The sequence below is a fragment of the Littorina saxatilis genome, linkage group LG1 (assembly GCF_037325665.1).
Source record: "Littorina saxatilis isolate snail1 linkage group LG1, US_GU_Lsax_2.0, whole genome shotgun sequence".
Classification (NCBI taxonomy): Eukaryota; Metazoa; Mollusca; class Gastropoda; order Littorinimorpha; family Littorinidae; genus Littorina; species Littorina saxatilis.
Genome location: NC_090245.1, coordinates 23,753,055 through 23,825,143, shown reverse-complemented (window position 1 = coordinate 23,825,143; position 72,089 = coordinate 23,753,055). Strand labels below are relative to the sequence as shown.

At 40.7% G+C, this 72,089-nt stretch overlaps 3 protein-coding genes and 1 long non-coding RNA gene across 4 annotated transcripts; 2 read left to right on the top strand and 2 right to left on the bottom strand.

Moving 5' to 3' along the window:
* Positions 1–8,881: 8,881 nt before the first annotated feature.
* Positions 8,882–13,190, bottom strand: LOC138965185 (uncharacterized). Its single transcript, XM_070337308.1, has 3 exons — positions 12,093–13,190; positions 11,215–11,305; positions 8,882–10,228 (listed from the first exon to the last, which is right to left on the bottom strand). The coding sequence occupies exons 1-3, from the start codon at positions 12,216–12,218 to the stop codon at positions 9,885–9,887; spliced, it is 561 nt and encodes a 186-aa protein (XP_070193409.1). The 5' UTR covers positions 12,219–13,190; the 3' UTR covers positions 8,882–9,884.
* Positions 13,191–20,941: 7,751 nt separating this feature from the next.
* On the bottom strand, positions 20,942–29,288 carry LOC138969421 (5-hydroxytryptamine receptor 2B-like). Its single transcript, XM_070342244.1, has 3 exons — positions 29,190–29,288; positions 21,367–22,317; positions 20,942–21,073 (listed from the first exon to the last, which is right to left on the bottom strand). The coding sequence occupies exons 1-3, from the start codon at positions 29,286–29,288 to the stop codon at positions 20,942–20,944; spliced, it is 1,182 nt and encodes a 393-aa protein (XP_070198345.1).
* A 7,306-nt stretch (positions 29,289–36,594) lies between these two features.
* LOC138969249 (muscarinic acetylcholine receptor M2-like) lies at positions 36,595–43,823 on the top strand. The gene is made up of 4 exons (XM_070342031.1): positions 36,595–36,732; positions 38,010–38,123; positions 40,205–41,640; positions 42,245–43,823. The coding sequence occupies exons 1-4, from the start codon at positions 36,595–36,597 to the stop codon at positions 42,474–42,476; spliced, it is 1,920 nt and encodes a 639-aa protein (XP_070198132.1). The 3' UTR covers positions 42,477–43,823.
* Positions 43,824–43,869: 46 nt separating this feature from the next.
* Positions 43,870–49,585, top strand: LOC138965179 (uncharacterized). The gene is made up of 4 exons (XR_011455348.1): positions 43,870–44,403; positions 44,565–44,634; positions 45,275–45,353; positions 47,517–49,585. It is a non-coding gene; the product is annotated as an uncharacterized lncRNA (long non-coding RNA).
* The last annotated feature ends 22,504 nt before the right edge of the window (positions 49,586–72,089 follow it).

Below are 72,089 nucleotides of genomic sequence, written 5' to 3'. Positions count from 1 at the left end.
TTTGCTGAAATATTGTCAATACACTTTCTCTCTCAACAATTGTGCAGTTTATTGGAAACAAAATACAAGGTAGTTCGAAAGAAGACTTTCTTGCCGTTCTTTTGAGCTATCCCACATTACCATAGGAGTATTCTGACGTGCACTATTGCGGGTTTATCTCCCCAACCGTCTTTTGGGCTTTGATGCACAATAATAGCTTTGAAATTTCATTTTGGTTTTCTTATTGCCATAAGAGTGTATTTGAACCTTTCAAATGTGGGTGGGTGGTCAGTGTGTGTGTGTGTGTGTGTGTGTGTGTGTGTGTGTGTGTGTGTGTGTGTGTGTGTGTGTGTGTGTGTGTGTGTGTGTGTGTGTGTGTGTGTGTGATTGTTGGTACGTGCTGAATCACGTTGAATTTATTAAATGCATACATTGTAATACTGTTATTAAGACGATCATTAATACAATATCGACATGATAGCATGATCAACCGTGCGAGAGAGAGAGAGAGAAAGTGTGAGATTAGAGAGAGAACAAGAACAAGAACAAATCTTTAATTGTCTAAGGCCACAGCCCCTTACAATAGTGGTTAAAATAACAGCAATAGTATCTGCACAGTTATAAATTATAGTCACGCATAAAATTCAACAATTACATTGAGACCCTGATGACATGTCAATGAACCTGATTCATAAGGGTTCGTCTCTTCTGTAACATGAAGAATACAAATCTGCTGAAGCTGTTCATCACATTATCCTCATTACTGCCACAGAAATACACAAGTTATTGTTGCAGCGTCTTAGAGTTCGAGATTTTCAAATACTTTGCTCGAAGGTCTTGATAAAAAGGACATAAAAATACAACATGGTGTTCATCTTCTTTATCAGCTGTACAGAGAGGACAGTTTCTTGTCGTTTGGTTTGGTGCGTACCGAAACTTGTGAGCGTTGATTTCGGATACTCCTGCGCGGAAACGAGTAAGAGCAACTCTGTACTTAATATCTTCGATTAATTCAATGTATTTCTCTTTTCCCAAGCATGTTTTGTAACAATTATAAATATCGAAACGTTCACTCTAAAAAGGAGAGAGAGAGAGAGAGAGAGAGAGAGAGAGAGAGAGAGAGAGAGAGAGAGAGAGAGAGAGAGAGAGAGAGAGAGAGAGGGTGCACCGAGAGAGAGAGAGAGAGAGAGAGAGAGAGAGAGAGAGAGAGAGAGAGAGAGAGAGAGAGAGAGAGAGAGAGAGAGAGAGAGAGAGAGTGAGGCAACGCGTAAATAGATAGTAAAGAAACACAAAGTGCCGTTCATAAATTCTTCTTAGTCATCAATATATCAAATCTAAGGCATAACATTTTTAGTTTTATAGACGTGTTAAAAAGAATAGTAATTGGTTGGACATTTCCTGTGAGAATGCGAATGCGAAAAAAAATATAGCATAATAATTAAAACATTTATCATCTTCTATACCTAAAAGCGTCATTCTGTTCAGGTTGAAATGGCGTTTAGTGGCACATGGCCGTTTGAGACGGGTGCAGTCATCTAGCTTATCTGAATCGTTCATGCTCACTTCTAGTTCGACATATATTGTTGACTTTCAGACAATAAATTTGAAATGCAAATTAGCAAGGGATTCAACATGAAACAAGACGATGATATCAGGTAATGTTTGCAGATGCTACTTCAATAAAGAATATATATGGAGGAAAGTAGTAAAACTAATACATAACCAAGCAGTAACATTGTGAAAAGGAACAGGCAATCAAAACAAAAACAAACATCCACGGTGGACTCGAACATTTCCACGCTGTCTGTGATTATTTCCTTTTGATATAAATAAATATAATTTAGTGAAGGAATGGTTGGCAAGAGTGGTGAACTGTTGAGGAATTCTCGTTTCGTACCCAATCCAAAAATTGTATACCACCGTTTGAACACCCATAAGGCAATGCTTCCTTCTACCTACAACTTGTCACAAGAAAGAACGCGTCCACTCAGTCCGCAAAGGGTACCCTTCAAAATTAAGGAAGAAAACATAGCAGTCCGCAAAATATTTCTTGGTAACGTCAATTTTCGTGTTCTATACACCCTAAGGGTCCACAAAATCACTATGACATTTTTAACAGGGGGGGGGGGGGGGGGGGGGGGGTGAAACACTTTTGGACTCAGCTCATGGACTAACACGGAAAACGACGCACACAGCTACATGTTAACGACACTGTGCTCTGGCAGTGGTAGCAGGCTAATTATCCTCCGGAAATTGCCCCCCGGACATTTGCCCCCCCTAGAACAATTGCCTCCCCCCCCCCCCCCTTACCATGGGAGGCCAATTGCCCCCGACTATTGTCTTAGCACTCTTCGTGCAAGTTTTTTTTCATTACTTTTTATATTTTTTATTCTCTTTTTGTGGATTATTGAAAACATTTTTACATGTATATGCTGTACATTTCAGGATATCACATAAATAAGGGGATAAATTCATAAAACAGAACACATTTGGACAATTACAACACACAGGGGGTGGGGGTGGGGGTTTGATCATGGCTTGGTGGTCGCAGTATCAAAAATATGTAAAAACCCCAAAAACAAAACAAACCTAAGGGTTACATCAAAACATGCATATATATACAAGCGCAAACCCTTGTTAAATTGATCTAATGTATTATTCATAACTGCGTTATACTTTTCACAAATAAATCTTTGCTTACAATTTCTACTAAATGTCTGAAAATGAGGGATCTTTTTGTTCATTTTGGAAATATATACGTGGTGTTTGGCACAAATTACTAATACATCAAAAACTGTATCGGTGACTAGATTGTTCGCCACTCCAAATAGAACCAGTTCTTTCAAAAGTTTTATATTGTCACAATGGGTGTAGTTCGCCTTTGACCAATTAACAAATTCTATCCAATAAGTCTGCACTTTATCACACTCCCAAAACATATGTATAAGGGTTTCTTCATTTCTACAGCAAAATGTACATAATGACGTATCCACAATTTTTCGCAAAACTAGAAACCGTTCTGTCAGCAAATTTCTGTATAATAATCGGTACTGGAACCATCTCAGACAAGTATCCTTTGTTGTTTTAAAAACATGCTGAAAAATAACCTTCTTATCTAACAAACAGTTTACAGATTCAGACCATTTTTTCAATACATTTTGGGACCGTAGCATTTTCAGTCAATTGTTGGTAAATAAATTGTGTCTTACCTTTACAAATACATTTCCACACAATGGGCTCTGTCATAATAAAATGTTTATCAAATTCTAAACCGATTTTTCTCTGATATTTTTAAACAGCCTGGATCACACCTTCATACAATACAAAATCTCCTCGCACATTTGGATATTTCATTTTAAACGCATAATAGGATAAATATCCATTTTGTCCAAAAATATGACTAATCTGAACAATTTCATTTTGCAAGTTTTTACAAATGTCTGTGTCTGTGTGCGTTTGCGTGCATAAGTGCGTGCGTGCATGTGTGTCTTTGTCGGTTTGCCTGTGGGTATGTCTGTCCGTTTGTCTATGTCTGCGTGTTTATTTGTGTGTATGTGTCTATGTGTGTGTCTGCGTGCGTGCATGTGTCTATGTGTGTGTCTGCGTGCATGCATGTGTGTGTGTATGCACGTGTGCGTGCGTGCGTGTGTGTGTGTGTGTGTGTGCGCGCGCATTGAAACCACGAAGAGATATTCAATTATAGACTTTAATTACCTATTAAATCAAAAGTGGACACATCAGTAACCAGGTTAGATTTGTCTTTTTCAATAATTCGGCAAACTGCCTCCTTCGGGATGTTATTATGAAAGTATGGAATGACGGCACGTGATGTACAGTGTATTACATTGTCATAGTTCGTAAGGCTGTATTCATGATTGTCTCTTGTTCTTAAATATCCAATTTCAAAGCACACCTCTCTGGTGAGAATATACATAAATGTTAGCTGCCATTTAATGTGAAATAATGTTTTTTTGTGTGGTCCAAACACTTCCGAAGAATGTTTGTTCGTATGTCTTTTGTCGCCCTGGCATCATCACAAGTCCATCCCCGCCTGCAATGATAATACAAAATGCAGGGCGACACACAAAAATACAACCCCACAAAATGCTAATTATTTCTACATTTGTTGACCGAACCCGAATTGATTTGTGTTTATTAACTTCAGCTTATCCATGACAGTTGCGAGTTCGCAGGTTAAATAGAGGTGTAATTTGGAATACCTTTAACCTTCACCGGATCTCGCTTTGGACTACGCAGTCCGGATGATGAGGCACGTGCACGACCCATACTTTCTAAAGAACGATTCAACATAAAAATTATGGGTCGTACACGACCCACGGCATCCGAATAGGGATAAACTCTTTACTGCCTCTTTGCAGAGTATGGGTCGTACACGACCCACGCCATCCGAATAGGGATAAACACCGTAAAATGTCTTCTTTCATTCCGTATGGGTCGTCCACGACCCACAACATCCGGACTGGGTAGTTCAAATGAAGTCTTTGTTTATTTCTTTGTTTAATAAGATAATCCTTTCAAAATTGGTCGATAGGAAGGTTCTATTGTGTTTGAGGATTGTACACAGTCAGAGTCTCAATCAAAAACTCCCAATACTTTTAGAGAACAGACACTTTTGTGAGGCTGTGGGTCGTCCACGACCCAGGACGCACTGTGAAAGTTAAGAGAAGATAAAAAAAAATCAGACCATAAAACCTTCAAACAATAAACTTTGTGAACAAAGTGAAGCTCATGCACAACAACTATGAAGATATTCGCCGAACTCAAATGACTGGAGAAATGACCCCTTTATTGTAGAGCCGGTACACTAGCGCAAAATTCATCGATGACAGGAACGTAATAATCTATGGGGATGCTCTGCTCCAGCCTACAATTGCTGTATTCAAGTCACTGGTTGTCTAATGGTTATTTTTGGTACACTTTGTCCTTCAAATAACCCCAAGGATAACAATCTTGAAGGCTTAAATCAGATTCGTTAGTCTACCACTCCATTTTAAACCTCGAACTGTTGAGTCCATCCCCGAATTCGGATTCTTTTTTGAAATACCACAAAAGTCAGACCATTAGACCTACAAACTATCAACTTTCGGGACAAGTCATTTCGGAGCTGAAATAAATGTACACCAAGTATGAAGTATATGAAATGCCCTTAACGTTCTTGCAGACAACACAGTTAGCTATCCTGCATACATCTGACTCAAGAAGTCTCGCACACAGATAAACGAACTGGGGAGAGGGAAACTGTGTTGTCTTCAACCAATAAATAAATTACAATATATCAGTAAACACACACACACACACACACACACACACACACAAGCACCCCCCCACACACACAGAATGAACTACAGTCAGCATTGCACACAATGAAGATGAATATCGTAAGTATAATTCAGAAGAAGGCAAATTAGTCTGATTTTTGCATTCTAAACGAATGATACAAACAGCGCTACATACGTTGTTCATATTATGTTCTGCACTGAGGGCTGGCGTATAATTATGTTTAATTTGCCTATTGTAGATATCCTTGCGGAAAAAAACCTCTTCGAGATCAATATCAGATAACACATGAGGAAATGTCACACGCTTTCCTTCTTTGCCACTACTAAAGCAAACGTGTGCAAGATTGTATGTTACACGCTTTGGAGCATGGCAAGAACGGAGTCAAACTCGCAATCGTCCCCCCAAAAGCCCAAAAGTGGCTTTCATTTCTCCAGCTTTTATCGTTTCTTCTCTTCAAAAATTCGACAACATTTAGAATACTGCAAACGACATCCCACCCGGCAGGGCTGTTTTCATACGCGAGTTTAGCTGCCATTGGAAATCGGCTTGCTCATGGGGCCTGTCAGTCTGAATTATGAAGGACAGAGTTATGAACACAGAAGACTTTCTTTCTTTCTTTATTTGGTGTTTAACGTCGAACATAGAAGACAAACATACCGAAAAGAACAAACATTTCGCGCATGCAGACACAAAAACACGTCATAAAGAATGCGATGCTTCAAAAGATACACACTGTGACGGTGGCTGTGACGTCATTCACACATACCGAGACGTCATTCATAGTTGTTCGGTCACTTCCGTTAAAGTAGATCGCTCTACAATCATGGCTGGTGGGTTAGCTAGCTTGTCAAAGCGTGAGTACTCAAAACGTGTTTGTTCTCTCCTCTGTTGAATCTGTGAGACATAAATGCTATTCAGACTTGGTCTAATCGAGTGTGGAAGAAAACTCTATCACACGACCAAGTCTGAATAGCATTTCAGGGGTAAAGCCCAAGTGTCAAATTGGACAGTGGAATGACATCAATGTAGCGTTTCCAAAGTTCATCGCAGACAGGTACTGGACTGTTTTGTAGAAGCTGTTTCTCCAGTTGGCCCATAGACAAACAAGCCCCTGATAGGGCAAGGGATGTTCCCATTGCCGTGCCAGATACTTGTTTGTAAGTCTGGTTCTCAAACGTAAACACGTTGTTAGAACTTCAAAACATGATCTGCCACCTTTACCAAGACATCGGCTGGGGTTCGAACCCCGGCCGGGTCATACCTAAGACTTTAAAATTGGCAATCTAGTGGCTGCTCCGCCTGGCGTCTAGCATTGTGGGGTCAGTGCTAGGACTGGTTGGTCCGGTGTCAGAATAATGTGATTGGGTGAGACATGAAGCCTGTGCTGCGACTTCTGTCTTGTGTGTGGCGCACGTTATATGTCAAAGCAGCACCGCCCTGATATGGCCCTTCGTGGTCGGCTGGGCGTTAAGCAAACAAACAAAGGACATCGGCTGGAGGAACATCTTGAGTTGGGCAAGTTGTGACGTAGTGGTGGATGGCAGATGTCATCTCGTCTTGGGGGATGTTTGTGTACGATGCTTTCACGGTAATGGTAACACGTACGTCTTGTCGTTGGTGGAAATGGGCCGAACTTTGTGTTCCAGTCACCAATGGTCCGTAGAAGATGTGTTGAATCTTTCACATAGCTCATCAAGCCGCTGACGTGCTCTTGTAGCCAGCTGTCCACCAATTTGGAAAGGTTCTCAGTCGGGCCGAAACGATGGGTCGTCCCGGTTGCTTTTGTAGTAACTTGTGGATCTTGGGTTGTGTCTAAAAGCGATGGCACTTTACAATACCAGTGATGGTGCTTGTATTTTGTTTTAACCGCTACGCTAACGTTTATGATGCCTACAGTCCAGAAAAAAACGGTAGGCTGGTCATTGGAACCAGTAAGAGTCCAACCCGAGCGAAAATAAATGCCAACGATCATCCGCCTGACTTGTTACAACGCCTATTCAGGCTTTTGACACAGAGGTCCAACCCCAAATCCCCTATTCAGTACTCTTTGTCCGTATTCTTTAATAGACTATAACATTTGTCCGTATTTTCTTCTGCGACGTTCCGTATTCCAACTATAGAAAATATGCAGTATGACTCGGTGTCATTCGTATTCCGTTCTCGCTTAGGTGGATCGGACATCTTGAATACCTCCAGTGTATCTAAGCTTCTATTCGACATCGAGGGGGAAAAAATGTACCCTTACTTCATCAAAGACTAGAGGTTAGATTCAAAACAAAGTGTTGCAGCGTTTTCTGACTGGATGGAATATGTCAAGTGTTCCAATCCTAACGCAATGACTGGTTGTCTCGATCGGCGACAGTCGGAGACTCACGGAAATTGCCTAAGATCTGGGGTCACAGCAGTACGGTACATACTCGGAGCTGAATCGAATGGCTATGGCGCCGTACACTTTGCGATGTTTGCCACCGTATGATATTGTAACTGACCGTATTTTCGTATTCCCGACACTTCGCCGAAACAAAATACGGGGGGCAATTAGCCTAGAACCCTGGTAGCTAAATAAAAATTTAAAAGAAGTAAAAGGAAACATACATCTTCCTCCGTAAAATGTGTTGCGTTCGGGACTCTGATATTCTCGTCGATGGAATTCTGAATTCTCCGTAGGCATTCCATGTTTTATGTCCACTTGTGTGAAATTGTAGAAAGGTAGACGAGGTGCAGACTGTCAAGTGGGCAGCGGTCAAGGTCAGCGCTGACGAAAAACCCGAGAACACCTGGGATCAACGCCTTTTATTTATGACAGGAAGGAACCATGAAATCAAGTAAAGATTTCATAGAATATGTGACACATGAGCGAAACGTAGACAAGGAAATGACGTAACTTTTGATAATAAGCACAACGTCACAAACACGTCTTGTTAGGAACATCGACCCATTTTTGTCTCGGACAACAGAACTCCAATGATCGAGACTGTCAACTACTGACAAGGTTTGCCGTAAAAAGGCTTGTTTTCGCATCATTGGCTCACGAAGTGTAGCCTATGCGATCGTAACTTTGTCTGTCTGTGCGTTTGTGTGTGTGTGTGTGTGTGTGTGTGTGTGTGTGTGTGTGTGCGTGTGTATGTCTGTGGTAGAAACTTTAACATTTCCGAGTCTATGTGTGAGTGGTTATCCAAGACTATGGATAAAGCTCGCATAAGATTACGTCACGGTCAAAAGTGTTTGACGTCAATTAATGCATCATGACGGCATGCCTCCCTGTAGTCTTTCTCTCTCGCGTGGTGTGTGTGGTCTCGGTCATTGTTATTTTGAGCGGGCCGAGACTATTTGGCAGTCGTGTCCCTGTAAGTAGGCTACATCAAAGAAACTACAATGGGAAGAAGGATAACTTCCTCATTGGGCATGCTTAGAAATGAGAATGGCTAAATACGAGTTATTCCCCTTTGCTGCATGCTGATCAGGCTGTCTCCTGCTTTGTTATGACTAGTACAGTCGATCTTTCTCATGTTGTGACTTGCTTTATTTTCACATTTTCGGTATTTAAAACAGCAAACACACACACACACACACACACACACATACACTGAAGAAGTTTCCATTCTGATTCGGTTATTTTATTTGGTGCTATATGTTTGCTTCACATTGTTTCTTCTTTTACATTGCTTGAGGTATCCCAATTCGCTAAACACATCCATAATGCATGCATGGCTCATTCGAAAGAGGGCAACTGAACAACTGATGCCCAATAGCAATAAATACTGAACAACTGAACAATAAATAGCAATAAATGATGACAGCGCCAAGTTTTTAAGTACAAAGTGAAATCCTGTGACTGGACAAAGGCACAATTACAAAATACAAATAAAAAAATCGAGGCTCATTTTAAATTAAGTTCTCAGCTCATGGGGAAGCATAAGGTGACCCTAGAAACCGAAATTAGGAGACCTCCCGCCCCCAGGGCAGACTACACAAAAAAAAGGGGGGGGGGCTAATTTGTGAAAAAAGTATAAAAGGAATCGAAAACTGTATACATGTATTTAGTTAATACCCCAAAAATTGTATAGTATATACAATGTCAGACCCTAAAGAAAGTTTGTTAGTCATTGCTTAGGCAAAACAAAGCAAAATAGCCTGTTTACGGTATCCCGACCAACCCTATTTTTCTAGACCAACCCTAGACTTTTTTTTTGGGGCATTTGGAGAAAAAGAAAAAGAAAAAAAAATCAATTTTGTTCCTGTTTTTTTGCAAAATAATTTAAAAAGATGGTTATAAAAAAAAATTAAGAAAAGCCGATTTACCGACCCTCTTTTTGTGTGCCTATGTTACTGTAAACAGACTAAAAGGTACATCAGAAACAACACACCAGGGAGGGTCCAAAATTGTATCAAAATATAGATGGTAGGGAATTCAAAATAAAAAAGACAATAGACAAAACATGTACTTCGGCTCATAGAGCCTTCTTTAATTTTTGACTCATTAAGTCCATGCTCCGAGAGTCCTTTTTTTAATTTTGAATTGCCTACCATCAATTTTTTTTTATACAATTTTGGACCCTCTTTGTACGGAGAGAGTTGGCAATTGTTAATCACATTCTCTCATCTCATTGACTCTCCTTCAGCTCCTTGGTAACATGCGTTCCCGTCTCTGCCAGGATTGGACACAGCAGCAGATAACCGGTAAATATGTAACAGGCATAAATGGCAAAATAGCTCGCCTCGCCTGATAATATATGAGACAACTGTTCTACTACAAAGTCTTTCTTGGGAGGCTTGGCTAATTTACTCGCTCGTTTTACACGGGGTTCCATCGTTTTCTTTTCTAATCGGAAAACCTTGCTCCTCAGTTTGTTGACCTTCTGCCGAAGTTCCGCTTCATGAGGGGATGGGGAGGATGACGACTTTGATGCTTTACATCCTATGTCCTCCAGGATCGCCTGAATGTCATCTAAAAAAGAAAACACACATAAAATAACATAACCATAACAAGTTACAACCTGGAAGAAATTAAAACATGTGTAATTAAATCACAAAATGAAAATAAACAATAGCGTAGGAAGGCAGGCCAGAAATGAAGTGTGTTAGCAACTATGGATACGATGTGGAACAATGATGGAATTGACCTTGTTTGGTACTGAATGGGTGAGGCCATTAGAACTGTACCCACGGAATACGCCCTATATAAGCTTCATATTGATTGATTGATTGATTGATTGATTAGGACAACAGTACCAGGTAAACTCCTCACACACCATGCCTCTTTCTTTCTTTCTTTATTTGGTGTTTAACGTCGTTTTCAACCACGAAGCTTATATCGCTACGGGGAAAGGGGGGGGGGGGGGGGGGGGGGGGAGATGGGAATAGAGCCACTTAATTGTTTCTTGTTACACCATGCCTCTAACAGGATATGTTTCCCATCTTTACGTGTTGGAACTACAGGTACAATTTCATCCATCCATGCATCCGCCCTATACAGCTTCTTCTTCTTCTTCTGCGCTCGTGGGCTGAAACTCCCACGTGCACTCATTTTTTTTGCACAAGTGGAATTTTACGTGTATGATCGTATTTAGGCAGCCATACGCCGCTTTCGGAGGAAGCGTGCGGGGTATTTTTGTGTTTCTAAAACCCACCGAACTCTGACATGGATTACAGGATCTTTTTCGTGCGTACTTGGTCTTGTGCTTGCGTGTACACATGAAGGGGGATAAGTCACTAGCAGGTCTGCACATAAGTTGACCTGGGAGATCGGAAACATCTCCACACTTAACCCACCAGGCGGCCGCGACCGGGATTCGAACCCTCGACCTTCCGAGTTAATAGACCGACGTCTTACCACCCCGCCCGTCACCCTATACAGCAATTATCAACTATGTAATGGATGGGTTTAAACATTTTTTGATGTCAGGGTGTTCTTCATGGTTAAAAATCTCTTACCTGGTTGAACAATTTGTGCATCAGGCGACAGGTCGGTGCTGGCTTCATTTGTAGCTACCCTTTGCGATGGTGGCTTCCTCCCACTAGCAACCTGCAAATGCACAGCTCTTTAACTGACAAACTCACAACCAACACCCAGTCACAATGAAACAATTCTCCCAATTTCATGGCATTGGTCTTAGGCCACACAAAAAAGTGTATGTTTCTCGTAAGGCAAAACAAAAAATAATCTGTTTACAGTATCCGGACCAACCCTATTTTTTTCCCACCGGCCCTAGACTTTTTTGGGGCATTAAAAAATGAAATTAAAATATTCAGATGGCTAAAATACAAAAATAAAAAGCCGACCTACCGACGCTATTTTTGGGGGGCCTATGTTACCTTAAACAGACTTTTTTTGTGGCCTAACATGACTAAAGGTGGAGATTTTTTTTCTAAACTTTTTTTTTTAAACCATCTTTTTAACTTATTTTGTTGAAAAGCAGGAAAACAATTGATTTTCGAATACCCCTTTTATTTTTGAAAATGCAAAATAAAAGTCTAGGGTCGTCAGGAAAACATAGGTAGGGTCAGGTGACCAGAAACATACAACTTTTTTGTTGTTGACGCCGACCCTATACTTTTTTTGCCATTTGGGGCTGTTTTTTGGCAAAATAAGTTCATCATATCATCATAATCAAGACGTCGATCCAAAATAAGTAACTTTTTTTTGTTGGCCTTATCATTTTTTTGCGCTAAATGCAAACAGGCATTATTTGATGGGAACAATGCTGTTTTTTTTCAATTCTTACATCAGCCTCAAACTTGTCATTACTCAGCCTGCATTTAATAGTGTGCTTCATTGGTTTGCAAAAACCTAAAACCAATAAATAAATAACCTTCGGTGGTGGATTGGGCACTGCAAACAATGTCGGGACAGCATTCCACACAAGTGATCCTCTCTGCAGGATTGTTTTACTGGTTGGCCTCAAAGTGATCAGTACAAAGCTTGAGACCTTGAACATCAGCTGGCTGCAGCTTTTCAAAGTCCTCTCGCCTTGTGAATTGCATCCATATTCTGCACCTAGTTTGACAATAAAAACAACAATGTTATTGTTAAACTAAGCAAAAAGGAAAGACAAAAAAAGCTAAATCAGATCTTCAGTCTAAATCTAACGCTCTGCCTGAACGCAAAACGGATGAGTGATGTACCTTTGTACTGTAGTTTTCCCGTAAGCAAGGTTTGATAAAGGTTTCGGCAAATATGCCCACGGGTAGTTTGTCATCAAGTGTAAACTGTTGTTTTGTACTGACTGCTGACTCACACTCACAGTCGTAAGTACAGTGTACACATGCACACACAGGTACACACGCAGACACACGCGTACATAGTACAGCTAGTACAGAAATCTCAGGATGAACCGATCCATGCTATGTTTGTAATATTTCATTTGCATATTAGTTCTATAAATACTGTAGTATCATGATTCATAGCAGACAAAAATGCCCAGAGACAGTTGGCTTATCTGAGTGAGTTGACTCGAGCCATTGCATTCTCATTCTGAAGAAGGTAAACCTGATGAAATAATCACTGCACAACCCACCTTTTTTCTTCTTTAGGGAACTTGTGGAAAGTTTTCCCGAAGCAGCTCTGTTTGTAACGGGCGTTCTTGCAACAAAAAGCCGAGCACAATTTACCACCACCTCGCACGCGATCGGTACCTACGCGATCCGCCATTTTGTTTTCGCCGTCAGCATGTAACTAGGGACGATAACCCACAAACACTTTTTCGCATTTTCTTCGCAAGTTCCACGTCTTCCTTATGTACAGTGTTTGGCTACATGCAGACAGACAGATCTAGATCTAGTGTCTCTCTTTCTTGCACAGTGTCACCTAAGCTTACTGTGTGTGTGGGTGTGTATGTGTGACGGAGTGATTGAGTTTGTGTTACTGTTTGTCTATTTCTTACGTGAGCCTTGAAGGCTTCGCCTCTTGTTTTGTGTGGGCTATGTGGGTAAAATAAAACGTAGTTTTGTAATGGCTCGTTGTATTGCTTTTAAATTTGTCATGAATATTGTTAATACATTTGCAAAAGAGTGTGTAAACTATCATGGCGTTTTGATGAGTTTTTTTTTTGACTTACTGGAACTTTTCAGAAAGTTTGATTAAACTGTAACAACTCTTTTCAGTATAGTTGCAACAATTCAGCATTTTGCAATCTTCAACATAAATAAATATTACAATTGGGGATCAATTTTGGTACAAAAGCAACAACGCGCTTGGGTGGTATGGAAATGTGAACGCAAAAGAACAATTACGAACAACAGGTCTTCCAAAAGTCAAGGGATCTATCAGATTTTTTTTCTTCATTTCTTTATTGTCCCATCGCTGGGACGGGTCGCTTCCTCCCAGTGGAAAGCTAGCAGCAACACAGTCGCGCTACCCCAAAGTCAAGGGATCTAAGCCTATTAGATTTTTTTGATTTTTTTTTCATTACTTTATTGTCCCATCGCTGGGAAATTCGGGTCGCTTCCTCCCAGTGGACAGCTAGAAGAAACATAGTCGCGCTACCCCAAATTCAAGGTATCTATTATATTTTTTTTCATTTTTACATTTAGTCAAGTTTTGACTACCGGTAAATGTTTTAACATAGAGGGGGGAATCGAGACGAGGGTCGTGGTGTGTGTGTGTGTGTGTGTGTGTGTGTGTGTGTGTGTGTGTGTGTGTGTGTGTGTGTGTGTGTGTGTGTGTGTAGAGCGATTCAGAGTAAACTACTGAACCGATCTTTATGAAATTGTTATGAGAGTTCCTGGGTATTATATCCCCAGATGTTGGATAAATGTCTTTGATGACGTTATATCCGGCATTTTGTAAAAGTTGAGGCGGCACTGTCACACCTTCATTTTTCAATCAAATTGATTGAAATTTTAGCCAAGCAATCTTCGACGAAGGCCGGACTTTGGTATTGCATTTGAGCTTGGAGGCTTAAAAATTAATTATTGACTTTGGTCATTAAAAATCTGAAAATTGTAATTAAAATTATTTGTTTTAATAAAACGATCCAAAATTACGTTTATCGTATTCTTCATCATTTTCTGATTCCAAACACATATAAATATGTTATATTCGGATTAAAAACAAGCTCTGAAAATTAAAAATAGAAAAATTATGATTAAAATTAAATTTCCGAAATCGATTTAAAAACAATTTCATCTTATTCCTTGTGCGTTCCTGATTCCAAAACATATAGATATGATATGTTTGGATTAAAAACACGTTCAGAGAGTTAAAAAGAATAAAGATATAGAAAAGCGTGCTATCCTCCTCAGCGCAACCGCTACCGCGCTTTTCTGTATTGTTAATTTCGCTGCCTTTGCCACGAGCGGTGGACAGACGATGCTACGAGTGTACGGTCTTGCGTAAAAAATGCAATGCGTTCAGTTTCATTCTGTGAGTTCGACTGAGCTTGACTAAATGTTGTATTTTCGCCTTACGCGACTTGTTTATATTTCTCTCGTTTTAACCAAATTTTTTTTAAACTAGTCTAAATTTAAAAAAAAATCAATTTCGTTTATGCACTTTGACCTTAAATCAAAGTGTTTCCCTTCACAACTGTCCTCTTGGGTTTGTCAGATGAGGGTGGTCCCCCATGCCAACAGAAGCTACCTCTCGAGAGTTGGGTACCATGGGTTGACAACTCTCTCCTTTCAAACTGATTATAAAGGTGCCAAATCATCCACTCGGAAAGTTGACATGGGCTCAGTACCCATAGCACCACTGCTTTTTAGCATTATGCAGCATGACATATCGACAGTTAAAACACATAGAGCCGAACTGACGCTTTATGCGGATGATATTGCTCTATGCAAAGAGTATCAACACAAAACCTATAAAACAGAACACAAATTCTCTAAAGAGTGACAAACAGCTATAAATAACATTGCGAACTATATGCGGGAGAATGGCTTCACTCTCTCTGCCGAGAAAACTGTATTCGTTGTCTTTACAAACCGAAAACTGGAAGATCGAGAAAAGATACAGTTCTCACTAGATCAGGGTTTCATTTACTAGTGCGCATTGCACCATTGGCGCATAACATTTCAAAATGTCCCATTGGAATTCCCTTCAGTGCGTCAAAGGTCGCACTGAGATTACGTACCACTCCGCCACCCCCGTGCACACTTTTCACGGGAGTACAGTGTTCGGAAAGACCTAAGCGATAACGGGGACCAAGCCGAGCAACTTACGAGTTTGTGAAACACGCTGTGATTGGCTTTTAAAATTTAATTTATTAGTATTCAACCAATCCTACTAACTGTGCGGGACCGATCTGTGCTTGCGCGTTTACCTCTGTACAAGCGATATCGATCGAAACATAGACCCACGTAAAAAAGCAATGTCCCATCAGAATTTGGTTGAGGGGAACAAATGTCCCATTGTCTTTTTCTTCCAGGTTAAACCCTGCTAGATAAATCTGTTGTCTCACCCAGTCAGCAGGTGAAATATCTGGGCGTACTTTTCACCTCAAATGGACTATGGACTGCTCATGGAAAGTATCTTTTAAGCAAAGCAAATAATTCTGGTGCCCAACCATGGGCAAAGTGCCCAGTTATTCTAACAAACATCACCAGAGCTCTTATAAGATCAAGACTATCATATGGACAGTCGGGTCGAAAATGGCTTGACAAGCTACAGTCAGCGGAATGTCGTGCCCTTCGGCTCGCCCTCGGACACCCAAGGCATTTAAAGCAGGCCATTGTATACCACCAAGCAGGATTCCTCCCTCTTGACATGTGGCGACATAAGTGCTGCGCGAATTACAATGTTCGAGCCAACACAGTGCAAAACTCAACAGAAGAGGAGCTACAACCGCATTACAACCATGTCCAAAACAAAACGGCCCACTTTGGCACTGCTTTCACCTCACTGGCTCAATTCAAAGCTTCACTCTTTAACGAAATCAGTGTCGACCCAAATGGTGTGGCCCAAAACCCCATATCTCGTGATCCCTCATGGACAATGAAAGAAATGAATTTTGACACGGAATATTGTACAAAGGATGATCAGTTACTACTCAGGATACAAGCCCTTGAGCACATTGATACTGTATACAAAGGCCATGTTGATGTTTATACAGACGGGTCAGTTCTGGATGACAAGAAGGCTGGCGCAGCTTTTGTAATCCCCAGAGATGACTGGGAAATTTAAACTGTGCACCAGAAACTCGATCTTCTCAGCTGAGCGAGAAAAAGAAAGAAAGAGAGACAGGGCTGAACTGAGCTGTAATTAACATGAGTCAATAACAATAAAAGCCCCACGTGTACACACACACATACACACACACACACATACACACACACACACACACACACACACACACACACAGATACACACACACACACGCATACACACACACACCGCACTACCGTGCGCCCGCCGCAGACTCTTATAACCATCAAATCACCAAAGCGTATCACACCGAGCACAGGGCTCCGGACAGAAATAACCACAGCCAAGTTAGCACAGGCCTAGGACTGTTAATCTCTAAAGCGACTTTATACGTTACCTTTGGCGGTGATCGATAATTTTTCGTGCGCGTTCCCATCTCCAGCAAATGTAAACCAGCACTCAGATCTGCCTGAAACTTTGGCACAAGTTGCCCCTACCATTTTTTTCTTAGCATGCAATGTCACGATTTTTGTCCTTAAACCCTGAATTAATACGAATATTTGTTTAGGTCTTTCGAAAACGTTGCGTTATAAGACACGCTTAGTATACACGTTCACCAAAATCAACACAGAGATTTTGGTCAGCCTATTAGTCATAACTTCTGAATTTCTAAAGCAATTCATTGAGAACTTGAGCAGATATGGCTCTTTGAGTGGAGGACCCCCTCAAAAATGGCCGCGATACGTGCCTTTTTTGGCCTCTGAAACGGATGACCCCTACTGCCTTTGTCAAAAGGTTACACAAAGACTAGAGAAATAAGGTGCATCAAACAAAATGCTTTGAACTGGAAATTGAATGGCCTTTCTAACGGTAGTCAGAAGTGTTTGGTAAGTGCACATTCTGATTTTTTGCAGATTTTAAAACACGGGGCTATGGTTTTTGTCAGGTCGATTTTAGGGGTGACATTGTTTGACAGGCTGTAACGGGATGCCTATACAAATTACCACCGATCGGACAAATGATATAAACGGTGGACATAATTACCTTTTCCAGCATATAAAGTTGAACTAAAATGGATTGCGTTTTACCGCTTTTGTTAGCGTGCGAAAGTTGTTGCAATAATGTTTTGGCCAAGTTTATAACAAATCAAGTTTTAAACGATTTTCTTTGAACTTTAAACGAGGGTTGGGTAATTCAACGGGGTATCTGCCCAATCACAGGATCTGTTTTGAAAGTAGTATTAATTCCTGGTTTACGTTTGTTGTGGTGATGTGTTTCTGTTTGAAATATTGTAAAGCGTCTTTCTAATCTGGCTGAAAATAGCCTAAATTCATGATGTTTTCGACGTGTACAACTCGATCAGTTTCTCGAATCGCATCAACATATTTCCTGGAGCATGTGCTCGATTTTCACCAAACAAGAAAAGCAAATGCTTGCACACGACTCGCCTTCGTTACCCCCGCCCTTCCCTGAACCACCTTACCACCTTACCCCTCAGAAGACACCCCACCCCCGATAAAACATTTTCAAGACACCCTTTTCTAAGATATTCTGTTCATAACCTCTGTGAGTTTACCCCCATTATAAGATCTGATTTGGGTTTTGTGGGTCTTAAAAGAAGGATTCCACTACCTTTGACCCCCCTCCCCCCAAAAAAATTTTCCAGCTTCATAAAATAATGTTCAAGAGAACTCCTCATGTGACGTACCTGTATAAAACCATTTAGTTATTCAACCCTAAGAATATTTTACATATTCAATCGGGAACAACCCCACACCTCCTCCCTACCACCAACACTAGCCTAACATATTCAACATCCACCACATTTTGAAAAAAGGACTTTTTTTTTCTCCTCAAGAATCTCGATCAAAATGAGTTTTGGGTAGCCCAGACAAAATATGTAATACTCAGACACTTGGGTGACCTCATTTCTGACACTATGACAACATAACATGATTTTATCACTAATACTAATAGTCTAGCCAAGATTGTGACCAAATCAAACAATGACATCATAGCTTAATGAGGTCAAGACTTACATCCTTGATAGCTCAGTGCACATATTCAATAGTGAAAATCTTTTCCAGCAAACATTTTTTATGCTGGGACTTTGATGAAAACAAGACAAATTTAGGTCATGTCTGCTGATTATCAACACCTACAATTGTGTGAAATTTGGAGGCTTTTGCTTCCAAAATGACTGAGAAAATATCAACGTAAAGTTTGTACGAACATAAACTGCGAATTGACTCGAAAATGTTATGGGGTAAACCAAACTAGGGTTATGTTGACAGATTATTCAAAGTTTTAAATCTCTAGCTTCAAAAAACACCTGAAATAACGTCAATGTTAAGTTATTATGAATCGAACATGATCCCCTGTGACCCCACAACTTGAGGAGGGTCAATCAAACTTACAAGGTCAAGTCGGGAGATTATCAAACCCAAGAAGAGAGCAAAGTTTCAAAGCTCTAGCTTCAAGAACATCCGAGATAACCTCAATGTTAAGTTTGTATGAAACGAACATGACCCCGCTGTGACCCCCACATTTGACGAGGGTCAACCAAACTGGGGTCATTTCGTGAGATCATCAAAAACTAAGAGTGTGCAAAGTTTCAGAGGTCTCGCGTGAAAAACATCGGAGATAACTTCAATGTTAAGTTTTTTTGTCCAAGGACGGACGGCCGACCGGCCGGCCGAACATACGGAGGGATACATATATATGAATCCTTGTACTTATCAGTAGTTGTGAAAGAAACAATTGTAAGTCAGCAGAGACTTTCTTCTGAGATTTGTTAAAATCTCTTAGCAAAGAAAATTAGAGAAAGAAAAGATAACAAAAGTTTCAGAAAAGAATATATAAATATTTATCAAAATCATGGATTAGAAAAGCCAAACAAAGAATTTCAGGATCTTCTCCACGCATCAACTTGTTCTCCCCAATTCAAAATCACATTACGATTCCTTCAACATCAGAATCTTCTCCACACATCAGAATCTTCTCTAGCCGTCAGAATCTTCTCCTGCCATTAGCATCTTATCCGCACATCAAGATCCCCCCAACACATCACAACCGCATCAGAATCTTCTTTGCACATCAGAATTTTCTGCGGAATCGTCTACATAGTTTTCTCAACATGCGGCCGAGCTCATATCTGAAGTGAGTGCTGCAGAAACTGTAGACAAAGGCGTTGATAGCACTGTTGAGGAAGACGGAACGGAGACAGAGGGCTGTTATGTTAGCACCGCAGTCTGTATAGCCTGGGCACCAATTCGGTGGGTATCTGCCTGTGAACCTGCAGTATATACAAATACACTAGTTTCATCCTCTGAAGCAGTTTCTTAACTAGTCGCTATAGTTGGAAGTTATTTAAAGCAAACAGACGAAAGAAGCTTCTAAATGTACGAACGTGAGTTTACACACACACACACACACACACACATGCGTATGAAAAGAACACTTAAATAAATTAGATGTTGAATTTTTTCTTCAGTTTCTTTGTCTTCCCTTTAGAAAAAAAATCTGTGAATTGATGAATATTGTATTATAAAACCATAACGCCAAATGGTTGCTGTTTCATTGTTGCTACATAGGCATTCCCAAACACACGAAAGCAAACAAACGCACTCTAACATGTTAATACTGCTTTAAAATGACCATACCAAGCAATGACCAAATGTGGCCATTTTAGTACGGAAATGTTCCCTCACAGGGTATAGTACATAGGTAACGCCCATGCCATAAGTTTGGGCGATATTGGTGCATAAGGGGGTGGGCGGTTACAAGGTACTTTACGGTACCTCACGACGTTGTGCGGGAACCAGTTGTTAGGAAAAAATACAAGGAAGGCAATGTTCACAAACTGAACTCACGACGTTGTGCGAGAACCAGTTGTTAGGAAAAAATACAAGGAAGGCAATGTTCACCAACTTACCTCACGACGTTGTGCGAGAACCAGTTGTTAGGAAAGAAAACCAGGAAGGCAATGCTCACCAACTTACCTCACGACGTTGTGCGAGAACCAGTTGTTAGGAAAGAAAACCAGGAAGGCAATGCTCACCAACTTACCTCACGACGTTGTGCGAGAACCAGTTGTTAGGAAAGAAAACCAGGAAGGCAATGTTCACCAACTTACCTCATGACGTTGTGTGGGACCCTGTTGTTAGGAAGACGTACAAGGAAGGCAACACTAAAATACGAACCTCGCGACGTTTTGTGGGGCCCAATTAGAAAAGAAAACATACTTACCTCACGTAGCAATGCGGAATCCAGTTGACGACGTAAAAGAAAGTCAAGAGCGCCATCGTGAGTGTAGTGCGAGATTGGATCTTTCGTGTATGGCTCGAGACAGTTTCTGTCAATTTGACCGGTTTCGGGAAGGGGTTTCTATGTAAACTTGCGAACGGTAACTGCGACGACAAATCATTGTTGACAATTTTCCGGGAATAATTCCGAACCAGCCGATCGTCGATGGTGAGTTTTAAGCTGTCGTTGTAGTCGTCGCCGAGCTTCGTGTTCAACGGACGGATTCTGAGAGAGGTTCCGCCATCCTCTTTGTTCAATAAGATTTTCTCTTCGTCACAAGAGTTGCCACGAGCATGTGATGACTCTTGTGCTGTATCGTTTCCGACGATGTCCACTGGATGTGATCGTACAGTTATGTCGAGATTTTCTGTCAATGGCGATGGACTGGGATCCCCCGAAGGTACACTGGGATCATTGGAATTTGGATTGAGATCTTTTTGTTGAGAATTTGGATCCTTAAAAGGTGGACTGAAACCTGTCGCATGTGGTTTTTCATCTTTCGAAGGGGGATTAGGATCTTTCAAAGATTGATTTAGATCATTAGAAGGTAGATTTGGATCTATCAAAGGTTGATTTGGACCATTAGAAGGTGGATTGGGATCTATGAAAGGTTGATTTAAATCATAAGAAGGTAGATTGGGATTTTTCAAAGGTTGATTTGGATCATTCGAAGGTGGACTGGGCCCTTTGGAACGTACATAAAGAGTCATCTCTGAAGGGTGCTCTTCTTCGTAGGACACCTTGTTTTTCCGCCAGGTAGCCTTTATGGTGGACATTGCACTTTTAAGTGGGTAAGGGACAGCGCTGACCTCAACCACAGTGATGTTTTGCGCGGAACCGCTCGCTGTCTGAACGTCAGCACCCCCTCTTGTAGACATAGATTCACTATTCTCTTGCGGCTCATCTATTACGGTGGCCTCTCCAGCATGCTTGCTGTGAAAGGGGTATTCTGGGGAGCAAATCTGAAAGCTTTTTGCGGTCAATGGTATGGATTCTTTCATCGGTGTTTTCCTCTTCCACACCTTGATGCCGATCAGGATGTAGGAAGTGGTCATTAACACCATACCGCCGAAGACGATAACGTTGACGACGTGGGCATGGGCCCTAGGGTAGGGGGTGCCGTAGTACTCGTCGTCGTACCAGCACATCTTGACCGACACACCTGCAATGTGGCTAGGGTAGCTGTGGATCCCGTACATGGGTACGAAGCCGACGAAGAGCACATGGGCGAAGAAGAAGATGACGATGTTGATGACACAGCACTGGTGCGCGGTGATGTGCTTCTTCTGGGGCCACCAGATGCGGGAGAAGCGGTCCAGGGCCACAGCCACATGGATCAGCCCTAAGGTCTGCGTGGGGAAGGCGGCAGCGGCGAACAGGCCTCTGCACAGCCAGTAGCTGTAGGTGTTGTAGGCGTAGCGGATGGTGATGATCTGCAGTGGCAGGGCGATCACGTTGACCGTCATGTCCTCGATGGCCATGGCCAGCACGAAGATGCGGTTGGCGCTAGGCTTGAAGCTCTGCCAGTACACAATCATTACTAAAGCGTTGCCGATGAAGCCCACCACCGCCACTACGGACAGGTACACCGTCAGGGGCAACCGGTTCCGGAACGACACCTCGCTAAGGCAGCTACGGTATTCGTCTATCTGGGGAATGAAAGAAATAGACGACTACACTGAAAGCGATGTAAGTAGTGAATCACTAAATGACACTGTGCTGAGACAGCTTTAAGGACGATGCTGAACGCCAATTGAATGACACTGTTCTAAAGAATATCGATAGGCTATCTGAGATATTTGTGCAATGCAACACGGAGAACGACACACACAGCTAAATGTTAACGACACTGTGCTCTGACAGTGGTAGCAGGCTAATTATTCTCCGGACAATTGCCCCCCCCGGACATTTGCCCTCCTAGAACAATCCCCCCCCCCCCCCCCCCCCCCCACCATGGGTACACAATTTCCCCACGATAATTTACTTAGCACTCTTCATGTAAGTTCTTACAAAAGTCTGTGTCTGTGTGTGTTTGCGTGCGTAAGTACCTAAGTGCATGTGTGTCTGTGTCGGTTTGTCTGTGTGTATGTCTGTCAGTTTGTCTATGACTGTTTTTGTGGGTGTATGCGTCTATGTGTGTGTCTGCGTGCGTGTGTGTGTGTGTGTGTGTGTGTGTGTGTGTGTGTGTGTGTGTGTGTGTGTGTGTGTGCGCGCGTGCGTGCGAACTGAAACCACGAAAAGATTTATTGACTTTAATTACCTATTTAATCAAAAGTGGACACATCAGTAACCAGGTTAGATTTTTCTTTTTCAATAATTTGGCCAACTGCCTCCTTCGGGATGTTATTATGAAAGTATGGAATTCTTTCTTTCTTTATTTGGTGTTTAACGTCGTTTTCAACCACGAAGGGTTATATCGCGACGGGGAAAGGGAGAAGATGGGATAGACCCACTTGTCAATTGTTTCTTGTTCACAAAAGCACTAATAAAAAAATTGCTCCAGGGGCTTGCAACGTAGTACAATATATTACCTTTCTGGGAGAATGCAAGTTTCCAGTACAAAGGACTTAACATTTCTTACATACTGCTTGACTAAAATCTTTACAAACATTGACTATAATCTATACAAGAAACACTTATAGGCACAGTGCAGCTCACAGCCATCGTTTTGCGTTTTTGTTGCAGCTGAGTGCATTTACAGTTCAAAAATCCTCCTATGGTAGTAAAACAAACCCAAAACTACCCAACGACGACATCTGTGAAGCTCGACAGTTTCTTGTTCACGCGAGTGCATAAATTAACCTAGTTATTACGTGGTGTTTGGTCGGAGTTCGATTCAACTGAGTGATTCCGGCCTCGATTTTGTTTTACACAAACTCATGATGACGTCTGACATAGTTTGCTAGTGACTGTCTTTTTGTGCATGATGTGGTGATCTACCTGATCTAAATTTAGATCCAAAAATGATAATGATAGTTTTTAGCGGTAAACTTTTAGCTAAAGCTGACGGCAATTTACCTATTTGGAATCATGTTACTATTCCTGTTAGTGTACATATGCGTGCGCGAGTGTAGTATGCTTCGTATGGTATTTTTATCTGTTGTCTTATTATTTGTTTTGTCTTTTAATGTGCACCACACTGAAATTTCTCTGTATGAGATAATAAAGTATTCGTATTCGTAAAATAGGCCAAGACCAGCCGGGTCCGAGTACGAAATTAATTCGTAAAAAAATCGCAGTTCTTGACTCTTTGGGTGCAAGTCAATGAAACTTGGTAGTTCTTCTAACGGATAGCCGCCTGAGGTATGACTAAAAGCCCCAGGGGCTCCGTGCACCTGGATTTGACAAGTTCAGTACCTTTAACAAGGGTAAAAGGAGAAACAGAATCCGTTAGTCGCCTCTTACGACATGCTGGGGAGCATCGGGTAAATTCTTCCCCCCTAACCCGCGGGGGGGGGGGGGGGGGGGGGGGGGGGGGGGAGTATGGAATGACGGCACGTGATGTACAGTGTATTACATTGTCATAGTTCGTAAGGCTGTATTCATGATTGTCTCTTGTTCTTAAATATCCGATTTTGAAGCACACCTCTGGTGAGAATATATATATTCATAAATGTTAGCCGCCATTTAATGTGAAATAATATTCATTTGGTATATATTTTAGTAATAATTTAGAAGCCTCGGAAATCGAAGAAAACTGGACGGAAAAAATTAATCATATTCAGAGCACAATGATTAAGTGGTCTAAGAGAAACTGCAGTATAATGGGAAAGATTTGCCTTGTAAAATCACTTTTGATCCCTCAATTAACACATGCTTTGCAAGCTTTGATTATACCCGAAAAGATCATATGTAAACTGAACTCAATGTTTTTCAGATTCATTTGGAAAAAAAGATTTTCAAACACAAAAGCCTATGAAAAGGTAAAACGAAAAGTTATGTGCCAGGAAACAAGTAAAGGTGGCCTAAATATGATTGACTTGGGTGACTTTCAAAAATCCTTTGTACTTGGATGGTTTTCGAAATTACTGCAACCAAACGAAGAAGCTTGGAAAAGTATTCCACTCAGTATGTTCTCCAAACTCGGAAAAAATCTATGCTGCTTTCAAGCAAACGTCAAACCAGCCTTATTTAAAGGGTTGGGGTTGATTACAAACAAGTTCTGGAAAAGCGTTTTAGAATGTTGGCTTGACAACCATGAAAAGATATTACCTTGCGTGAAAAAAATGACCCAGCTGGAGAATTTATGCCTATGGAATAACTCTCTAATTGCTTATCGTGGCAAGACAATGTTTCTACGTGATTGGGTTACATCTGATATATGCTATGTGAAGGATTTATACGAGAATAATATGTTTTTACCATTTCACAGGATTTGTGAAAGAGTTGGGCATAAACCAACAAGACTATTTGAATATGGGGCAATTCGCACAGCAATAGCATCCCTTTTTTTGAAGATGAATGATAATGGAATACAAGCTATGAAGGTAATGGATTATCAAAAAATAAGTACATTTAAACCCAGGCAGTTTCGTAAATTAATGGTAGACGCTTATCAAACTGACACTATTGCAGTCAGTTTCTGGAAAAGAAAGATGGGAATTGAAATAAACAAGGACATTTGGCAGATAGCAAGCAACGCATCAAAAGAAGTAAGATTGAGACTGCTACACTGGAAAATAACTCATAACATTTATCCAACGAACATTATATTGTATAAAATGGGCATTGCTGAGAGTATTAGTTGTACACATTGTACAGAAGAGACAGATTATATCGAACATTTCTTTTATTATTGTATAAAAATAAGCAAAGTGTGGAATCTTGTTGAAGAAGCCTTCTTCACCGCTTGTTCAAAAAGAATTCATGTTGATGTGCGGGATGCCCTATTTGGCCTAGTTAAAAGGAATTCTATTTCATCCGCTGAAGCAAACTATGTCAATTTGCTGATCTTGATTGCAAAAATGTGCATAGGTATTTATAGATACGGTACCCCTTTAGAGATCGGATGTATTTTTGAAAAAGAGTTAAGTTTAAGAAAAATAATTGACTTGTGACTCGCATATATGTTGCTATCTGTGAAATTGAAATAAAGAAACGTTAGGTAACAAAAGGAGAAATGATGACGGAAGAAAATATAGGACAAAATGTATAAAAAATAAAAAAATAGGTGGAGAGAGAGAAGACAGAACGAGAGGAGACAGTGAGAGAGGGAGGGAGAGAGAGAGAGAGAGAGAGAGAGAGATAGAGAGAGAGATAGAGAGATAGAGAGAGAGAGAGACAGAGACAGAGAGAGATACAGAGAGAGGGAGAGAGAGAGAGAGAGAGAGAGATTGGCAGACTATGGGAGAGAGGGGGAGAGAGAGACCGACAGAGTATGGGGGAGAGGAGAGAGAGAGAGAGAGAGAGAGAGAGAGAGAGAGAGAGAGAGAGAGAGAGAGAGAGAGAGAGAGAGAGAGAGAGAGAGAGAGAGACAGAGAGAGAGAGACGAAGCAAAAAAGAAGAACAAAGAAGAAGACAGAAAATTCCGAAGAACAAAATTCAGAAAAAAACAGACAAGTCAAAGAGAAAGAAAGTGGATGCAGAGAAAGACAGACTAGGGAGTGAGAGAGAGAGAGAGAGAGAGAGAGAGAGAGAGAGAGAGAGAGATATACACTTTATTGAACTTTATTGAACTTGAACTTTATTGAACTTTATTACAGGAAAGATAGCATTAGGTCCGTAGGACCTTTCTTACAGCTAGTCCTGATCTAAGCAAAATGGTTATAATCGAAATGGGAATACATAGGAACAAACTTTTTATGATGAAACGCAGACACACGCAATAATAGTAATATAAGAATAAGATCATTTTTTATCGACATGTGATATACAGATATACAACCATACATTATCAGAACACACACACACACATATATATACACGCACACGCACACGCACACACACACAGAAGATCAACTAACTTATAAGGCAAGCCAACATAACACGACACACTAACCAAATAAAGGATCAGGTAGCAAAGTTTGAAAAAAAGGAATCATCATGCCAATATAAAATGCAGAAATACTATCTTAGATACTAGAAGGAGTAATACACGAGAATGTATTCTTATCACACCAAGTTGACGCAAGACACATACATGCACATTTTCAGAAGGATAAAAGGCACACATACGTTTGAGCAACCAGGCACATTACATTAAAGTGATGTTTGAATGTATTTTTGCAGATGTGTTTTGAATGTTTTAAGGTTACTGGTCGATTTTAAGCATGTAGGTAGGGAGTTCCAGACATAAGCTTCCGAGTATGAAAGACTAGTTTTAAATATGTCAATGCGTGGCTTCGGGCAGGCCAGATTATGCTTGAAAGTGGAATACCGAGAAGGTGTTGATTGAAACAAGTGAGTTAGATATTCGGGTGCTTGGTCATGTAGGATCTTGTGCATGAAAACTGATTTATTAAATAAAAGCTGTTGTTTAAGTTGAGGTATATTGAGGGCTGTCAGTTTTGCGTCAGTAGTTAGTGATGGGTCAGGCAGAATGAGTTTAGCTGACCTACGATGACGAGAATTTATAGTTTTGAATAATGCATCACTACAGCCATCCCAGATGACAGAGGCATAATCAATGTGAGGTTTGATGTGGGCGTTGTAGAACATTTTTCGGGCGTCTAAAGTTATGACTGACTGAAGTTTTGAAAGTAGGAATAAATTTCTTGAAACGCGTTTACACAGATGTTCAATGTGGGAATGCCACCTAAGCTTATCATCGATAATCACGCCTAGCAGTTTGTGTTCGCTAACCTTTTCTATTGAGTTTCCGTTGATGGTGAGATCTAGTGAGAGGGGGGACAACTGATGCTTCTGGCGCGTTGTAATTACCATTGATTTAGATTTCAGAGGGTTTAGGACCATGTTGTTTTCAGAGCACCATTGTGAGATGTCTCTAAGGGTGTGCTGAAGAGATTGTTGAATATTTTCAAGACGTCTATTTTGTGTCCGTAGTGTTGTGTCATCAGCGAGCATGTGGCATTCTACTGAGTTGTCAGAGAAGTGAAGTGGAAGGTCATTAACGTAAATACAGAAAAGAATAGGACCTAAGACAGAGCCCTGGGGTACTCCATATAACACGGACTCCTCTCTTGAGTACGCACCATGTACATAGACTTGTTGCGATCGGTTTTCAAGGAAAGACTGAAAGAAAGACAGAGAGTCAGATCCATTGAGATATAGTGATAATTTGTTGAGGAGAATTTTATGATCAACGAGGTCAAAGGCCTTAGAAAAATCTAAGTATACGACCCCAGAGAGCTGGGAGGAATTTATGGCTGACAGACATTTGTCTGTCAAAAGCGAGAGCGCAGTAGAACATGAGTGGTTACTGCGGAAACCAGACTGCAAGGGGTGGAAAAGGGCCAAACGGTCCATGTATTTTGTGAGATTAATGTGAATATGTCTTTCAAGAAGCTTTGATAGTACTGAGAGTAAGGAAATAGGGCGGTAGTTGCTAATATCAGAAGTGTTTTTGGATTTGGGGAGAGGAATAACTTTAGCTTTCTTTAGTGCTTGCGGAAAGGTGTTGCGCTGTATGCAGAGATTAAAGATATATGTGAGAGAGTCAACTGTGTAAGGAAGGGAGAGTTTTAATAAGTGGTTGCTGATTTCATCATAGGTAATGATGCTTTAAATATGAATGCCAATTTATTTTTCAATTGGACACATACTTTTTCCCCAAGAGTGCATTGAAAAATGCTAAACTTAGCATTTTTGCAGGCTTATTTTGCCAATTTTTTTTACTAACTAAATAATTTTTTCAGTTGTTCTACTTAATTTAGGCATTCAAACTTGATGTTTTCTGAAAATATAATGATTTTTGAAGAAAACAACCAAACATCAAGCCAATTCATTGATTGCAAATGACTGAATAAAAAAATAACAGTTTTGGTCCGACAATCTGGGTGACCCTTACGCCTTAAAAAACGCAGTTAATCTGAGAGTGACAATTTTCGGGATATAGATGCCCTATATGCAGTCATGTGTAACAAAGCTGTTGTGTGAATATTTTCCCATTGCTGCTGTCTCAACGCACGGGACAAGCAGGTTTCCACGTGAAACACATGATGCGCGCTTACAGCACGTGCATGCGAAGTAGGGGGAACCTCATGTGTGAGGTGTGTTCACTGATGCATTAGTAATAAAAAGAGACCATGGCACGCTTACTGCCAGTCTAACTTTTGACAGAGTCAAGATGCCAAGATTGACACCAGAACAACGCGAGAGGGCAGTGGGTCGATTATCGGCTGGTGATGACCCAGAAGCGGTGGCAGTCGCTTTCAATGTGCATCTGTCAACAGTATATCGCCTTCAGCAACGTTTTGTCAACACTTGAAGCACTGCTAATACACAACGAAGTGGAAGACCTCGCGTTACCACACAGAGACAAGATCGCCAGATCCTGCGTCATCATTTGAGAAACCGATTCAATACAGCCAATGAAACAGCCAGGAACACCGTCGGTAACCACCAGAGACTCATCAGTGGCCAGACAATACGCCGAAGACTTGCTGAGCGAGACCTCCAAAACTGCCGTCCAGCTAGAGAACCAGTCCCCACTCAAAGACATCGCATGGCGCGCCAGCAGTGGGCCAGCAGTGGGCCCAGGATCACATCAACTGGAACTGGAGACAATGGCGAAACATTCTGTTCACCGATGAGAGCCGTTTCTGCATTAGTCATGTTGATGGGCGTGTCAGAGTGTGGCGAAGAAGAGGTGAACGCTATGCTGATGACTGCGTCATGGAACACAATTCCCAGGGTGGACCAAACGTAATGGTCTGAGGTGGAATCGGCCTTAACCAATCCCTGGGACCTGTGTGTTTCAACAATCTTGGTCCTGGTTGGGGAAACGGCATCACAGCACAGCGTTATATTGACCAGATCCTACAGCCTCATGTTGTGCCCTTTTTCCAGGCGCGCAGAAACTGTGTTCTGCAGCAAGACAACGGGCAGTTATCGTTAGTTTAAGTCACCGTTTGGACTGTTGAAAGTGAATCATGCCGTCAAAAAACGCCATTTTTGAGGGTAGGCGTGGTCAAGGAGATGTGATGTCATACCCAAATATTGCTCAAATCTAAGAAATCCATTTTTGATCAGGAAAAAGGCAGATCTTCAATTTCACGTATGTTGCTGACCAAAACACTGCTGTTTGACACCTGAGCTATACCCCAGAAAAATATCCGTTACTTATTTTGCCCTGTGTACCTCAAAGGAAAAAATAAAGGTACATGCTTGTGGACTCATTATGTAATTCATGTCCGTGAAGGTCAAGGTAGTTGTGAGCTCTAACTGATCATGCTTATTAATATTAGCACCATCCTCACCCAATAACACTCTCCAGTCCAACTACCCCTCTACCCCCGCCCCCTCCATCCCTGCTTCCCCCCCTATTTCCCCCCCTCCCCCTACTGCAATGATCTTCTGTCTGAATGCCCGATGTACATGTATATCATTAACAAACTTCAGAAAGTAAACAATTCAGCAGCAAGACTAGTTCTAAAACACGCAAAATAGATCATGCCAAACCACTACTCCGCTCTCTCCACTGGTTACCTAGCCCGCATTAACTACAAACTTTCTACTCTCTGTCATAGCTTTTTCTGTCAAACTTGTTCTGTTTATTTCTCTGATCTTTTGACTGTGTGCACACCGTCCAGACAGAAGAGCATTGCAGTTGTTTCAGTCCTTGAAGAGCTTTTCTTTGTTGAGACGTGAGGTTATTACGGCGGCGTATAATGGTAACGGTGATGTACACATCTGTTCAATTTTGCAGGACATGACAGAACATGACGGTCACGTTCAGGTCTGGGGTCAAACCATTTTTGTTGTTTTTGTAGAACGTTGGTGGGCCTTTCCGATCAGACTTTCGATCGAGATGAAACTCCCTGAGTCTCGTAAGTCTGCATCCTTCTTGAATGTCTTTTGAACGTTCATGGTGATCAAAGGATTAAGATTAATAACCAGTTATAATTTAATTACCTATGTATACCTCGAAGTAACAATACAACTCTTGATAACTCAATAAACACACGGGGGGGGGGGGGGGGGGGGAGCAGTTGTCCGGGTGGCAATTGTCCGGTGGGTTGGGCGGGAGGGGGGTGGGGGGTGCGGAGCAGATGTCCGGGTGGCAATTGTCCGGGGGGGGGGGGGGGGGGTAGTTGTCCTAGAGGCAGTTGTTGGGGGGAGGGGGGGGGAGTTGTCCGGGGGGCAATTAAAGGTACTGAACTTGTCAAATCCAGGTGCACGGAGCCCCTGGGGCTTTTAGTCATACCTCAGGCAGCTATCCGTTAGAAGAACTACCAAGTTTCATTGACTTGCACCCAAAGAGTCAAGAACTGCGATTTTTGTACGAATTAATTTCGTACTCGGACCCGGCTGGTCTTGACCTATTTTTGGATCTAAATTTAGATCAGGTAGATCACCACATCATGCACAAAAAGACACATCACTAGCAAACTATGTCAGACCACAGGCGGAAGGTATCGTTCACTGGACCACTACTTTCATAGAAAGACTACAAGGTATGACACTCAACTTCGAGTCGTCTGTGTTCTTGGAGTCGCTTCCTGCGGACAATTTTTTTTGTTCAAGACGGTTTGCCTCTTCCTACAGTCTGTGTGAGGTCAAATAAATACAGTTGAATGATTGTTTTAACTGTATGTACCTTTAATTTTCAGCTGCCGTCCGCTGCAGGTTGTTTTTAACCATCATTTGGACGAATGTTCGTTTGCGAACCGCTATCCTGTAGTTGGTAAGAAATCATGCATCCCGCACCGAATATGCATACCAGTGCTCATTGGTCTAAAACATATGTAAATATTGCAGCAAAGGGAAGCTACCCACGGGAGTTTCAGTTTAGGTTTTTGGCATAACAAAGGAATAACAGTAACCGTGAACGGAAGCGATGCAGACGATTTCAGTCGACCAATGAAAATAATCATCGAATATCCGGTTATTATAAACCAATGATCGAATCGGACTATCTCCTCGGACATACGACGATCATCATTCGCACAGGATCTAAGTGGTATGCCGTTGACAGACACGTTTGGTCGCACAAAATACGGTTTAAAAACATGCAGCGGACAGGCAGCTAAATATAAAAGGTACAGATAGTAAGAACATTCATTTATCACGGCATTTGTAAAGTTACAAAGATTCTTGACATTGGCAATTATTTTTTGCATATTTTTTTCTGAAGTTAGTGGAGCACGACTCGAAGCTGAGTGACAAACCTTGTAGTCTTTCTATGAAAGTAGTGGTCCAGTGAACGATACCTTCCGCCTGTGGTCAGACGTCATCATGAGTTTGTGTAAAACAAAATCGAGGCCGGAATCACTCAGTTGAATCGAACTCCGACCACAGGCGGAAGGTATCGTTCACTGGACCACTACTTCCATAGAAAGACTGCAAGGTTTGTCACTCAGCTTCGAGTCGTCTGTGTTCTTGGAATCGCTTCCTGTGGACAATTTTTTTGTTCAAGACGGTTTGCCTCTTCCTACAGTCTGTGTGATGTCAAATAAATACAGTTGAATGATTGTTTTAACTGTATGTACCTTTAATTTTCAGCTGCCGTCTGCTGCAGGTTGTTTTTAACCATCATTTGGACGAATGTTCGTTTGCGAACCGCCACCCCATAGTTTGTAAGAAATCATGCATCCCGCACCGAATATGCATACCAGTGCTCATTGGTCTAAAACATATGTAAATATTGCAGCAAAGGGAAGCTACCCACGGGAGTTTCACTTTAGGTTTTTGGCGAAGAGCCATTTGCGGAATAAATCGAATATCCGGTTATTAACCAATGATAGCATCGGACTACTATCTCCTCGGACATACGACGATCATCATTCGCACGGGATCTAAGTGGTATGCCGTTGACAGACACGTTCGGTCGCACAAAATACGGGTTAAAAACATGCAGCGGACAGGCAGCTAAATATAAAAGGTACGGATAGTTAGAACATTTATTTATCACGGCATTTGTAAAGTTACAAAGATTCTTAAAGGCATATGTACGCGCTCCCGTGTTTACAAACTGTAGTTTGCCCATAATCGATGTCAAACGCACCATAAGACCATATAATGACGATATGTCACCATGCGCGGACCATAATACATGCATTATAGCTTGTTCTTGCCTCTGAAAAAGTGAGGATGTCAACAAAGCCGCGGTGTTAGCTCCCTTGCATCAACGTTACATGTGTTGCCAAATCTATAAATAGGACGATCCAGATCAAAATGAAAATTAACATATCTCAACATTGAAGGGGTCCTAGACCACAATATTTTGCAGGGAACTTAATTTAGCATGTCTCCAGCTGTTGGTAAAGCAATTAGCGTGTATAGTCATCGAGTACATATGCCTTTAACATTGGCAATTATTTTTTGCATAATTTTTTTCTGACGTTAGTGGAGCACGACTCGAAGCTGAGTGACAAACCTTGTAGTCTTTCTATGGAAGTAGTGGTCCAGTGACCGATACCTTCCGCCTGTGCTCCGACCAAACACCACGTAATTTAACTAGGTTAATTGATGCACTCGCGTGAACAAGAAACTGTCGAGCTTCACAGATGTCGTCGTTGGGTAGTTTTGGGTTTGTTTTACTACCATAGGAGGATTTTTGAACTGTAAATGCACTCAGCTGCAACAAAAACGCAAAAACGAAGGCTGTGAGCTGCACTGTGCCTTTAACCTAGAACTCTGGTAGCTAAAACAAAAATAAAAAAAAAGTAAAAAGAAACGTTTATCCTACATACGTGAGAGAGATACCCGTGAGATAAAAATCGTTCAAATCACACGTGTGTATATCATGTAAATGAGGTCAACCGGAAGGTCATGCTATGTAAATTAGTAATTACATATTCATGAAGAACTACTTTTGCAACAAAATGGCAACTGCCACGAAACCGATTTGTCATCACTGAAAGAATTTTTTAGTGATGAGCTGTTCGAAGACATGTTTGGTGATGACGCGAATGACGAAGTCGATGAAGAAAAAAGCGAGTCATCCATGATTTATGATTTTTCTCCAATAGACTCATTCGTTCAGACAAACAAGAACAAGAACACTCTCCGAAAAACGGTTTACGATATATACGTCGCCTATCGACGTTTATGGCGAAACACGGGGACAAAAGAAACATTAGCACCATCCAACCACAAAAATTATGCAAAATTCTCTGCTCTCTTTTCATGAGTTTGAAAAAACCGGATGGCAAAGAGTATGAACCATCCCCACGCTGAGCGGCCTTCTCAGCAGCATCCATCGACAGTTGAAGTCTAAAAAGTACTGTGCACCCGTTATAGACGGCCCCGAATTTGCACTTGTAACTGAGAGAAGTCGTGAAGACAAAGCAGAAGATTGTTAAACAGGGAGGTTGTGGCAACTTAAAGCATGTGTGAGTGACGTCACGAATGCGCAGCTGTGCTGCTCCGCGAAACTTGTGCCCAGACTCGGCTCTCGCGCGCTCAGCGACTCTCTCTCTTTCGCTGTTTTCTAGCCTCGTTTTCGTTTATCGGAAAGACGGCGTTTTCTGTGACGTAGTTCACGTTTTTCCCTTCATTTACATACAAGTTTCAACTTCCCGCGACGCGTAATAGCTGAGCTACGCTAGTTTGAAAGTTTTGGTTCTTCTTCTAACACCATTTTGACATCAAACGTGGATATCAGGTATGTTGATTCTGCAATCAGCTTGTAGAATAATCATTTCTGAGTCTATTTTAGTGATTAGGTTTTGAATTTGTGGTAAGAATTTGGAGATTTGCTCATTTCAATGTGGTCAGTTTTTCAGATCGCGCCAGGAATGGCCGATCAAGTGCTTTTCTGAGAATCTTCATCAAATCTAGTGGAATCGTTTATACTACTTCTAATTAATGTATTTTACTTTATTAACATTCCGTATGCTTCCTTAAAACAATTTAGGTCTTTTTTGTGTTAGATAAAAGCGTGTTGTTTGGTTTTCAAATTGTAATGTAAGATCGACCGCATGTGGTCACGTGACCCAGACCGCGACTTCTGATTGGTTGTGAACATTGTTTACATTGGATTTTTTGTCTTCTTTGACGATGTTGAAGTAAGAAAGAAGCTACATTGCTGTCAAATGACTGTTTTGTAAATGTGACCAGGTGGTGACACAAGTTTTGTTTTGTTTTTATCTAGGGAGCTGTTCCTGATAACTGACAGGATTATTTGGTGTGTTTTGGACAACTTATTGAAGTCAAAAGTAGGCCTACTCATTCCTTCACTTCAGTCATCACTCCATCAGTGTCTACAAATCTACAGGTATGAAGCCTTTACCATTTCTATTGCTGGATTGCATGTGTGTGTGTGTGTGTATTGAGTTCATTGTAAGATTTCTTTTCTCTTTTCAGGTAACTGGAGTTCAAACTTATAAAATCTTTATTTACACTAACACTGTGCCAATATTTTTTGTTTATTCTGTGTGCAGGTGACTGAGTGTCATCAGTAGAATGATAGTCCTAGTCACAGGTTTTCTGAAAACATCACATTTTTCAATATCACTTGAGAGGTTTGAAAAATATACAGAATTTACAGTCGCTTGATTGTGTCAACGACAGTAATTAACTCACCTTTTAGTTAATTAATTAACTTAATTTCTTTCATTTTTTTCCCACTTTAATCAATAGCTCTAGCCATAAGGATTCCACAGATATCTTTGGTTTTCTTCTAGCTTTGAAAAAAAAAAGTTATGCAGGTTTACAGTCGCTTGGTTGTGTTAACGACGGTAATTAATTCACCTTTTATTTAATTAATTAATTAACTTAAAAAAAATTGTCTTTTTTTTTTATTTCAATCAATAGCTCTAGCCATAACAATTCCAGAGATATCTTTGGTTTTCTTCTAGCTTTGAAAATAAAAAAGTTAGGCAGGTTTACAGTCGCTTGGTTGTGTTAACGACGGTAATTAATTCACCTTTTATTTAATTAATTAATTAACTAAAAAAAAAATTGTCATTTTTTTTTATTTCAATCAATAGCTCTAGCCATAACAATTCCAGAGATATCTTTGGTTTTCTTCTAGCTTTGAAAATAAAAAAGTTAGGCAGGTTTACAGTCGCTTGGTTGTGTTAACGACGGTAATTAATTCACCTTTTATTTAATTAATTAATTAACTAAAAAAAAATTGTCATTTTTTTTTTATTTCAATCAATAGCTCTAGCCATAACAATTCCAGAGATATCTTTGGTTTTCTTCTAGCTTTGAAAATAAAAAAGTTAGGCAGGTTTTTGTTGTTCAGCGCATGTAATCTGGTCACAAATTTTCTAATGTCCAATTAGTAAAACAAAGGACGGGATTTTATTCAATTAAAAATTCGTAACTTTTGAACAAATTGACTCACAGTGTTCATACTTATACCATTGGAATGGTCTTTTTATTATCTTTTCAACAAACTACATTTCATTTATTTCATTTACCTTTCATTTTTTCTCTAACATACCTATATAATAAATAAGACTTACCTAACAGGGCTCAACCGCTGAAAGATGAAGATGTTGACAAGCTGTGGCAGACAAAACAGCTCGGAGTCGCAGATCCAGAAGTAATCCTGAATACTCTGTGGTGGCAAAACACAGTCAACTTTGGTCTGCGCAGCGTGACACCTCAGAGGCACATGCAGTGGGGAGACGTGTCCTTGCATGAAGACAATCCAAAACATGCCAGGGCGACATGTGAAGAAAAGCTGGGATCATCAACCCGAGGTAGATCTACACCAACCACTCTGCACGCAAGTTCCTAGTGCAGAAACTTTCCGAGAATAACGTTCCTCCGACCAAAATAATGCAGCTATCTGGGCACAACAACGTTAAGCAGCATTTCCCAAGAGGAACACCGACCGTGGCTTCAGTCTGATGCTAAACGGCACTGCACCGGTCTCGGAGCTGTCGCCAGTGTCGGCAGACGACACATTGGATTCGCACGGCCACTTCAACTCCAGCCGTCTCCACTGCCACTGCCACAATCACATCCCAGCAAACGCTAACAACACTGTTTGCAAGGCCTGTGCACGTTGGTACCATCAACATCAACCAATATTTGTCCAGTCACCAAACCGAGAAGTGACCATCTGAAAGCTGTCGACTCGCCTGGCTCCGACTTGACTGTCATCCTATCGCGGAAGGATATGCTTTGCTGTTGTTGTTCCTTTTGGTTTCTTTTATCCTGTGGCCACTGCTTTTCTTTTTGTCTGGTATATTTTGAAGTGACCATCATTTCGTTGTTCGAATTTATTTAATCAATGTTCAATATTAAACTTAACAGTGTTAACAAAGGCGAACTACTTTGTCCTAGTTTGAGAGTGTGTGTCATGGCGGAGGAATGAATGTCAAATTGAGTAAAGTGGTTTGAAGTTCTAAAGCGGGTTGATCCAAAGGCAATAGCGCTGTCGGTGACTTTTAGTTAGATCTGGCACAGAAGTATATAATGTAGGATAAACAGAATACTACATGGCTTGCTGTGTCGTACCAGATTTACACTCGTTGCTTTTTCAAATAGTGAACAGCTCGCTTTCGCTCGCAGTTCACTATTTAAAAAAACAACTCGTGTAAATCTGGTACGACACAGCAAGCCATGTAGTATTCTCTATAGGCTACATCTTCCTCCGTAAAATGTGTTGCGTTCGGGTCTCTGATATTCTCGTCGATGGAATTATGAATTCTCCGTATGCATTCCATGTTTCATGTTCACTTGTGTGAAATTGTAGAAAGGTAGACGAGGTGCAGACTGTCAAGTGGGCAGTGGTCTGAGTCAGCGTTGACGAAAAACCCGAGAACACCTGGGATCAACGCCTTTTATTTATGATGGAAAGGAACCATGAAATCAAGTATAAAGATCTCATAAAAGATACATGTTCTAAACTAGACGAGGAAATGACGTCACTTTTTACTGAAAAGAAGCGCCTCACGTCACAAACATCTAGTTTGGAACATCGACCCATTACTGTCTCGGGCAGCAGAACTCCAATGATCGAGACTGTCAGCTACTGTCAAGGTTTCATAAAAGTACGACGATGCTACGGTGCTCGGCCTCCAGACTCTGAAGGTTGTTCCGCAAAAAACTCGACAACGAAAGCATACAGAAAAGAGCATGCAAACAGTACTCAAGTCGGGTGACCACCTATAACAACAAGTTCAGGGTGATCTGAAGGCAGCAGAGGAGACGATTTGGACACTTCTAGAAGAACTAGACAGCAAAGCGCGTGTTGCCCCTAAACACAAGAAACCAGAACGGCTACTTTGAGGACTTTGTGGTAAAGTGTGTCTACCAGCTGATCGGAGAGTGTGACGTTCCGGCTAGAAGATGCAAGTATGTCATCCAGACAGTGTGCAGCCACATGTTTCGGGTTGATCTACCTGACGACTCGTTACCGTCCAAAAGTGCAGTGATTCAGATAAACGACTTAAAGGGATCCGACACCGATCAATGCACAGCATAGTGACGATACACAAGTTTAACAGTTTCGGCGTTTACATGGAACGAAGAATGAAAGCGGAAGAGGAAGCAGTACAAACATACTCGCAAAAAACGATCTGCGCACGCGTTCAAATCAAAGGGGAAAAAAAAGGAAAATCGCGTGTTTGTGTGCCCGATGTAACCCTTAGAACCTTTACACTCTTTCTTTGTACACTCAAAAGCAACTTCAGGGCTGGAAGACTACAAAATTGCACTTTTTGCCGACTGAATCTACGCTTTCTCAAATCAACCGGAACGGCAAGAAGAAGAAAAAACTTTCGAAGAAACGATCTGCGGATGCGCATTTTCTCAAAAACTGGAAACCGGAAAAGGAAGAAGAAGCAAAAGTGCTCGTAGAAAAAGATGTGCGCATGTGTGAATCTAAAAGGGCCGCGGAACTGTTAATCGGTGTATTGCGAACAAGTTCCGTAACTCTTATCTTCCGGGACTTACCTCCCCCTGTTTTCATGATCCCCAAAAACAAATGAGTTTGCTTGCCCTCGTGTCCTTCGTCTTTTTCTTTTGCTCCTGTGTCATTATGACGTCAAACCTACAATAACGTCACGGAACACGTAAAAGAAAGTCCATGTTTCTGGTCAAAGTCTCGGTCACTATGCTTGCCAAGAATCTTTAATTCTTTGTGCGTGGTTGTGAGTGCGTGTTCGTTTCTGTGTTTGCAGGTGTGTGTGTGTGTGTGTGTGTGTCTGTCTGTGTGTGTGTGTGTGTGTGTGTGTGTGTGTGTGTCTGTCTGTCTGTGTGTCTGTCTGTCTGTCTGTGTTTGCGTGTGCGTCAGTCTGTCTGTCTGTCTATTTAGGGATGCCGTTTTCTTGTTGAAGAAAGAATATTCATCTTGTGCAACTGTTCTTACCTCCTTTGATGACTATGTCGTTTTGTTTGTGTCTTGCACATTCAGTTGCATATATCACGTGCGTGGATACAGGCGAGTAAGCCTAAATTTATAGGTACTCGTAAGCCTGGATGTATAAGCCTGCGTGCTTGCTCTTGCGTTACTTTTTGACAGCCGTTCCCCCCCCCCCCCTCTTTTTTGTGTCTTAACAAATCTGCATTTAGGTTTTTGTATAGGCACAATTTGGGGGTACGTGTGTATTTGGATGATGTGTGCACGCGCGCTTGTGTCTAATTTTGTGTGCGTGTGAGTATGGGTTTGTGTGTGTGTAAGAGAACGAGAGAGAGAGAGAGCGCGCGCGCGCGCGTGTGTGTGTGTGTGTGTGTGTGTGTGTGTGTGTGTGTGTGTGTGTGTGTGTGCGTGTGTGTGTGTATTTTAACTTTTTGGTGTGTGTATTTGGATGATGTGTGCACGCGCGCTTGTGTCTAATTTTGTGTGCGTGTGAGTATGGGTTTGTGTGTGTGTAAGAGAACGAGAGAGAGAGAGAGCGCGCGCGCGCGCGCGCGCGCGCGCGCGTGTGTGTGTGTGTGTGTGTGTGTGTGTGTGTGTGTGTGTGCGTGTGTGTGTGTATTTTAACTTTTTGGTGTGTGTTCCTTATATTGCTGAGCCAGCCTCTAAAAACGCAGAAGAGGAATGACATTGAAACAGTCATGAGTTTGGACCAACTTTTTACAGCCAAAATTAAGTCTTCTCAGTTATTAACGGGAAGTAATAGTAATTGTCACTAAACTGTTGATGGAGAACATCCGTGTCATGCAAAGTTCAAAGCTTGAGTGGTGTATCCGTTTTACTGACTATTTATTTGCCTGTGCGGTTCCTTATCGCACACAGCTCGATATGGATTCGACCGAAAGAACTGCCACAAACTGGAGTCACGAAATGGTGAGTTAATCATACACACAGTTAGCGGTTTTGAACACGCACATGGCATGGGCTCACCCCTTTGCACACTTATTATATGAATGTTTGTAATTAAACTTTACCAAAGCTTTCATTTTCTGTTTTCTTATTCTTGCTTTTAGAACGTTACCAATCTAGCTGTTTTGGACTTCACTCATTCATTTATATTCATTCCTCAACACATAGTCATACCTTTTTTCCAGGTGGAGAAGTATCTGAGCCAGCTCAGCCAGGAATCGTTCAAGCACCGTATCCCAGTGGTGCTGTATCTCATTCTGATCATCGTCGTGGGTCTGATCGGTAACGTCGTCGTCATCCTCGTGTACTGGAGGCGGTTCAAACCGTGTGTTACTCGCGTGTTTGTTCTGGCCATGGCTGCGTGCGATCTCATCTGCAACACCCTGGGATTGCCCTTGCAGATCATGACCATTCGTTACGCCTACGACATCGACGGTTACTGGCTGTGTCGGAGTTTCTTTGCCATTGCCACGCCTTTCACGCAGGCCTCCGGGTTTTTGCTGGTGCTGGTTGCTTTAGACCGGTGCCACAGAATCTGCAGGCCTTTGAAGAAGCAGTTGAATCCAGGCAAAGCATGGGTTCTTGTGTTTGGAGCTCTCTGTCTGTCTGGGCTTTCCTTCGCACCTTTTGTTCCATTATACGGGATTCACAAGGTAAACACAACACAACCAGGGATTCAAGCTAGAATGTGCTGGACGGAAGACACGTACCAAGCCACGATTTACCCTGAGGCGTATAAAATTGTGCTTGGGGTCTTTTTCTTCGGCGGCCTGTGCACAATGTTACCAGCTTACCTCTTGATCGGCGTTCGGATCTGGCATCTGAGAAAGGAGAGACTGGGTTTAAAGCGAAAGATGAGTCAGAACAGTTCACGGTCTCATAGTCTTACCGAGACTAAAAACGTCCTTCCAATGAAAACGGAAGTCAGCAGCTTAAAAGCGCTACCTCCTGCCTGCCACCAGCTCAACACTCAGCAGGACTGTCAACCCCTGGACCTAGATGGAAACGCCATCTGTGTGCAAGACGCTCGCGACAGGAAAAAAATAGTGGTAGGGAGCTCCATGTCTGACTATACTTCCTCTGAATCCTGCCCCAGTGGCCATGACAACATCCCAGAAAGAACGCAGTGCTCTTCGCAACCAGACGGCGACACTTTCCAAATCGACGTGACGAGAAACTGTGCGGAGACTCCTAGCGACGCCAACAGTCATCAGTCTCGTGGGGTTCCATATCACATCGGCACATCGCAAACACAGGAAGCTTGCCAAACCAGAGAGGCCTGCACAGATGAACACCACTCAGACGATGGCGACTCAGAGCCCAACTCCGGAGCTCCAAGACCAGCACCTGTCGCCCAGCAATGCAAAGGGAAGATGGAGGTACAAGCTGGGCAACAACAAAGCCAGCCCGAATCGGCGCGCAGCGATCAGAAGATGGGTTCCTCACCTCACTGCCTGGAACGTTTGGCGGACAAGGAGAATGGTCAACCTCCAAAGCTGCTGATCCAGCGAGGACCACAAGTGTCCAGTCGGACACGACGAATAAGGTCACGGACAACACTGATGATGTCTGTGCTAACCCTGTGCTACGTCATCAACTGGCTGCCCCATCTCATCATGAGGTGAGCGATTAGTGTATTTCGTCTTTGTTGTTGTTGCTGTTGTTGTTGTTGTTGCTGTTATTGTTGTTGTTGTTGTTGTTGTTGTTGTTGTTGTTGTTGTTGTTGTTGATGGTGGGTATGGTGGTGTCGTTGGAGACGTTGCTGTGTCGGAGATGTGTTTGTTGGTGGCATTGGTGTTGTTCCTGGAGGTGGTGGTGGTTTTGTTGAAGGGGGTGGAGGTGGGTTTGTTGTTGTGGTGGTGATGGTCGTGGTGGTGGTGGTGAGTGTGTGTGTGTGTGTGTGTGTGTATTTGTGTGTGTGTGTGTGTGTTTGATTGTGTGTGTGTGAGTGTATGTGTGTGTGTATGGGAGTGTGTATGCGTGTGTGCGCGTGTGTGGTGTGTGTGTGTGTGTGTGTGTGTGTGTGTGGTTTTTGTGTGCAAAGTACTACATCTGTTGATTGTATGGCATTGCGGAACTGAACGCTTAGTAAGCTTATTTAGTTAGGGTTTTGTCCAGCACAGATTATGTAGCTTTTGGCGAACGTTCAGTTTCCTTGTTTTTTTAAACAGGCTTATTTTTGTCCAGCAATAATTTCATTTTTTTAAATGAGCTACTTTTTTCAGGTTTATCCGTAAAGACCCAGTCAACTGGTGCCCTAATTTGACGGACTGTAGCCTGAGCTCGAACACGTATGCCATTGTCATTCGTTCCTACTACCTCAATAGTGTCGTCAACGCCTTTGTCTACAGTTTCTGCAACGCTCGCTTCAGACAGGAGTTGAAGGAACTCTTTAGTACCCTGCTCAGAAAAAATGAGAGTTTCCATGTCCCTTCTTTTGGGAGTCCCAACCGTTAAAGTAAAGCCCAATTCCTGCGGAGATGAACTTTCGGTCCTGCTGTGGAAAAATCGCCAAAAAAGACCAGTGTCAGAGCAGTGCAAAAAATAGATGTGTCAAACAATAATATGAGACCTGCGCAGCTGAATGACACGTGTGGCAACTAACGAATTAAATTCAGCAAAATATTCCCACCCTGTATAAGAAACTGTCACTTGTGTTGATCGTAATTCGTATGTTTCCAAATGGAAGCTTGGATGCTCTAAAGTCATGTAAACTCCTGGACGGATTTGTTATGGTTTACATGGTGGTTTACAAGGGAAATAAGAAGATGCTGCAAGGCGAATTTGTGTAAAGAACGACTGGCATCTTGGCGTCCTTGAAGTCATATCTTGTGGTTCTGATGTGAAGCCCAATATTTTTTTGTAAACTTGTGTTTGTTTATGTTATGCATGCAATGTGCATCCCTGAACATGTGTTGAAAGAGATTACTACGTTATTGTTCCGTTTTCTTTGGAGAAAAAGAGATTGTAAAAAGAAAGCGTTTGAGAAAGAGAAGAGAAGCGTTGTGTGCAATGGAATAGGAACAGGAGGAATTAAAAGGATTGATATGCACGTTTTGCAAGAACCTTTTTTCCGGTTGGCTTGTTCAGCTTTCAAATATGAATAATGATAGTACATCGACCTGGATTCCGTAATATTGGAACGGATTCATCATGCCTTAATTCAATTACTGGTCTTTAAATGTTTAAAGGGCTAGTTAGTGTTCAGTTTTCCTTCTGGGGAAATTGAAAGTACTCCGCGTCTGGTTGGAAAATAATGCATGGCACTCTCCTGCATCTCTTAAAGTGTAACTAAACAAGCAAAAAGGAAAAACATCGTTCAGCAACCTTTACACTTTGATATGAAGAAGGGCCTCATATACTGTCGAACTGCGAAAAAAAAAAATTTTTTCTCTCACTCGGACACTGTTTGACGGACATGTGAAGTGCGCGCCAGGAACGACAATCTTCTTAGTTTACCTGATTAATGCCCTTAATTTTTGGTTCTGGTACTTTCAGTTCCGGCTGTTGTCATCAATCTACCAAAATAAAAGATCAAACGGAGTTTTCGATTTTTATTTCATGGTTCAGAAAAATATTGCTTATTTTCTGAAAGTCAACCGTTTTAGCGAATCTTTCTTTGATTCTTAAAAGTCATTTCAGATTTTTGAAAAATATTTAACGGTTAGTAATTACCAATATATCGTAAACAAACATATCGATAGGTTTTGGTAAGAAGACACAAGTGCGATGAATGTGGTACCAGTATTTTTGTGGTAAGTAAGGATGCATTTCTTTGCTGTAAGCACATTTACAATGCACATTTAATCTGTTTAGCAACATAAACGAAAGCATGGTACAGTGCCGCTTGTTTGTGGTCTATCTTTTCGCGGCAGATGCGTAACAATTAGGGTCTCAGTTTGAAAAAGCTGCTCGGAACCAGAGCAGATTTGGCTTGGGTTCTTTGAGTGTGAATGATCGACGAGTGGCTTGACATTTTTAACGAATCATTACTGTAGCCTACTTGAAACCATCATCTGTTTCTGAATTTGTCATCAGTTATGATTGAGCAGTCTCATAGGAATCGTCCATAAAATGTTAAACCGAAAAAGGGCAGACGATTCTGAATCACACAGGCTGCTGTACAAAATCAGATCTAAAACGATATTTTGAACTGCGACGTCTGCGTAAATGCCCTGTAACAAAATACCTTGTCCTGGTCATGTGTATACACATCAGCTTCTATTGGGAAGATCAGTATTTTATATTAATCACAAATACAAGATTAGAAATAGTTCTGAAGATCGCCTTTGATTTCAGTTTCAGCGGCAAACTAGCAGATCTGTCCAAACCGGCATCGTTTCATGGTTGAAACTTGAATAATCCCAAATAGATCTGAGTGGGGGTAAGTTTTATAGTATTTCAATTTTTTACGGCAGTTTTATTTAAAGATAGTGTAGTGGATGTCTCTGGTGAAGACTACAGTTATATGAATTTGTTGTTGTAATATTAAAGTGATTGTTCTTTATTTACACAATTGAATAATTTGTATTTATTTGTTTGCAGATGACGGCATACTGAGTGCTCCAAGAACATACGCCTGCTGGCATTTTGTGTCTTTTCTGAAGACGTCGAGGCAAGCAGAAGTCACGGTCCTGGCCACACACACACAATGACATGAACAAGAAATGATATTTTTTCATGGGCATATCCAGTATTAAAACTTTATTACCATGCAAACGCAACGATTAGAATTTAGAGACGGTCATCGGTCACACACACACACACACACACACACACACACACACACACACACACACACACACACTGGGCGGATCCGGAGGGGGGTTCCGGGGTTTCCGGACCACTTAGGAGCCGGCCTTTGTATTCTAAGTGACGATTTTGGAAAGAAGTTGGCTAATTAGTTTGCTCAGGTTGCGCCAGATCGATCAATTGTCCTTGTTGTGATTCAAATTTTTCTTCTTAAACCCCACCCCCCCCCCCCCCCCCCCCCCCAAGGAGGTTGAACGCTTCGCGTCTTCAACTAAACACTTCGCGTCGTCAAATTGTTCCTAAAAGAAATTTGGAAACTCCCCCTTAAAAATGATGTGATCCGCCCCTGCACACACACAAATAGAGAAGTAACAAATAGATACAGTTTTTCTTTATTTAAATTACAATCAGATGTGGTCGTAGAACAGGCACTGTAAACAAAACCTAGCATATGATATACCGCTTGTGTGATGTTTCGGTCAATATCTTTATTTTCCTTTCAGAAATACATTGGCGTTTTGAATGTCAAGGGAAGTGATACAAATGCTGCAGCAGGCTATCAAGAACGCGAAGGCAAACAAGGTAAATACCTACTTCTGACATTAGTTTACTTATTAACTCTTTCTATACTGGCCATTATCTCCCCAGTCTCTCCCCAGAAACTGGCCATTTGCATGGGTTTGCAAAAAAATTCTCAAAAATAAACAAAACAAGATGCAGCCTTCAAACTCATAGGTTTTATTGTGAATATATTGCTAAAACATATGCCAAAGTTTGGTTTCATTGTTGTGAAAAAAAATAAAAATATGATGTCCAGAATTTATGGGTATATTTTACGCAATACGAAAAAGAGGGTATGTATTTTGACTTAGAAGCATTTTTTCTTATGAAGGCTCTGTTTGCAACAAAACTGTTTCTGTTTACTTGTATGAAGATTGTGCTAACACAAAAACATAACAAATACCAACTGATTTTCCATTTGGTGGTCATGTAAGCATTGTGAACATGTCCAAAAAATCTGATCACACACCATGTGGTCGACATGCAGACCTGAACGGCCAGTGTATGGTGGCAGAGTTGGAAAATAGGAAAAGTCTTGATGCCAATCCTTCATCAAAAATCGAAGAAAATCGTCATTGTAATAAGTTTGCTTTATTCTAAATCAAACGACTAGGATAGATGACAGACACAACGACAAACACATTCAATTCTATGTAAAACATACACAATGCTCACGTTAACAAGCTGGCCATAACAATGTGCCCATCGTGCATGAAGTGTGGCTTTGGTCGGATCAGTAGCCGTGCTTTGTCTGCGATGCTAAACATGAAATTTTGTTAAAGCGACGATTTAGCAATGTTGTTGTTGCTGCTGCTGCTGTCTGTTCTTGTCACGACATCTCGCCATATAACAGTTTTTTTCCTCCTGATTCTGAGAAGAAGCTGTTTAATTGTGATATCAGGCCTAGGAACCCCTGATTTTCACTTGGAGCATTCTCAAAGAAACTTGGCGTATGTTAAGAAAAATGAGTGTACTCCACACTTTGTCTTTTGTTGTTCGTTGTCGTTGCATGTCTACCGTTCCACAGCCACCTACTATAAGTGCAAGTGTTAAATGACGTATTTCCACAAAAGACTGCTTGCAGAGAATCATGTGATGCCAATGACAGGTAAGGACATGTGGTAATACATACTACGTTTTGGAACCAGGGAAAATGCAGCACAAATTATTTATCAACCAAATTGATTGACTTGTGCACTATGACAAAAGTTTTCTTTGATCCATAAAAGGTCTTTTGCCAGAAAAATTGCTCTGAACATCAAGTACCCTGCAAGTTGTCACACATTTACATTATTGAAATAAAAAGAAAACACACCAGTAACCAGGTTAGGTACGTTAATATCTATAATCAATATCTCGGCACGTTACTGCCCTTCTTCGGGATGGTAAGCTGAACATTATTGAACAAAATAATCGGTTTAGATTGTATACTTTGATTCCTGAACGAAGAAGCAGAGGTACTGCATACAACTAGGACTGTAATATCAGCTTTTGCCTGAAACACACACACATACACTTATAAAATTAATGCAATGTCATTGTATGAAGCCAGAACAATCACTAACTTACATAGTTGGTCACAATTACCCATCACTGAACAATAAATCGAAGTCGGGTGGATTCAATGACTAAAGCAGTAAAGGCTTTGAAAAAACCCTCATCACAAAACATCCCCCCCCCCCCAAAAAAAAAATTAAAAAAAATTAAATAAATGAAATAAAACAGGTTGTGTATATAGCGCAGTAAACACCATGCAGGTACAAGCGAAGATTTGACAGAGATTATCCTTGTTTTATATAGCACACATTTTCTAGTTTTAATCTCTCTCTCTGCCTCTCTCTCTCTCTCTCTCTCTCTCTCTCTCTCTCTCTCTCTCTCTCTCTCTCTCTCTCTCTCTCTCTCTCTCTCTCTCTCTCTCTCTCTCTCTCTCTCTCTCTCTCTCTCTCTCTCTCTCTCTCTCTCTCTCTCTCTCTCTGGAAAGTAATTTATTGACCTGTGGGTTATTTGCGTTTGTATACACATTGGTGATTCGTAAACTATGTTGAAAGAGATTGTCAAACAATATTATATAAAAAAATTTATATCAACAAAATCTGTCATTATTATCAGGCACACGGTTTTAACAAAGCTATGTCACGGAATGCAACATAAGTGGCTTAAAAAGTCGTGTTTTTGTGTGTGCAGGATATTCGCAAGGACAGGACCTCAAGCTGAACCAGCACAACAGCGATGCATTCTTCCATGGCTTCCACAAAAGTCTTTCGCCTATAGCGGGCATTGCATACAGATAGTCCCTAACCCTCCTTTTTAAAAATTCTTTAGACCAATTATCCCTCTGTTCCCATGTTAAACATGGAATAATTCTGGACAAATGCGAGGACGTTAGCTTTTTTTTATTTTATTTTTTTATCATTTTACTTATCATTAAAACTTGTTTAGATTTCGATTCGTAAACCATTTACAGTAATCCTTTGTTTTTTAACTTTGTTCATCTTACCACAGTCACTTCGTTGTTTAGATTTATCATTAAATTTGTTACCATTATGCAGGAAAAATGTAGAATAAAACCAGGAGAGCTTTCGGTAGAAGATATTTCCTGTGTCAAAAGTTAATGCTTATTCTGATTGATGGGTGCTCCAAACTAAGTTATTTTGACTGCCTTATTCGAATTCATTTCCAAGACAGGGTGGAGAAGCTTAGGAGAGTATCGTAAAAATTGTCTGGGTGTTTATGCAAAACTTTCGAATATGTCAGATTTTACTTTAGAGATTTTAAATACTGTTAACTGACAGAAATGCTATAACTTCTACACCAATTGACTGGATAACTTCATATTCAGCATACTTAAACTTGATTTTATGCATGTGCAGTTCACAAAGTGGCAAATTTGTAGGTTAAATTATCTAACTTTTGCATCACCAATGACACCAACGCTTTCGTGTCTGAGGATTGCCCTGAACCTAGCTGTAACTGCATGCTTTCTTCAGGTCATCGATAGCCTGGGGGTTGAAGGGGATGTTTTTACATACTCAGACATTCAAAATAATCAAAAAGGTAAAAGCCTGAAGGGTTTAAATTAGGTAAAAATGGCTACCGCTCAATGTCAAAACTCGTTCTGTTTAGTCGACCCCCGAATTTGGAGAACAAAATTAAAATTGCACAAAAGTCAGACCATTCAATTTACAAAATTGCCACTTACTGGAAAGGCAGAACATAAACTGAAGTTAATGAATACCATATATAAAATAATTGGTTCAACAGATGCAGAAGTAATTTGCATGGTTGTGGGTGTCCTTTTTAGGGGGGTCAACCCTGTAGAAGAGACGATTTTCTTTAATTATCAATCCGTAATATATTGTTTGTTATGCATACAAGATTAACATTGACAAATACTTCAAGACTCCTCATTGATCTTAAGAAATGTTGTGGTTTTTTTTGTTACTGACTGATTCACTTTCTATTCACTTTACTCTACATAAGTCACGACAAGAAAAGCAAGGGAGGTAATTTCTTCGGAAGAGGTAATTCTCTCCCCTCAGAACGATTGTTGTAGTTTGTTTGATTTTGTTCCCTTCTAATAAGTATTATTTAAAATAGATCTTTACATCTTGATGTGAAAGGCGCAGTACCCCCCTCCCCCCAGGATGTTAAATTCTAGGTTGTGTCCATGTAAAATCCTGATCCTGGTCAAGATCCGAGTTGGTTTTTCATGCAACTGTGCCTCTTTATGCCACTCAATTAGACATACTTTGCAATCCATAATTGCACGAAACTAAGTACAGGAAATACGTTGTTGTCGTGTTTTTAATATTACATAATGAAATAAAAAATGTCACAACTGGTTTCGTGTTGGGCTTTCTCTCTCTGTCTGAATCTCATAATTACTTCCTTCTGAAGCCTGAAATGTGTTGCAGGCATTGTTCAGCTTACATTTATTGTTACAATGTTTGTGGATATGTTATTAAGTGTGTCTGTGTTTCTATCATTCGTTATCAGTGTGGTTAAAAAAAAAAAGCACACGTCAAAGTAATTTACCCTTCATCATTATCAAAACATACAGATACAGGTAATAAATATTTGTGATACTTTAAACAAATACAATGTTTGTTTGTTGCGTCTTTTCTTTTTTTCAGAGCAAACACACATCGTATTTGTTCAAACGTGTATATTCTGCACTTTCTAATACCCTGCATGGATCTCCAAATCAAGAATAATGAAAAGTCGTCTAATAGCCCTGCAGCACTCACACGAACATGACAGAAGCTTGCATGCATGCACCCAGGCTCGCTGTCTTCGGCTAAAAGAGCTTACAGTTGGATCTTCGCTCAGACAAATGTAGCTGTCTTGTCCACTTGCTCCTGTCGCATAGATCTGCAATGTGCAACATCATCTTTGATTAATAAGTCTGAGGCACAGACAAACACACACGCGCGCACATTTGCGAGAGAATGCACGTCAGTCTATTCAATCAAACAGTATAAAAACATACCACAGACGTGGTGGTGGAAACTGGACATTCGCCGTATAACAAACTCAAGAGATTCATTTGTGTGTGTATGTTTAATCAAAAGTTCATCTTGGGCACATTCAGTCTGTATTGTAACAGGACCCATCCCGTAAAAACTTCGAACAGATCTATTAAATTCTGAAATCCTTGACAAGTTTTTTTTCCAATCATCTGTATCTGACCGAAGTAAAAAATAAAAAAAAATCAGCCACTACACGCATCTACCCCCTCACACGACAATACATATGTGGCGAAAAAAGGAATCGAGAGGGGGGAACAAGGAATAAATTAGATCCAGAAATAATTCCACTTCATCATTCCAAAGTGTGAAGTGATCGGATACTGTGGTAAAGATACGTGCTTAGTATCACAACTGAAAATACAAGCCCTAGGGTTTTAAATCAAGGAAACAATTAAAGTTAAGTAAGATCAACAGAAATGTCGAGAACATGTAAAATATTGTACTTACAATCCGTTTCAGCATGCTCTTCGAATAATAATCTCCCAGTCAACCTCGTGCTTACGACTTCGACAGGATGTTGCCTCTCACGCTGAGCCAGTACATTTTGAATTCAAAGGCCAGAGATGCAGTACAAGCACATTAGTTAGATCCAATTCATTTACATTGCTACCTTGCCCAATTTATGGCTATTTCTGTTGGTAACATCACACATGTGGCAAGCAGTGCTTGTTGCCGACTCTGCTGGGACAGGCAGCAGACGATTTTATTTAGGAACCAAATTCTGATTGGTTAAAACATAAAACCGGAACTCAAAGTACCACTTGTTCTTTGGAAGTATCAAATCAAGAACAGATAATCAGGTAAATCTGAAATGGGTTCAACACTTTTAAAAAATCGTAGTAAATCAGAAAACACAGTAAACGTTGGAAAAATCGTCCAGTATCGCTTCTACATGTCTATACTTGGACAAAACATAAAGCAATTCAGTAAAGCTGACACTTCAAAATGTCTGTTTAGTTACACTTTAAGATGGGATGTATATATATATATATCAAATAATGTCGACATAAAATATCAAAATAATGTAATATTTTTGGATTATTGATAACAAATAAAAAAAAGGAATAACAAATGTTATTGACCTTTTAGAAAATAATATGATATTGTCATTTCAAAATGTACAGAGGATCGTTGGTCCTTCACCAGAACTGTATTTACAGTACACTGTTATTCCCTCTGCGTTGTCTCAATATTTAAAGAAACATACCGATTATGTACTTGCTTTTAGTGAAGTATTTTCGAAATTGTATTTTAACGATAAAGTGATGTTAAAAGCTGGAGATTTTCTAAATTTTATGACAGATACGACATGAAATCAACCCTGTTGTGCTCGATTTTTGTTGAAAAAATGTGGTATTGATATTAATGGAAAAGTTTGACTTAATGCAAAAGACACAACAACAGAAACCAGATTATGAGAATTGCAATGGAAGATATTGCACAATATACCGGTATACCCAACCAATAGCCTTCTCTTGAAAACGGGACTCGCAAAGAATGATCAATGTCCATAGTGTATAGAACAAGAGGATTGTATTGAACACTTTTTTGTTCCACTACAGTAAATTGTGGAAGCATGTTGAAACCTTGTTTTACGTTCGATATATAACAAAGCAATTGCTTTACGTGTTTTGGTGTTGGCCTAGTGGTAAGGCGTCCGCCCCGTGATCGGGAGGTCGTGGGTTCGAACCCCGGCCGGGTCATACCTAAGACTTTAACATTGGCAATCTAGTGGCTGCTCCGCCTGGCGTCTGGCATTATGGGGTTAGTGCCAGGACTGGTTGGTCCGGTGTCAGAATAATGTGACTGGGTGAGACATGAAGCCTGTGTTGCGACTTCTGTCTTGTGTGTGGCGCACGTTATATGTCAAAGCAGCACCGCCCTGATATGGCCCTTCGTGGTCGGCTGAGCGTTAAGCAAACAAACAAACAAACAAACAAACAAACAAACAAACAAACAAACAAACGTACGTGTTTTGGTGAGTACATTTTCATTATCTTGTTCTTGTTCTACTCACCTGCTGTCTCTTGTTCCTATTCATGTTATTTTGTATAGATATTTATTGTCATTTATAAACCTATTTATTTGTTTAAGCATTGATTTATTAATTTATCGATTGATTGATTGATTATTTTATTTATTTTACACGATATAAATATTTGATGAATAGGTTTTTATCGTTACATTAGGATTTTAAAATAAGACATCACCGTTTGTAAACCCTAAGATCTCAGAAGAAAAGCTTATTCTCCCCCAACAAAAAGAAGAACAAGAAAAAAGAGAGAGAAAAAAAAAGAGGAAGAAAAAGACTTTAAAAAAGAACTGAGTGTCAGAAGACAGTATGTATCTGCCTAGACAAAAGGATCAACGGCGAAAATGGCACGACAATGGCGTGGAAGGATAACTCGACTAAAATAATGTCAGCATTAATACGATTGTCTCATCTTTACATGCCATCTGGCAATGACTGTAACAGCAACTGAAATAAAGTTGTGATTTCTGCCTACTATTTGTCTGTTTTGTGCATTGTTCACTTAATTAAAGACCCGCAGATTGAATATCTTATGAATGGTATATTAAAAACCGTATTAAACATTTAAAAATTATTGGTTCTTGCTATTGAATATATAGTTACGAACCCAACTGCTGGAACGGTTATATGAACCATCTAGATTCTCTTTCTTGACTGAAAGCGTCAGACTACATTCACTTTAACTGTGAACTACCCAAACAGATCAAACAAACAAATAATCAACATCCATCATGACCGCAGCTGTTTCTTGACCCCCTCTTCTTATCCCTTCCTCGGCCATTCTGCTTCTCATCCAATCCCGCGATTCAAAATCAAAAAGATTGAACAGCAAGTATTCGGTTCAAACTCACTTGTTATACACTCGTACATGCATGACAGTGTCGTTAACTTACCCCTTTAGGTAATTTCTTTAAGTTAACTACGAGCAGATATCCTGGGGGGCTGCGGGGTTGCATAGAGGGTGTGGTGATATAATACATACATTTCTTTTTAAAATTGTTTTTACTTGTTTTACATTTTCCTGCATGTCGGTGTACATGTCGTTCAGTACACTTTTATTTTCCTTGTGACAATAGGACTTTGATGTGCACGCGTTCACAAACTCAAAGTCTGCGCAGACAACAGTAACATATTTTGTTTAAATGCAGCAGGAAAACGACATACTACACAAATTAAATCACACGCGAGGACAGAAATAACACATCTGTTCTACTTTCCATGAACCCAACAGAAAACAATAGCCATTATCACTTAAAAGCGGAATCAAGAAGCGGAAACGGATGAAGTTTCGAACGCGGACATCGCGAATTTTCCTTATCGTCCCTTCCTGAATAGAGCAGTTCCGTCCACACATTTTGGATTTTCTGTGAATTACAACCTGAAGGGAAACAGAAGCCAAAATGACCTACTGACACATTTGCACACTTCTAGAAAGCCCGAGGTGTAAATGTTTCATAAGATAAGAAAACTTCGATGTCCATTTTATTTTAGACAAACATGGAAATGGCACCAAATCGCATTTCTAATAACACAAAGACACGATAAAAAAAACAACTTAATCGAACATAAATACACTACTAAGATCAACGTATTGCATAATTATTTAAGTAATGGGTAACCTGTATATATATGTCGTATCCATTCTGTACAATTTGCGCATTATGTACAATGAGCAGCATATCATGCTCATTGTATACAATGAGCAACAAGTTTTGCTCATTGTATACAATGAGCAAAACTGTTGCCCATTGTATACAATGAGCAAGACCATAAAGTTGCACATTGTATAGAATGTGCACCGAGTGAGCAAGATTGTTGAATGGCGTTCAAGCTACACTGATATATGAATCATAGTGAATGGTTGAATGGAATATGTGAGTAAAGTGTTCAAATAACGATGTTTGTTATGTTTAAGCATTGTTTTAATTCTCATTTCGCTAAAACTATACAGTGCATTAGGAATTTAATTAGCTCTCATTAGCTGACGTTGTTGTTTCTATCTCTTACTTTTAGCATGACATGACAATGTGAGCGTTATTATGAACGAATGTTATGTGTGTGTGCGTGTGTTGAAACAACATTAATTGTTGTATTTGTTTTTATTGTTTAATTAAAGGGGCAGTCAACAGGTTGCTATCGTTTCATGATTTCGGGCCAAAAAGAGATTGCTTACTCTTTACTCTTTACTCTAGGTAAATGTAACAAAAAATATATTTTAAAAAAAGAAAAGATTTTGATTATTTTTTTGAAAAAATTGTTTTGGATTTTTCGTTCCATTCTTTTTCTTATCACATGCACGCCAGTTCAAAACGCCGAAAGGAAAAAAAAAAAAACGCATGCATATTGGTCAAATTTGAAGCGAGTTACGGCCGTTTTAAAATAAAAAATATGACGTCATTCTACTTCTACTACAAAGTTAAATGTTATTTCCAGCCAAACTAACAGCGCTATCGATGTGCGGTTTCACTAAAGTGGTTCCTATGCATCAAATAATTTTTTAAAACAAAGTTGTTTTCTGCCCCTTTAATTTACAATAATTATATTCTTAACTACACTGTTTAGTTTTAGCGAAATGAGAATTAAAACAATGCTTAAACATAACAAACATCGTTATTTGAACACTTTACCATTCACTATGATTCATATATCAGTGTAGCTTGAACGTCATTCAACAATCTTGTTCACTCGGTGCACATTGTATACAATGTGCAACTTTATGGTCTTGCTCATTGTATACAATGGACAACAGTTTTGCTCATTGTATACAATGAGCAAAACTTGTTGCTCATTGTATACAATGAGCATGATATGCTGCTCATTGTACATAATGCGCAAATTGTACAGAATGGATACGACATATACATGTCGCACTAACTGACGCTCTAAAACACAACGAACGCAAACAGTTGCATAAAACACACACACACACACACACACACACACACACACACACACACACACACACACACACACTCACACACACACACACACACATACACACACACACAAACACACACACTATCTCACTCACCCACACACACACACACACACACACATACACACACACACACACACATACACACACACACACACACACACATAGATGAATGAAATGTGCAAATCGGAGAGTTAATTTGGCTACAATCATTGGTGAAAATCACTTATAGCCTGGGGACCGCCATATTAGATTTTTCTCTGGGAAGTGAGTGTCAATGACGCCATCGGACAATATGGGTGATTCTTTCTCGAGGTTTTCTTTTTTTACTAATTAATTCAGTGGAGATTCCTGCGCAAAAGTATGATAAGCGATATTCAAGTTTCATACATTACCTTATAAAGAAGGGGTAAACGCCTCCTTTTCGTTTTATTCTTCTAAAGTGTGTTATTCCAGTACCAGCTGTCCAGTATGAAACACTAAATCCGTTTGTAATCGGATTTTTAGACCCTAGTCTATGAAATAAGTGCATGTGTCATTTCAGGTTCTGTATTTATTTGATTGAGGCAAACACCTGCTCTGAGGTGCCATGCAACCTTTTGGTGAAGAATCGTAAGACCTTTAGGACCATGTTTTAACTCGTACAAAATAAACAACTGGTCCACATCCGCGTCAAAAAGGCAGTGTAAAAGCGCTCTGCGACCTCCTAAAGATTAAATAATATAGTTCATACAACGCACATACTCTAAGTCTGTGAGAAGAGAAAAACGCAGTGAATTAAGGTCTTGCAGTATGACTGATTGATCGATTCCTCAGTATGTTTTACCCACACAGCCCATGGAGTCAGTATGAAAGCCGTTGTGTTTTGTTTTGAAGTAGAGGTTTGAAACAGAACAATGCTTGTGAAAAGAAAATATACTCAAAAGGACAAACAGAACCATGAAAGCAACGCATACAAGAACCGCACCAATAGTAGAAGCAGCAGTAGTGGAAGCAGCAGTAGTGGAAGCAGCAGCATAAAGAAGAAGGAGAGGAGGAAAGTTGACCACGCTAAAACGATTTTTGACTTCATCCTCCTCCTGATCAAACACACCTCGAGTCAATGAAGAGTTCCCCTCCTTTTTACTGCGGCAGTTCTTCCTCGCAATTTTCCGACAGCGGGCAAACACAGAAAATAGTTCGCTTAGGTAAGTGAATTACTGCGCCGAGGACCTAACCGCGCTGATTCTCTCCGGTGATACCCCGCAGACAGAATAAGGGCGGGCCGTTGACAGTTATAGCTCTTGACTTGGACAGCAATGGACTCAGTTGTTCGCACAGCTATTCCATGAAGCTTATAAAGATCGACTCATTCCGGGTCTTACGACCGAATGGCGTCATCGACGATTGTCGAAGATTTGGGCTGCGTCATTTCGGTCAGTTTGCTCTTTTCCTGGAGGGATGTTTGTTTTCCAAGAAAGTGGATAGAAGATTTTTCTTTCTTTTATGAAGCGTTTTTTAGGAGGAATGGACTTGATCTAAGGTTTTGATGGTGATTGCCTTTTTCCCTTCTTGAAGACGGGCTAGGTTTGGGGCTGAAGCCGTTCCGAAAGCGGGGAAAGCAAAAACACTTGGACTTCACGTTTGGAGTTGGAGATATGTTCTAAAGTTGCGGCCAGTGAACCTAGAGCGTCACAGATTTTCGGAGGAGGCTTTCAATGACTTTGTTATCAACTGACTTGTGCAAGGGGAGTTACTCTGATCAGCCCAAAATGAGGCTCTAGTGGTGGATTGCGCAAAAGCATATCCAATATCACAGCAGTGGCAATAACAATTATATTAATATAGCAGCAATCCTATTGTCCTTACAGATGTGTATATTAACATGAACACATGTCCTCGGCGCACCTGCGCCTGCCTATGAATTGTTCAATCTAACCGACACAGTACATGTAACCCCGGGAATGCTTTTATTCGATCATTATGGCATGCATTTATTGAAGGTAGCCACGTGTTGAGTGCATCAATTGCAGTTCTCTTGTTTTGACAGTGAAACGAAACAGGTCGGTAGAATTCAGTCTGTAAAAGAGAATAGCACAAAAAATGAAACGAAAAAGACATTTTACAAGCTGCACAAGAATCAATAATTTGGTCACCACACACTTCCAGGGGAAATTAATGTTCAGTTAATCCGGCTGATCACAGGTGCATACCGAACATCACGTTGAAGCAAAGCTGACACGCTTGGCGCAAAGTTGTTGGGAGGGAAATTTCTACAAGGGTTATTGTAGCTTGTCACTAACTGATCTGTCACAAAACCAGCTGGCCATGTCGCAAAAAAAGCGACTTGTCTGATAAGAGCGCAACCCTGATAAGTTTTCTCTCTTTCTGTCTGTCTGTCTGTCTGTCTTTCTGTCTGTCTTTCTGTCTGTCTGTCTGTCTGTCTGTCTGTCTGTCTGTCTGTCTCCCTCTGTCTCTCTCTCTCTCTCTCTCTCTCTCTCTCTCTCCATCTATATATCTCTCCCTCCCTCTCTCTCCCTTCCTCCATCTCTCTGTGTCTCCCTTTATCTATCCCCACTTTTGGCCTTTTCAAAATCGTCTTTATTTTGTTCTCTGTAATATTTTGCTTTTATTGACATTTTGTTGGTTTTCTTGCTGATTGCTTTTTGATTCCCTGCTGGCTTGTTTATTTGTTTGGCTGTTTGGTCATTTGTTTGTTTGTTTTTGTTTGTACATTGTATTTCAGTGCATTCGATTGACTGAATGCTTCATCACGCCTCAGCGTTCTTCTCTCTTTTTCTTCTTCGTTGGTCGCGGACAACAACTCCGACATACACTCAGATTTCTTTCAAATGGTCTTTTACGTAATTGACCGAGTTCTAGCCCGCCGTTAAGGCAGCCATATTCCGTATTTCGGGGTCGACAAACCAGAGAAAAACAACGAACGAGACCCAAGAAAACTTGAAAGCCCAGGAACAAGAACAACAGGAGGAAAACACCGAATCCCCACAGTGAATGCTTGCTAGTTACAGTGCAGAGAAGTGCAATTATTAGGCCCCAAAAAAATATATGTTGGTTTAGGGTAACGTGACCAAAAATAATAGGGTCGGTAGGTCGGCTTTTTAGTCTCCGTATGGTTCACAAAATGTGCCAATGGTTGTTTTGGGGGGCTTTATTTTGAGAAATGAAAAAAAAAGTGTCAGGGTCGCCGGAAAAAAATAGGGTCGGTCGGGTTACCCTAAACCAACATATATTTGTATTTGGCCTTATTACCTCCATTGGACATACCCACTAGTCAACGAGATGTAATTATATTCTAACTATTTGTACTGGTCTTTCACAAGTGACGGTGATGCGTTGACTTTGTTCTTTTGCTTGCTTTTCTATGCCGCCAATTTCTCGGATGTTTAAGGAAACTGTCCAATACGTTGTTTTGTTTTTATTTACCTTGGAAATCTGCTCTGAAATCTGAAGGTAAAATCATCTGTCTGTCAACTACATGTAGATGGCTACGTATTGACAGTATCCTAACATGTTAGGCTCTTTAAATCGAAAAAGCACTGTTTGACAGCGGCAGATAAATGTACTTTAAAAAAGAAACATACAAAACAAAAAGACACAAATAAAAAATGACAAAAAAGGAAAGTCTACCAACCCACCTCCGCCCCCGCAAAAAAAGACCCTAGTTATTTGTTAAATGATTGTGTGAAAAGAAAAAGGATATTCTGTATGACGAAAATGACACAACAGTGCCTTTCCTCTTTCTACAATGACAGATGCTCCTGTGACTTGAAACCGAGAAAAACAACACGCTCTGAGCTTTTTGAGATGACATACTTTCTGTAATCAGTAACACAAAGATGACAGTGTTAAAAAAATGTGTTCGCATGTCCTTATTCATCGTCACGCCATACTTACATTATTTGAAGAAAAACAACGCAAGAAATTGTTTACTTTTGTAGAAAAATAATGAACGTTAATTTTGAATTCTTATTCATCTTCACTGCATGCTTCCAGAAGCTGATGATAGAAACGAATTAAAAGCATGCGGGAACGTCTGAATTTGTGACCCTAAAATTGATATAATGTGTTCTTATCATATCACTAAAATCTACAGATACAAAACCAAAACAGTCGTTTATGCACGCTGTTGTTATTTGATTTAAAAAAAAAAAAAGCCATATAAAAATCCAACGCCTGCATTTTTTGAAAATCATAAGCAATGCTCGCTCGCTATTTTCTCAAAAATCAAATACAGAATACAGAATACAGAATACAGTATTTATTGAGCCAAGTGACATTAAAAAAACATTTAAAGCACAAGGAATTTAGCGTAGTGTTGGTAAAATCACGCACACACACACACACCCACACCCACACTGACACACACACGCACACGCCCACACATTCACTGACATACACACCAACACACACACGCCCACACTACAGCAGTCACGATCACACCATCACACGCAGGGCAGACATGAGGTAAAACAAATGACAATCATCTATTAAAAGAAAAGGTACAAAGAGTGGTCTAAGATGCTGGTGGAAGGGTCTACACAGAATACAATTTTATAATCTAATGCATAGTTAGAACTAGCCCATCCCCTCCACCCACCCACTCATGAATGACTAAAATAATGCAGCTAAAAATATAGAAAAAAATAAAAATCACACATCAAAGTCCCACTCAACCCCCCCCCCTCCCCACCACCACCACCACCACCACCTAGCACTGAGTCACAGGATGAGGTGAGCTCACCGCCAGCAGGATCACCGACTGCGAAGCTGCCCAACTGAGGGATGGGATGCGTTAAGGGAGGAAACAGCTTGGGGGAAGAAAGAGGTCTGGAGACGTCGAGTGCGTGCCCCCAGGGATCGGAATCGACGACCTGAGGGAATCAAACTGAACGCATGATATTCACACAGGGATGATCACTTCCCTCCATTTTGACAGAGACAACCGTGACAAAATGCGGACGCGTGTTTAAAAGCCAAAAAATTCGCATGGTCCTTACAACGTGCTGGCGACAAGTGCAGCTAATTGGTAATTTATTGCACGGACGTCTGGCATAAACTTACCATGCAGTAGTTTGGGGAAATAAGCACACATTACCATCAGCTTAATCTTGTTCTGGTACTGTTCGTTTGATTGTGTGAGAACAAACGACCGCACGCAGCTTAAAACGTGCTTGTTACATTCGCGCTATGTTTGGATCCATCACGATGTTTGTGTCCCAGCCTCATTCATATCATTCAGTGCTTTGGAAATAATTCCAAATTCCTACGGGGCCCTGTTCATTTTTAACTGCATGAGGATAAAAGGCCACACGCGTCTTAAAACGTGCTTGCCATGTGATCATCATCCTCTTTTTGCACTATCACGGTTTTGTGTGCCCGATTCTGGCATGCCATGCAGAGTTTAGGGGGAACATTCCAAATCCCCGTGGCTCCCTGCTGCTTTAGCTGCACGTGAACACAGATGAAGGTGAAGAGATGAGGGCCTCAAAGGGGGGGTATCATCACGATCACGGGAAGGGAAATTTTAGCTTTCACGATCACAGTTACCTTGATTTTTGTCAATGATCACCGCAGTCAATGATGAAAACAAATGACGATCACGATCACGAGACTTGATTTTTTTGTCATCACGGATCACGGGCAAAGTCCCATCACGATCACAGAAATGGAAATTTCGGCAATCACGGTCACAGAAAGGTCAAAAAACGCCAATCACGATCACGATTTTAAACCCTTTGGGGCCCTCAGAGATTTGCTTGATTGAGAAAGAAAGGTCACATGGTTGAGTCTCACTACATCATGTGCCTGGGCCACGTGCGTCATATTTTCCGTAATCAAGATGTTTTGTGTGCCCACCTTGTGTAATACAGTGTCTGGGAAATAAGTACAAACATAGCTTCACAACAACTAAACAGGTAGCACGGGTCTCGAGCTTGTGTCACAAACGCATCATGATTTTGCCCCATCACACTTTTTGTCGGGCATATCTGGCATATAATACAGTGTTTGGGAAATAAGTACAAACGATGCTTGATAACAACTAAACAGGTAGCACGGGTCTCGAGCTTGTGTCAGTAGCGCATCATATTTTTTCTACATCACACTTTTTGTCGGAATATCGGGCAGATAATACAGTGTTTTGGGGGAATAATCCCAAGCCCCCAAGGGGGCCTGCACGAGAACACAGGGCAAGGTGAACAGATTTGCTGGCGGTCAGTTCAAGGATAGGTGACCACCCTGACACTAAGGGCGAAAACACATCAGTAATTACAGGAAAGCTTTCTCGCTCCCTCATCGCACCTGGATGACGCCTGACACGTAATTGACGGATTTGATGAGCACTGGCTGTGGATGTGTACTGGACTCGTGGGGCAGGGGGGTGGGAGGTAGGAGAGCTGAGATAGGAGCAGGGGAAATCTAATTGCAGTTGCCAGAAAATAGGCAAGTCGTTTGTAATCTCACAGCGGTATAAGACAAAGTACCAAGGGCATCTGCTTACTGACCGATTTCTTTTGTCTAAATTTGACAAGGATGTACCTGCAATGTTTACTGACAGCCGTGACTGCGCAACTCTCTGAAGTATCGTTGCACATACCAGAGCTGAAATAGAATTCGAAAGCGCAGTCCAAATTCTATGTCTCTTTTCTTTATTAATCTATTTTATATTTCTTCATTTGTCTTCAAGTGAAAGTAACGCAGAAACAATTCACAAAAGACCACACAAACAAACCCCCTTTAAAAAAAGACCACACACAAACAGACACAATAAAAGAATACAATATACAACAAAAAAAAAACAACAACAAAAAAACAACAAAAAAACGAAAGAAAGAAAGAAAGTAATAAAGATGAGAAAGAAAACGATAAACAAAAACATACTAAGGAAACAAAGCACACAAAACAACCAAACAAGTGAGCGAACCCATGGGAATGTTACGTGTACTGCTGGAGTCCAAAAACTCGAATTTCCAGTGAGTTGTTAGAGGTGACAAGGTGGACATTTGAAGCAGTTTTAAATAAAAACGCTGGTCTTTCCTCTATTCTTAACCTGTCGGCAGCAAGGACGGTTTGAATGAACTACCGGAAAGTGTATTTGCGTAGCAAGTGGGTTGAAAGTAGTTAGCTGTGTAGAGCTGATTACTACAAAAAACATAAACAGATAGTTTGATCACACAAAAGATTCACCTTTCGTTTGTATCTTTTTGTCTTTTGTATGTCTTGTCCAGGAATCGGCGTTCTTCCATTCAGCTTCTATCCATTCGTCAGATTTAATCACGACTGAGTTTTGAGTTCTGAGTTTGTATCCATTCGTCAGATTTGATCACGAATGAGTTTTGAGTTCTGAGTTTGTATCCATTCGTCTGAGTATATCACGACTGAGATTTGAGTTCTGAGTTTGTATCCTTTCGTCAAAGTTGATCGCGACTGAGTTTTTAATTTCTGAGTTTGTATCCATTCGTCTGAGTTGATCGCGACTGAGTTTTGAGTTCTGAGTTTGTATCCATTCTTCAAAATTGATCGCGACTGAGTTTTAAGTTGTGAGTTTGTATCCATTCGTCAGAGTCGATCACGACTGAGTTTTGAGTTCTGAGTTTCTATCCATTCGTCAGAGTTCATCAAAACTGACAGATCTCATGTGCTAAAACGGACATCACGTCCTACGCCATTTTGTTCCCTCTGTCAACCAGCAAACCTATCTAACGTCCACACACTTTTCGATAAGAGTGCGAGTTTTCTCAATCACGTTTTGTCGTCTCCGTTTTGCTACCTGACCCTTAGCTCGTTAGTTGTCTCCCTTGGCTTTCAGAGTCTAATTACCTCCCCTGGGCTGCTGAGGGTATAGTGCGTGCTTCGCAAGTGGATTGTTGTGTGGCTGATTAGCACCGAGTGCTGTCAGATTCTTGCAGTGGTACTTATTACAGTATTTGAAAGATCCCGCGCAGCAGAAACCGATGCCTGCTTATCTGAGATGAGATCATCAATTCCTATTCATACTGACTTTCTTAATTTGCAGGGCACGTACGTATAGCTCTGATCAGGAGAGACAATGTTGGTATAAACCGTTTTGTGTGTGTGTTTGGTTGTTTCGTTATGCTGATAAAGGAAGAAAATGAACTAGTTCAGTGTTTCGCCCTCTCATATTAAAACAACATAGCTTCATCAGTAATTCACAGTATCAGAATATATAAAGATTCTTAAAGAGCACGCAAACGGCGGAGCAGACATTTACCATTCAAAAAAGAACGGGCGAAAGATTAAAAAAAACAACAACAACACAAATAGACGAATTTGAATAACAAGTAAGAAAGAAAGAAAAAAAAGAATCAGAAAAATACAAAGAGACAGACCGAAAAGAGGTGAAAACGACAACAAAAACAAGAGACAGCAATATAATCAGACAAGAAAAGGAATCAAAAGCGTTAAACATTGTTAGTACTGTCAAATTATAATACCTGTAGCTCAATGTTCGACGTAGAAACACCAACATCTTTCATTGCATAAAAAAGTCCTTGACGCAAAATAGCTTCTTTTTGTTTGTAACAGTATACATAGTATAGTGCAGCGATGACAACTATTCTTTTTGGGGTCGGTTAAAGGCCTGGGGAATTATTGCCCCCCCCCCCCAAAAAAAAAAAAAAAAAAAAAAAAAAAAAAAAGGCCTCAAGAGCTTCATAACTCCGGTTGAAGGTTGTAATAGATGACACCATACACGAGGAATGCCTTAATTAGAATTAATGTTTGAACGTTCGATTATTCAAATTAAAAACAATGTCTTTGGAAGTCTTTGTTTACTTAATAAATGTGATGCGTTTTAGCCCCTCATAACATGCATGGAATTAGCATGCGCTCGCTAGATAAGTCTTGAATTCCTGAATCCAACAGTTTCTATCTAACTCGACGAATGCATATCCACCAGAATTGAAGAAAATTTGAACAGATAACAGTACGAGACGCTTGACACAGAAGAGCCCGTCTAAGATATGTGTTCACCGATTAAGATTAATTTAACCTTCTTCTTCAGCGTTCCAGAAATTCTGGTGACGTGTGAGCTCGTTTGCCCATTTGGGTTCCCCAGACTATACTCTGAGAGCATAGCCAGCTTCACTCTTTCGTTGGGTAGGCATGCTGGGTATTTTCGTGTTTCCATAACCCAATGAACTCCGACATGAATTCCAGGATCTTTTCCGTGCGCACTTGGTCTTTTGCTTGCGTGTACACACGAACGGGGTTAAGTCACTAGCAGGTCTGCACATAAGTTGACCTGGGAGATCGGAAAAATCTCCACTCTTAACCCACCAGGCGGCAGCGACTGGGATTCGAACTCACGAACTCCCGATTAGGAGGCCGACGGCTTACCACTGCGCCACTTCGCCCGTTTAATTGAATCAATTAACTAGTTACGGAGCATTTTCGAGCAGATCATTGTTGGTGTGATTAAGTTACAACACAGAGACTATTATTTTAACTTCTTATGGTTTCCACAGAAAAAAACCCATCTCCACAACATACTTCCCTACTATTCCTTTAAATCAATATACTGCATCTTGAGTTTATACCAACAAACCATAAGAACGATCAAACAAAATTAAATCATCTAATAAATGAATGAATGAATGAACTAATGAATCGATCGCTCCATCCCTCCATCTATCCCTCCATCCACCCATCCCTTCCTACCTCCCTCCCTCCCTCCATCTATCCATCCATCCAATGTTCAATAGTACCTATAGAAAGAAACGGACAACGACCACTCAACAAGCAAACAACACGTACCTCTCACAAACAATTCACTGTCTTCGCAAAGTTTATGTATAGTCATGTGTAGAAGTCAACCAGCCCGCAATCCACCCGTCCATCCATTCCCCCAGTGGTCAACAGTACCCGTACCCATAGAATGAAACGAACAATGACCACTCAACAAGTAAACAACTCGCAGCTCTCACACACAATCCACTGTCTTTGCCAAGTTTATTTATAGTCCTGTAAGGAAGTCAACCAGCCCGCAATCCACCCGTCCATCCATCCGTCCACCCAATGGTCAACAGTACCCACAGAAAGAAACAACCGCTCTCTTCAAGCAAACAGCACGCAGCTCTCACACACAATCCACTGTCTTTGCCAAGTTTATTTATAGCCATGTGTGGAAGTCATCCAGCCCAAAATCTACCCGTCCATCCTTCCGTCAAGCAATCCATAAATCCATCCATCCAGAGGTCAACAGTACCCGCAACAAGAAAGGGACAACAACCGCTCTCTTTAAGCAACAAGCAAACAGCACGCAGCTCTCACTAACAATCCACTTTTTGGCCAAGTTTTTATATAGTCATGCAGTGTAGAAGCCAACCAGCCCGCAATCCACCCGTCCATCCATCCATCCATCCATCCATCGAGTGGTCAACAGTACCCGCAGAAAGAAACGGACAACAACAGAACTCTTCAAGTAAGAAGCAAACAACACGCAGCTCTCACACACAATGCAGGGTCTTTGTCACGTTTCTGCATAGCCATGCGTAGCAGTCAGCCAGCCCGCCAGAACCGCATCGCAGCACACCGACGGATGGACAGAGACAACTCGATCGCCATCTCCCTTACCTCCCCCTTCTCTCTCTCTCTCTCTCTCTCTCTCTCTCTCTCTCTCTCTCTCCTCGCTACTCTCTCTCCTCGCTACACAGTTTCCAAACTCTGGAACTCGCCAGTGATTTCAGATCCTGCTGTCTCTAGGTGCCAGAAGCGTTGCCGTAAGCAGTAATTTGTCCAGGATAATGCCAAGTCTTTCGAAGCTACTTCCCCTTTGTGTGTACAAGGTTTGAGAGAAAAATGCTCAAAGCGACGATTTACTCGCTCTAATTAAAAGTTTGCCGTGAGCTGTGGTAGGTTAAGGAGCCACAACTTAGACCTACTTTTTTTCGTGAACTTTTACCCAGTATTGGTACCCAAAAAAAGGAGAAGCATGTCAGGGTTTGTGAGCTATAGTGACTCGGAGGAAAATATGAACTGATATCATTTTTGGAGTTTTCCGTGTGCGTTGTGTGACTTTTTTCGGTGTACAAGAGGAAAGGTATGATATATTGTGTATGTCGCGAAAACTAATGTCGGCCAGTTGTATGTTGAAGAAACTAACTTTCACTAAAAAACAAAAGAAACCAAAAACACAAATTATTTCGCTGATAAGGAAGCTTCGATTTTTATCGTCAGAAAACACACATTTATTTCTCCGGTCGAGAAGATGAAACGTCGAGGTTTCGCTTACTGATTAGATTACGCAGCGTTTTCAATCTTGATTCATGCAACGGAATTCTGCTTTTTCGTAGACATCCCTTTTCCTATCAGGAAATTTCTGTATTTGAGACAGCATCAATGCAGAGCTTTTATTTCAATTTAAAAAAAAAATCTTATTTGCTCGAATCTTTGAGAAAAAAAAGCGCAAGTTTTTGTCCTACTTTCAGACATAGAACGACAAAGTGACGCTTTTTGTAATTTGAGTGTCTTTTAGTTGCAGTGATATCATTATTTAGTTAAACTTAAGTTTTAGAACAGTGACTTATTCAGAAGAAAAAAAGTGTGCATATTATAGCGGCTTTTAGTTTAAAAAGTGTATTCTTCTTTTACAAGGAAGTTTCATGGTTCAGGGAGCTCAATTATTAGTGTATTCTTGTGATGTGAACAACAGATATGCCGTGGAATTTATTCCGATGCCGAAAGTACTGAACTTATTATAGGCAGATTATCTCCCAGGCTTAGAGGGGACAACCCGAGATGACTTAACGACTTACATTAGTCTGTTGTCCAAATTAGAGCTGGCTGGGGCAAAAATATTCAGACATCATTTCTTCACGAATCCGATGGGTATATGTTGGAATTTGTGTGTAATTTTCCAGACTAAGCAATTCATTTAGGGCAAATTTCCTGATGGTTCCCAGAAGGGGAAATAGACTTCGTGCTGCAAAACGTGTGCTTCTTGCCCGCACTTGAACCAGCGTCTTTGATGTTGGGATTCCAGGATGATGAAGGAATAACCGTGTTTTTATTACGGTGATGGGATTGATCATGCCGTGATCTTGTGCAGTGGTGGTGAGCGGTTCGATTCTGTAGCAGACTGATCCTGAACGTACAGTCTGTGCCCGCCGAGGGGTTGGTCTGTGCTACTGATGCCTACAATTTTCCATCAGTGATCGGTTGCCAGTACAATCACTCTGGCTTTTTAGGCTGTGTTGAGCGATTCACGATCGTTTGGTGCCTGATAAAAGAGTGCATTTCTAACTGCTGAACGCTTCGATATTTGTGTGTGCAATGTGAAATGGACACTGCAAAACACATTGACAGCATTACCATGAAGATGGGTCAATGATTGACTATCTATTTCCAATGAAGGATGATTTACATCGAAGTCTCTAGTAATGAATGTTGACCCCTGTGTGCCAGACTCCATTCGTTATTAACTCAATTCTTAATCAGCCTCGATGCAAATTTTGGCTGATGTCACCTCTGCAATGAATTTGAATTGGATGATTTTTCTGTTGAGCAGATGGATAAATGGGTTTCACTGCTGCATAATTATGTGCAGTTGATGTAATTTGTGTTTCTGGTCAGCAAACAAAAGCTGCTTTTTTTCTTTTACCAGTCGTGAAGCCATTTCGTGAAATGTGTGCAGTGCATCTGCGGATGACGATACGCAAAGTACTGTGTATCATGTTTAGTTGTGTTTGTTCATACTCAGTTCTACAATATATCTACGGCATTGTACATCTGTGATCACTTTTCGTCACCGTTTGGAACTAAGTGAACATGTTCTGGAACTGGACAATTCTACTTTCGACAGCTCTGCTGGTTCTTTTGCGGGCGCTGGAAATATGTAAGTATTGTCTTGTTTTATTAGATATACCATTTCATGTGTAGTGCGCAAACAACATCCAACGAAGTAGTAACCACGGGATTGACCAGTCAATCAAACAAAAAATTAACCAACCAACTGATCTAACAAACAATCAAGCAAAAGGCCAAACAAACAAACAAACAAACAAACACACAAACAAACAAAGAACACAATCAGTACTGATCTGTTAATTGGACAATTGTTTAAAACGAATGTTTGATTGAATCATTTCTTGAGAATGAAGGATTCCAAGGACACATTTATTTGTGAAAATGTTTATCTGAAGTTTTCTACAATAATACTCTTTTCCTCTTTTCATTTTCTTTTAAGATAGAGAAGAAGTGTGTATTCCTAACCAAATGCTTATGAGGATGAAATACGAGAAGCAATGAACAGGTACCATAAAACATGAACTTTCAAAGTGTCTTTCGACATGTGTGTGTGTGTGTGCTAGGATTTTTGTTCGTTGTCGTTTTTGATATATACGTAGGTTATAAGATCATACCGTACTCACTGGACCTCCTTCTCGAATCTAGTCTCAATGAGCACTCTGTTTTCCTGTCTGTATTTCTGTTTCTCTTTGTGCACCACTCTTTGCCTCTCACATTTTCTTACGTTCCGTCTTAAGCCTGACTTTTGTCTGATGTAATCGTTGGCTGTATGAGTAATCAACGATTTGTTTTAGACGTTAAAGGCACACTCCTTCCCGTGAAAACTGTTCGGCTTACCATCTTAGATCTGGTCATTTATACATGGAATAAAACGATCCTTCTACTTGATCACGTACCAAAAATTAACACGCTGATTGCTTGCTCGAGTCTTTGAAAAAAAAAAGAAAAAAAAAAAGCCATCACAAATTCCCAACCTTGGGCAATTAAAGATTCTGTATTCTGTATTCTGTAGTTGGATTTTTTTATGAATCTATTTCTTTAAAAGCCACTGGTGGCATTTACGAAATTAATTCATACAGAAATTCATACTGTGCACAGAGAGCTCCGATGCTGTTCATCTTTAGTATGTGACCAAGTAGAGAAATGGTGTTATTCCATGTAAACGTCTGGCCAGCACGCTTTTCTGTACCTCTCTTCGTTTTAACTTTCTGAGCGTGTTTTTAATCCAAACATATCATATCTATATGTTTTTGGAATCAGGAACCGACAAGGAATAAGATGAAAGTGTTTTTAAAATTGATTTCGAAAATTAATAATTTTGATCATAGTTTTTATATTTTTAATTTTCAGAGCTTGTTTTTAATCCAAATATAACATATTTATATGTTTTTGGAATTAGGAAATAATGAAGAATAAGATGAACGTAAATTTGGATCGTTTTATAATTTTTTGTTGTTGTTGCAATTTTCAGATTTTTAATGACCAAAGTCATAAATTAATTTTTAAGCCACCAAGCTGAAATGCAATACCAAAGTCCGGCCTTTGTCGAAGATTGCTTGGCCAAAATTTCAATCAATTTGATTGAAAAATGAGGGTGTGACAGTGCCGCCTCAACTTTTACAAAAAGCCGGATATGACGTCATCAAAGACATTTATCGAAAAAATGGAAAAAAAAAGACCGGGGATATCATACCCAGGAACTCTCATGTAAAATTTCATAAAGATCGGTCCAGTAGTTTAGTCTGAATCGCTCTACACACACACGCACAGACAGACAGACAGACAGACAGACAGACACACACACACACACACACACACACACACACACACACACACACACACACACACACACACACACACACACACACACACAATTACACCACGACCCTCGTCTCGATTCCCCCTCTATGTTAAAACATTTAGTCAAAACTTGACTAAATGTAAAAAGAACCAGAAAACGGCACAGTTGTCAAACAGAAGGAATCGGAGAAAGCATATTTTACCGAGCAAGACATATAGGCTCCAGTTTGGAAGTCACGTACAGCTAGGGGAGGGTTATACAGAGTTAGGAATTATGGGTTTGTGATTAAAGTTTAAATAATTGCAGAGTATAGTAGACCAGTGGCACGATGGTCTGTTGAAATGGTGATCTAGTGACATGGTAGTCCAGTGGGATGCTAGTATAACATGACACTTTGCTTCACATACATGTTTGAATACCGGTGTCTCCCATTCGCAAGACATATCGGAAGTCTATTTTCTCTTGCGTATCTTCTTTCATGACGACCTTACAGAACGTTAGCTTCTATCAGCGGTAGCCATCGCCATAGTTCAAAGTCCCGAAGCTCTGATGTGCTATAGGCCTGTGCACGCTGGGAGCTTTTTGCTTTGAATGTTGATTCTTTGATTGTGCTAAACATCTTTGAATCTGAATCGCGTTTTGAATGATGTATTGATAGTGTAGGGCAGTAGATTTCTGCAAGTGGTGCAACAGATCCAATTCAAATCTAGTTCCATTTATTTGCGTTTAAACTACCGGCACGGTTGGCCTAGTGGTACAGGCGTCAGCCCCGTGATCGGGAGGTCGTGGGTTCAGCTCCGCCTGGCGTCTGGCATTATGGGGTTAGTCCCAGGACTGGTTGGTCCGGTGTCAGAATAATGTGACTGGGTGAGACATGAAGCCTGTGCTGCGAATTCTGTCTTGTGTGTGGCGCGCGTTATATGTCAAAGCAGCACCGCCCTGATATGGCCCTTCGTGGTCGGCTGGGCGTTAAGCAAACAAACATACAAAAATTTGCGTTTAAAGAACAAGGATTTCCCCGAAAAGAGAGTAGTTTAGTGCCACGAAAGAGAAATAATTCATCTGGCCGTGGTATAGGGCATTGATCATATGGGACGATGTAGGCGTTTGGTGGTGGTGTTGGGGGTGAAAGAATGAGTTATAGCCAAAAATAGTAACAGAGCATTTTGTCATCAAGTCGTTTTACTGAGAGAGACTGAGCAGACTTCACACACACTCAGATCTTGGAGAAGAAAGTCCTCAAGTTTCCACCTGAAAGTCAAGGCAATCTTCTGAGTTGGTTGTGTGTAGGGGATGAGAGAAAAGGAAAAAAAAGTCTCGGAGAAGTGCATCATGAAGTTTTCCGCAGACACAGTCACATAACTCATAACTCATAACTCATAACATTTTATTGATCCAACAAAGGAAATTAAATTGGTCATCAGCACATATAGGTCATTAATTAATAATTATAAAAGAATAAGAGAAGAAAATTCATAAAACCCATGATAACAAAAAAATATCTAAAGTAATATATGTACAACTACAATACCCTTTTTACTTGCACACTTGACACACCGACACACCAACACACATGCATACATACCTACATACATACCTACATACATACCTACATATATACATACATACATACATACATACATACATACATACATACATACATACATACATACATACATACATACATACATACATACATACATACATACATACATACATACAAAACAGTTATGTGTTCCTTGGTAATATGATGTCATTCACGCGGAGATAATTCTGAAATATGTGCCTGCGTGGACAGGCTTACATACCGTGATGGTTTTTTTTTGTATGACCCTGTGAGTCTGTCAAACCTTGCTAGACTGTTTATTGGAGGATGAGGTAGGTCTGCTTCGCTGCTTTAGGAAACATTTTCCACATGACTTAATTGTTGCTTTCTTGACGTTTTAATCTATGGTAGAATGTTATTCTGACACACATGACTCATAATTTCAATCAAATAATTGTTCAATGATATAGTGTTTCTTTTGAGCATGCCTCCAAGGTTAGGTGTTACTTTTCTTCCACAATGATTTCAGGGGGAAACATTGTCGAATTCAAAAACTGATTTTGTCGACGTCGTGGAATACACGCGCCTAACTCAATTCTAAACCAAACAAGAAACTAGGTTTCGAAATTAAAAACTGGTTGTCTGACTCTCTCTTTCTCTGTCCCTCTGTCTCTCTCCCTCTCCCTACCCCTTCTCTCTCTCTCTCTCTCTCTCTTTCTACCCCGCTCTTACTCTCTCTTTCTCTGTATATCCCTCTCTCTCCCCCTGTCTCTCTCTCTCTCTCTCTCTCTCTCTCTCTCTCTACCCCGCTCTTACTCTCTCTTTCTCTGTATCTCCCTCTCTCTCCCCCTGTCTCTCTCTCTCTCTCTCTCTCTCTACCCCGCTCTTACTCTCTCTTTCTCTGTATCTCCCTCTCTCTCTCTCTCTCTCTCTCTCTCTCTCTCTCTCTCTCTCTCTCTCTCTCTCTCTCTCTCTCTCTCTCTCTCTCCTGCCCCCCGGCAGAAAAAGAAAAGTGGAATTATGGTGGCGACAAATTAGAAATTGTAAACGAATATTGTTACCTTGGTTTTAAATTTACAACCATGTTAAGTCTGGAACGAGGAACTCATCATTTGACAGAAAAAGCGAAACAAATTTACATTTTAT

What these genes read in the sequence shown, in the direction of transcription:
- LOC138969249 (XM_070342031.1), top strand. Translation starts at nt 36,595, where the DNA reads ATGCTAAACGGCACTGCACCGGTCTCGGAGCTGTCGCCAGTGTCGGCA. An exon ending in CAGCAAACGCTAACAACACT is followed by an intron (nt 36,733 to 38,009) that starts GTTTGCAAGGCC and finishes TGTGTCTACCAG; the next exon opens with CTGATCGGAGAGTGTGACGT. An exon ending in CGTTACCGTCCAAAAGTGCA is followed by an intron (nt 38,124 to 40,204) that starts GTGATTCAGATA and finishes CCTTTTTTCCAG; the next exon opens with GTGGAGAAGTATCTGAGCCA.
- LOC138969421 (XM_070342244.1), bottom strand. Translation starts at nt 29,288, where the DNA reads ATGTCTTTGAGTGGGGACTGGTTCTCTAGCTGGACGGCAGTTTTGGAG. An exon ending in TGGCCACTGATGAGTCTCTG is followed by an intron (nt 22,318 to 29,189) that starts GTGGTTACCGAC and finishes TTCATTCCCCAG; the next exon opens with ATAGACGAATACCGTAGCTG. An exon ending in CTTCAGAGATGACTCTTTAT is followed by an intron (nt 21,074 to 21,366) that starts GTACGTTCCAAA and finishes CAATGATCCCAG; the next exon opens with TGTACCTTCGGGGGATCCCA.
- LOC138965185 (XM_070337308.1), bottom strand. Translation starts at nt 12,218, where the DNA reads ATGTTCAAGGTCTCAAGCTTTGTACTGATCACTTTGAGGCCAACCAGT. An exon ending in TGCCCAATCCACCACCGAAG is followed by an intron (nt 11,306 to 12,092) that starts GTTATTTATTTA and finishes GTGCATTTGCAG; the next exon opens with GTTGCTAGTGGGAGGAAGCC. An exon ending in TGCACAAATTGTTCAACCAG is followed by an intron (nt 10,229 to 11,214) that starts GTAAGAGATTTT and finishes TTTCTTTTTTAG; the next exon opens with ATGACATTCAGGCGATCCTG.